The sequence below is a fragment of the Hemicordylus capensis genome, chromosome 8, assembly GCF_027244095.1.
Source record: "Hemicordylus capensis ecotype Gifberg chromosome 8, rHemCap1.1.pri, whole genome shotgun sequence".
Classification (NCBI taxonomy): Eukaryota; Metazoa; Chordata; class Lepidosauria; order Squamata; family Cordylidae; genus Hemicordylus; species Hemicordylus capensis.
This window is the reverse complement of record NC_069664.1, coordinates 29,347,327-29,418,199: the sequence shown is the minus strand read 5'-3', so window position 1 is coordinate 29,418,199 and position 70,873 is coordinate 29,347,327. Positions and strand designations below refer to the sequence as shown.

The window sequence follows — 70,873 nt, the reverse complement described above, 5'->3', positions numbered from 1 at the left end:
GGCTGTTCCCAGTAAAGCTGCTTTTTGTAATTGGCTGATGGTGATTTCTGTGGCCCCTACGGTGTTGAGGTGCTCTTCAAGGTCTTTTGGAACTGCACCCAGGGCGCTTATTATTATTATTATTATTATTATTATTATTATTATTATTAATCTGAAGCTGCCTTCTAGTGATTCCTAGTGTTGGTTCATCTGACTCAGGATTGTCCACACAGCCTGTCAGCAGCTCTCCAAGGTTGTAGGAAGGGGCCTTTCTCTGTTCTACTTGGAGATGCTGCCAGGGGTTGAGCCCCGGGGCCTTTGACAAGCAAAGCAAATGCTCTGCCACTGAGCTAGGGATGCTTCAGATGAAATTATGATGCTGCCAAACTAAGCCAGACCCTTGGTCCCTACTCTGACTGGCAGCAGCTCTCCAAGGTTTCAGGCAGGAGCCTTTCCCAGGCATACCTGGAGATGCTGCCAGGGATTGAAGCTGGGACTTTCTGCGTGCAAAGCAGATGTTCTACCACTGAGCTATGGCTGCACCACCATATGCTGGAGCAGAAAAACTTTCCTGTTAATCCTAGATGTGGCTGGCTGCTGCTCCCCAGTGGTGAGGAACAGGCATTCTGCATACGCTCAATGAAACTCTCTTTTTTCTTCCACACATCCCAAGGTGTCCCCCTGCCACTTAACCCAGGTTTTCATGAGGGATCTGGATCCATCTGTCCTGACTTTCCCTCCTCTCTGGTATAATTTCAAACACTGGGGAGGAACTTGGCTTATGATTTGCATGTGATTCAGTCCAGTTCCAAGGAAAAGCAAAAGCTCTGTGAATCTGGGGAGACTCTGCAGCTGAGTTTAAAGATTAATCTTCCCTGCAAATAAGTTGTTTCTTCCATTTGCTCAGTAAGTACTCTCCGTTATCAGTGCTGAATAAATAATTCAGGGGGAGTCTTAACGCCACTCATGTATGGAGTTTGCTGCCACAGGATATTGCAACAGTCACTAGCTTAGTGCTTCAAAAGGAGATTGATGGAGGAAGAGAGTTCTATCTACGGCTGTTAGCTATGATGGCTATGTGGAACCTCCATATTCAGAAGCAGTGTATCTGAATACCAGCTGCCGGGGGAAATAACAATGGGGAGTTCTATTGCCTCCATGTCCCATTTGTGGGCTCCCTGTCTAGGGAAAAGGATGCCATCATGCTAGAGTAGAAGTGCCTTTGGTCAGATCCAACAGGGTTCTTATCTTCTTAAAAGGGAAACATTTTTTAAGCACACCACCCACAGCTTGTGTTCAAAGAAATCTGGCCTCAGTGCTGTGTTCTGGAGCTCAAATATTTAACTGCTCATATTTGGAATGAAGCACAAGGAGTCCTTCCCTGGAGGAGGTAAGCTGGAATTTGCAAATGGTGCTATTACTAGCCCCCAACAGAATACTTTCCCCACCCAACCCTCACTTTTTGAGGGTTTGGAGAATCGCATTCCAGTCATAAGTCAAGGGTTAGTCATGGCAAGGAGTGCTCACTGGGTCCCCTTCATGCTTCAAGAGCAGCTGGCCAATGAAGGCAGCCAGAAGGACCATCCCGTGAAACATGCCCCATCCTGCCTGGTTACAAGCAATCTTCCAGCTTGCTTGAGAGAGAGCCGCTCACTGAACGAGACGTGGGATTAAAAGGCACACTCCTTGGGAAACCAGTAGGAGCAGCCCAGGCCTGCTTGGTTTCTGAGTGTCCAACTGGTCTTGTGGTAGGAGCATAGGAACAAAGGAAGCTGCCATATACTGAGTCAGACCATTGGTCCATCTAGCTCAGTCTTGTCTTCACAGACTGGCAGCAGCTTCTCCAAGGTTGCAGGCCTCTCTCAGCCCTCTCTTGGAGATGCTGCCAGGGAGGGAACTTGGAATCTTCTGCTCTTGCCAGAGCGACTCCATCCCCTGAGGGGAAGATCTTACCGTGCTCACTCAAATTCAACCAGGGCAGACCCTGCTTAGCTAAGGGGACAAATCATGCTTGCTACCACAAAACCAGCTCTCCACTGAGTACTGGGTAACAAGTATGAATTGTCCCCTTTGTTAAGCAGGGTCCACCCTGGTTGCATTTGAATGGAATACATGTGTGAGCACTGTAAGAGATTCATAGGAAAGAACATAGGAAGCTGCTGTATACTGAGTCAGACCATTGGTCTATCTAGCTCTGTATTGTCTACACAGACTGGCAGCGGCTTCTCCAAGGTTGCAGGCAGGAATTTCTCTCAGGCCTCTCTTGGAGATGCTGCCAGGGAGGGAACTTGGGACCTTCTGCTCTTCCCAGAGCAGCTCCATCCCCTGAGGGGAAGACCTTACCGTGCTCACATGTGGTCTCCCATTCATATTCAACCAGGGTGGACCCTGCTTAGCTAGGGGGACAAGTCATGCTTGCTACCACAAGACCAGCTGTCCTCTCTCCTCAGGGGATGGGGCCACTCTGGAAGAGCATCTGCATGTTTGCATACAGAAGGTTCCAAGTTCCCTCCCTGGCATTTCTAAGGTAGGTCTGAGAGAGACTCCTGCCTGCAACCTTGCAGAAGCCGCTGCCAGTCTGTGTAGACAATGCTGAGCTAGATGGACCAAGGGTCTGACTCAGCATATGGCAGCTTCCTCTGTTCCATTATGTCCCACCTTCACACATTCAAACCCCAAAGTCCAGCAACAAGCTTTTCTAAAACACAGAAGCTGGCATTACAAACCTTCTGATCTGTGGGTCTCACACTGAATTCTGTACATGTGCAGAAACCCAGATGACAAACAGCCCTAATTTCCAAATCTAACGTCACCATCCCTTCATTTTCCCACCTGACCAAGGAGCAAGAGATCTCAGATTATTTGCCCAGCTGTGTGTTCTCCTCCTCTTGGTATCCATCACATTTCTCAGGAAGCATACCTGACCTCCCGGGGAACTGGGCACTGACGGCCCCAGGCCTAGCATTGCTACAGCATAAGTGACTATGCCATTGTTTAATGTGTAATCCACACTGGGCTGGGTACTGCCCAATATGGAAATCCTGCCCTTTGGTAAACATCAGAACTGCTTAACAATTTTCATTCTTTGAAAATCACCTGGCCTGGCCTAATCTTGGACATGAAGGGTGGTGGAGGGGGGGACACCACACACAGACACCCCTGGCTTTTTAATATTCACGTAAGGAACTTCCAAATGACTATGTTTTCAGTCCGGGAAGCCATTTCAGGGCTCCTCTTTTTCACCCTCCCTGTACCAAATAGGCTCTAACTGTTTCACATTCACCAGGCAGAGTCTCTGCTTTTGGGTCCGTGTTCTTGGTAAACTGCTATTTTCGAACTGTTGTTGTTATTTATTTGTTTGTTTGTTTATGTATTGAATTCCTGTTGACAATTGATTGGAGGAAAACATATACTTTTCCTTTCTATTTTTAAGCAAAATGAACACACCCTTACACTATCTTGGCTTTTAAGTTGGAGGGAGCCCCCAACCCTGGACAGGAGCTCAGAGTCTGACCCTGAAGAGGGGGTGCAGACAGAGCAATAGAGGCAGCCTGGTTTGGCCTAGAGCCCCTCAAAGAGCTGGCCTCTTCCATATCAGGGACCTCATACCTCCCCATGTCTGCACGCCAAGAAGAAGCCAAGAGGGAAGGGGTGGGGCAGAAACTGAGTGCAGGTTTCTGGGCCAGAGTGCTGCCCCTTTAAATCTCTCTGCTCTGCAGGTAGGGAGGCAGAGCCTGGATGTATTTAAGGCCTCATTCTGCCTCTGGCTCTTGTTGGAGCAAGTTGTTCCCTGGGAGCTCTCCAGGGTTCTGTTCTGTTGCATTGCCTATTGTGCCTTGTGGGGGGCGGGGCTTTTCTGTGGGGTGGGGTAGATAGGAGTAGATCTGCAAGCCATGTAAGGTGCAGCAGGGAATGCTCAGATAGTATTCTTTGGTTTGAGAATGGGGGTGTGTCCACACGTTCTTATTTTGAACTGTGAAGTATTGGAGGAGATTTGTCTGCTGTAGTAGGCAGGCCCCATATAGCCTCATATAGATCAGGCAACAGAGGAGGCAGCTGGCCGGGAGACTATTGCAGTGCTCAGGAACTGGGTGGGGGCATATCCCAAAGCCTCTGACCCTTTGGGTGTTTCATGCAATGTAAGGAAGGTGGCACCCTTGGGGTGGCAGACCCATCTTCCTCGTCTGCAAATCCCCAGCTTGGCTGCCCTCACAAGTAGAGGGAACACACAGGAGGAGTCCCAGCAACCTCATTTCCTACTTTATCAGTGTGTTGAAGGTGAAGGATTCATTCTCCACGGAGGAAAATAGGGACACACTTGTAGCGCTGCAATGGTCCTCACAAGAAGTGCTCCTTGAGCTTCTCCATGCCACCACTGTTTCACATTGCCCAAGGCTGCACTTTGACCGCTTTATGCAGCATTCATTTACATTTCATTAAACTGAAACCTCCCACCAGTGGACTCACGTGGCCTGTCTCATCCTGAGACCGTGCAGCCTGGCTCCCCCATGGGAAATGCACAAGATATAATCTAGAAAAACCCAGTTGTCCTGAATTAGGTCACCCTACTCAATATAGCAGTTGCCGTGTATAAAATGGTAGTCTGCATGCAGCACACGATACCTTAGTGTTCGTCCAGCCTTTCAGAGATTCCACTTCTAAAATCCCTGTAGAGTGCTCTGAAGAATGACAACTCTAACAACTCACGTGACATTTTTAAATTGCCAAAAGGCAAAAGAAAAAAAGTGGCGAGCCAGGGACAGATATTGGGACATTGGAGCTATTCCTACTCAACAACTGAAGTATCTGCATTTCCAGTTTCTGAGTAGGTCCTTGAATTGGCAACCTTGGAACTGGCAGTTACTTGGGAGGGTGTGTTGTAAGAGGCACCACTCAACAGGGGCCTTTGTTGTCTATCTTCCTTGGCTGAATGGCTCCAAATCTCCCGATGGACAGGCCATGCCATCCATGGGATTTGGAAAAAGAAAAGAGAATGAGCTCAATAAATTAATACTTTAAGCCTCCCAAGGCTTTTGGCACTTATAAGAGGACACAGAGAAGAACCAGTGTTTCCCTTGAAGGATTACTGGCAGTTGTCGTATGACTTAATGAAAACTTCTCCAGTGCCCTGGGGCCTGGGAGATTTCTAGCCAGTTTCCTTTTGCAAGAGAAAATCATTGAGCAGTTGTGAATCTCCTGGCCACACTGTTCCCAGAATATATGCCCTTGTTCAGAAAGGTCTCCCATGGATTTTGTACCAAGTTGAAGGCAGGCTTTTATCAGCTTTGTCAGTCGTTTATCCCCCAAACAATTCTTTTGGGGTCCAAATCTTATAAATGCAACATCACAGCTGTTATTCTCACATCCATTGTCACCCACCTTGTTCAAAAGGGAAGAGGTGCTGGGTGTATTCACAAGTCTGCATTTACAATTCTGTAATTAGAAATTGCAGAATCATAAACGCTGGCAATTTTGCATTTTAGAGAATGCTGGCTAGATTCTCTAAAAACGGGGGCATATTTTGTGTGTGTGAACTGAGATGATTATTTTGAAGATTCAAAGCCTGCTTGTAGAGAATGTGTTCACATGTCATAACTGAAGGTTTTGAAGAGACCCTCCCCGCTTGTATATGTGTGAAGGGAGATGCTATTTGCATGAGGGTCTCAGCCACCCATATCTGTGGAAGCACCAGTATTTAAAACCATCCTTTAGAAAATTCTGCTGCCAGTTGAGGGCATCTTTTAAAATTGATCAAAAGGTTTTTAATTGATGAATATCACTGCATACTGCCTCCTTAAGAGGCAAGCCAGAAGGCTTCAAGATGAGCCAGACCATGTGAGAAAACTCGCAGAACAGTTTTGGTTATGGAGCAGAAGCCTGTGTGAGTAGTTGAGCTTGTTGGGTCTCCTTAGAAGCCTGAACAGTCCTAGTCCCTGATGGACAGAAATCAGAGACAGTCCTCAGACAATTTGTGCTTTCTCACACTGCAAACCATATCAGTATTTGTGCCCTGGCCTTTTCCAGTGAGTTTACAACTTAAATATGTATTGCTGTTTGAAGAGATCTGTTGCATGCTACTGTCCCAAGATATATGTATTCAGTACGTATAACCCAGGGGTTCTCAAACTTGGGTCTCAGATGTTGGACTTCAGCTCCCATAATCCCCAGCCACAGTGGCTGAAGTCACTGAAGTCCAACAACATCTGGAGACTCACGTTTGAGAACCCTTGATATAACTGATTGATCAGCAAAATTCTGCAGCCTTAAGAAAAAGGCATAGAAATATCTGCAGGCTGCAACCAGCGTGAACATTCCTGTCCCTGCCACTACTGAATTGCAAAGATACTCAATATATCCAGGGCTGCTCAGCTTCGGCTCACCTGCAGATGTTGGCCTACAACTCCCCTAACCCCTAACCATTGGCTACTGTAGATGGGGATTATGGGGCTTGTAGTCCCCAAACAGCTGAAGGGCCGAAGTTGAGCAGCCCTGCTATAAGCAATGAACTAGGTCTACGTAGCCAAGATGCATGCCAAATGCATAAATCCTGCCACTTTACATGAAGGGAGCTTTAGAAACAAGACCGAAAAGAATCCTAGCAAATGTCCTTAATATCTGCTGCTCCTCATTTTAATTTCCCTCTCCCTTTTGGCGATTGAAGTTTGAAAGAGTCACAGGCAGATTTTTGAACGTTGTGCCCTTTTGCAGCTCACTCCTATGAAAGGAGGCCCGCTAGCTGCTTGGGAGATGTGGCTGGAAACTTGGGCCGCCATGTCAGCATGGCTGCGTCTGAGTAGGAAGTGCCTGAGGGGGGCTTCTGCAACCAAAGCAGGGACTTAATTGCTCTCTTCATGCACTTGTCTCTCTAAATCCCTTGACTTAGAGCTGAAGTGCTTTGCTGCCACATTGCTGGAAGTGGGAGTTTGTTCCGCTCTGTCGGCTTCGCTCATTCAGACGGAGCCTCCACTAAAGAGCCTTCAGTCACCCACCAGCAAGTACGGGCTGTGCAGAAGGTCCCTTGGGGGTTTTGGGGGTTTTCTTTTTAAGTTTTACTTGGGGGCACATGTGCTCCCTGGCTTGAGATCAACAGAGCCCAGCACTGCGCATGGAAAATCTATTGAATGGATAGAATGAACAGGGAGGCTGTCAGCAGAGAGGTGGGAGAGGGTATCACTTAAGCTGTGATACAGAATGGGCCTCCTGAAGTCTGTAAGGGTGCTCCAGAGAAAGCGGCTACTGAATGGTAGCTGTGGGGATGCGATCCACACACCGAACACTGGCTCGGTGTGGATTTTCCTTTCCAGTGGGTCCTTTCTTTCAATGAATGAGTCCTTTCCTTTCCAATGGGTCAGTCTCCTCTGGACTTGTAGAGAAGCTTTAGGCAACTTTTCAGGAAATTGCAAGCCAAATCAACCCAGGCTCCAAGGTGGACTGGAGAATAAATAAATGCTCTTGCGTGTACCTTTTAAGCACTCCAGCAACAACCCTCAGTGCAGATTCTCAGCAAGCCTTCCTAGGCTCTCTCCATCTGACCCACAAAACTCACCTTTTCTGTGGCATGACCTCCTAGTCTCTGAACCCTACTGTTATCTAAGTGCACAGGACTGGAGAGCTGGTCTTGAGATAGCAAGCATGGATTGCCCCCTTTGCTAAGCAGGGTCTGCCCTGGTTTGCATTTGGACGGGGACAAACCAAAGTGAGCCCTGCTTAGCAAAGGGGACAATTCATGCTCGCTACCACAAGCCGGCCTCTCCATCCCCAAATGGTAGGTCTTGGAAGAGGCTGGTACTAGGAAACAGAACTCACATTTCAGTTGAGTTCTTATCTATGTCAGTTTGCAAGCCTTGGGGTCCCAGCTTCAAGTTCCTCAATACATGTTCAAGGGAGGAGGAGGAGGCCAGCAGGTGGCATATTCACACCAGAAAAAAACAATCAGAGGCGTTCATACCCTTGGACTTCCAGGCCAGTCCAGGGCCTCCACAACCCCTGGGGGCCACCAAATCCTCTTTAGTCTGTCCCAGGTGGTGTGGTCACCCAGCTGCCACTGATATTCACAGGTAGACTGCCTCTGAACATGGAGGTTTCATATGGCCACCATAGTCAATCCCTCCTCCATCCATATGCCCCTAATTCTTGTTTAAAGCTACTGTAGCTAAGTAGTGGAAATCACCACATCCTGTAGCAGAGGATTTAATAAATGAGCAATTTATAACATCGACATTCCTGCCAATTGCCATTTCTGTTCCTCTGACAACATACCAATGACATCATTCCAATTTTAGCCATTTTTGTGTTTTTAAATCTTTTTTAAAGTTTTTAAAGCATCATTGCAAATTTGACTGCCGCAGACTCAAGAATAAACACATGATAAGACACTGAAAGCTGGAAATAGTGTGATGCTATCAGCTCTTTTCTCACCTCTAGGGATGTGGACCTTGTTAAAAACCACAAGGAGCATTTGTCCCCCCAGATGATACCAAGCACCCCAGCTGGCCATGTGCTCCTTCACAATCAGACTGAGTGTACAACTTGCAGACTGAGATGCAAAACTGATGCCACTCTGTGCCCAACGTTCTGTGTCTGTGTTTGTGCATGACTTCTCTTCCTTGCAGAGTATAGCCTTCGTGCCACACGGCCTGCCGCTGCTGAAACAGAGGGAAGTTGTATAAACTGTTGCAGTGCAACAGGGGGGCAAGGTCAACCATCCCTCGGGGCATTCATCCTCCCAACAGGATGAAAATGTTTCTGTTCCAGTTGTCACGATACGTTAGCTGTTCTGTGAATTGGCACCACAGTCTGCCAGGGCTGTTTCCTCTTCCCGTCCCTCACCTGCCAAAGTATTGAGCAAAATCTGTCACGAAATGCATTCTTTCATGTCCCTCCACCTAGGCGTCAATCACCTGCCACTTTCTGAGGAAAGGACAGATGCAGGGCAGTATTTTTCGTGCTAGCAAACCACTAATCAAATCAAATTGATCTTTATTACGGTCACAGACCAGCATAAAGTACATTTTAAAACCTAAGTAGCAATAGATTTTACACTCTAAGACACACTACTACCATAAGATGATTTAAAATACACAATAAGAAATATAAAAGATGCTAAAATACATTACTAGCATAAAATGATTTAAAATATAAAATATAGGCATGAGACTGCACTAAAAATCTAGCTATGTTTGTAATAAGAGATATAGTAGACTCTTGGCTACATTTTTCCACTAGCACATAATGATTTAACTACGTCTGCAATAAGAAGCATAGGAATAAACCATGTAGCAGTACCCTTGATCACGTTGCATGCTGATAAAGTAAGAAAAGATTTTAAAGGCTTTAAAATATATAAAATCATGACAGTCATCACTAAAATAATAACTAATAGGCGCTAAAAGGATATCGCATAATATACACAGAAATAAAAACCAGGAAGGTAGTTGTGGTAGCAAACATGACTCGTCCCCTTAGCTAAGCAGGGTCCACCCTGGTTGCATTTGAATGGGAGACATGATGTGTGAGCACTGCAAGATATTCCCCTTCGGGGATGGAGCCACTCTGGGAAGAGCAGAAGGCCCCAAGTTCCCTCCCTGGCAGCATCTCCAAGATAGGGCTGAGAGAGATTCCTGCCTGCAACCTTGGAGAAGCCGCTGCCAGTCTGTGAAGACAATGCTGAGCTAGATGGACCAATGGTCTGACTCAGTCTATGGCAGCTTCCTATGTTCCTAGCCAGGAAGTTATGGGTCTATAGGTTGTTGGGCTGCCACACTAAGGCAGTAGCCGTGGCTGTCCTCTAGTTCATAGAGGTGGGCTCTGGGCATGTCCGCCGGATATTAATTGCTGCCGCACAGAACCTGGCGATACTGTAGGTGGCAGCAGGTTTGCTATCAGAGAGCAGCAAAGAGGTGTAAAACTGGTCCGTTTGATGTCCCTGTAGAACAGGCACTGCAGAAGAACATGTCCTGTTGTTTCTACCTGCCCTGAGCTGCAGGGGCACTTTTGCTCTGAGACTGGGATCTTCCTATAGCGACCTTCAAGCACAGCTGAGGGAAGCACATGGCAGCGCATCAGTGTAACGGCCCTCCTGTGCTTTGGGACTTCCAATTGCGTTAGGTATGGCAAAGGGGAGCTGACATACCTGAGTCCTTCACTGACAGGGAAGTTTGGGGTCTTGCCTATGTCAGATTGGCTCTCTATATCCACAAGCCACTAGATATGCAAACGTTGCTTCCGCACTAGCCTTTTTCTTCTGAATTTTTGCCATCCTTGGTTCACTCCCATTACAGAAAATCCCAACAATGACAATGACAACATTTTGCATTCCTGGTGTCCCGGTTGCCCTCAGAACTGATTTGTGATTATTATTACTGTTATCATTCTGCAATGGAATGCCATTGCAATGGCAGTCTGTCCAGTGTGGCGACGCCATTTAAAAATGGCGCTGCTCACTTCCTTCTAGCAGTTCCGGTCCCTTTTACCGCTTCCTGTTCAGCATGGCTAGTGATGGTCTGCCCCTTCATTGGTCAGTTTCTGTTCCTCGGGCAGAGGGTTTGATCACTTTCCCCTTTCATCAGCTTTTGCTTTTCTTTCTTTTATGGTGTAGTCACAAATTCAGAAGTGCAGGCACGCTCCATGACAGTCCCTCACAACCATGCCCAGCCAACAGCCACGCCCCCTGGCCACACCCACACCACTAGCCACACACCCCACAGCCACACCCCTCACTTAGATAGATTCAATAATCTGAGGGTTCCTGGCTGTTACCAGAAGTCAAGGATATGCAATCCTATACCCAGGCCCCTGGGAGTAAGCCCCGCCCATTGCATGTCTTCTGAGGAGACATGCACAGGATTGCGCTGTAATTTAAGTACGATTATTTCGGTGGGCCTACGCTAAACATCCAGATCAGTGAATGGAAGATTGACGGCTATTTAATATTAATTATTGGGTTCAACAAATTACAGAAGTAGCTCTAAATAGAACTGTTTGAACGGCAAGCAATCTGAGCTGTGGAAAACAGAGTCCCTGCTGAGACCCTGGAGGGAAACAACATACAGGGGCTGTGACCCTGCCTGTCCCTGCAGCACTGCACCATGGTTTATGCCAGAATAACCATGGACTTGGGGAAGAGCATTGCTTTCCTGTACAGTGCTGCGTGGCATCACCATTCTGCTTTCAACTGAGGGCAAGATAGCCAGGCCTCTGCTGTGCTAAAGGGACCTGGTCACGGGAGTAACTTAAGTCAGTAATTCCCCAGCTGTGTGCTGAGGCCACAGGAGGGTGCTAAAAGACCAGCCCACGAAGGAGGCTTTGCCACTGCGTCTCTGCTTGAGCGGCTGCTCTGGCCTTACTTTTTCTTCGAATGAGCCTCCGCTAAGACGGGTAATGCTGATTGCTGGCCTGGGCCATTGACTTAACTCCTTTGTAGCAAAAAGGCCCCTGCCTGCTGAGCAGGCAAGCCCAGAACACTGACTCTCACCAATGCACAATGGATGGGCTCCTCTGGGGACCGATCCTGCAATGAGGAGAGCTGGTCTTGTGGTGGCAAGCATGACTTGTCCCCTTAAGCTAAGCAGGGTCCACCCTGGTTGCATGTGAAAGGGAGACTTGATGTGTGAGCACTGTCAGAGATTCCCCTCAGGGGATGGAGCCACTCTGGGAAGAGCACCTACGTTCCAATTTCCCTCCCCAGCATCTCCAAGAGAGATTCCTGCCTGCAACCTTGGAGAAACCGCTGCCAGTCTGTGAAGACAATACTGAGCTAGATGGACCAAGGGTCTGACTCAGTATATGGCAGCTTCCTATGTTCCTTATGTTCCTAATGTTTCCAAGCCCAGTTGAAAGCATTGGCTTTTACCTTTCAAGGTAAAATGGTATCTTCTTGGAGATGCCAGAAATTAAACCTGGGGCCTTCTGCATGCAAAGCAGGTGTTCTGCCACGGAGGTGTCTTGAGGACAGCTCTGCTCTCTGTCCCGCTGCCTTCAGAGTCACAGTTGGCGGAAACACAGGACAGGGCCTTCTTGGGTTCAGCATCTGGACTGTGAAGCTCCCTCACCCAGGAAGCTCACCCTGCACCTCTTCATGCCTAGCAAAGATCTTCTTCAATGTGCCTTCACTGTCAGTGAACTTGTCCCCCATGTACGAGAATAAATGGTTGCTGCTTATGTCTGCTCCTTCATGTGTGCTATTTAAGATTCTAAGGCCAAAGCTCTCAATGTCTGTTTCATCTGATTCTCAGAACTGTGTTGATTTCAGTTGCGCGTTTGTTTTATTTTTGTCTGTACATTGCCTTGAGGACCTTTCTTTGGTCAGAAAGGCAGCTGCCAAAGGAAAGGAAACCATTGGGGCTATAACAGTGAAAGGAGCCTCTGGACTTTATTCCCCCCAAAAAGTATGGGAAGTTATCAGATGTGAAAGAAACACTGTGCCACGTGTTCAGTGGAACAGACTATTAATATTTAGAGTTTGAACATTCAGGGGTTGGGTGGGTGCACGTATACTTCATTATTTTCCTCTCCATCTCACGTGACATTTACACTCACACCAAAATCTCTCCTGTATATTTGTTGCCTTGTGCAATTAAAGGCTATATATATTTCCAAAAAGGAGACACAGATAACATTCTTTTGTGTATTTTTTTTAAAAAATTGCCCCTGTCATGAAAACAAAGCAAATGCCTCATTCCTGCAGAAACATGCTTAGAAGGCTGTGTTTTGCAATCCACTGAGAAAGAAGGGCAAAAAAATGTTCTTCTCAACTTTGCTAGGTGACAGTTCTTGGTAAATCCTTGGTAAAACTGTCAAAGAAGCTTACAGTTAACAGGAGAAATAATACATTACTTTAGGAAATGAAACAAACCAGCAAAAGATTCTCACTTCAACAGAAAACTAGAGATGAAGTGAGGAAATAATCATTGTTCAGGAGCGATCCAAGATATTTCGCTGCCTGCGGCAAACGACAATATGATGGTGGACAGATCTCTCAGTGCCTACTAGTCTTGATGGATAGAGGTTATCTCCAGCCTCAGAGGCAAGATACCTTTGAATATCAGTTGCAGGGGAGCAACAGCAGGAGAGAAGGCATGCCCTCAGCTCTTGCCTGTGGGCTCCCCGGAGGCATCTGGTGGGCCACTGTGGGAAACGGGATGGTGGACTAGATGGGCCTTCTTGGGCCTGATCCAGCAGGGCTGTTCTTATGTTCACCTCTGGCTCCCAAAATAGGGCCTGCTAACTCCGATGGAAACTTTTTAATTGTAAACCACCCTGAACCAGCTCAGAAGGGCGGTATAAAAATCGAATTAATAATAATAATAACAATAACAACTATTCCTAGAGAGAAAGCCTGGCTTTTGAAAAGACTGCAGGCTGGGTGATATGTAACACGAAACCACGGTTCAGTGCGCCCCTGCCCCCCGCCCTGCTCTCCCATCTGCATTCAGACGTTCGGGGAGAGCATCTCTCTGCAGTCAGTGAGACTGCAAAGGACAGCCTGCATGGCCAATCAGGCCAGAGTGAGGGAGGAGCTTTCTCAACTCCAGCTCCGTGGGACACAAATGGCAGTGGCAGCAGTTGTATGCAACGCTGGCACCGCAGGAAAGGTGTTTGCAGTGGCAGAACTCCACTCTGACCAAAAGTTCAGAGGGCTATAAAAGGTTCAGAGCGGAGTTTGGTGAGGGAAACCATGGGTCACCCCCTGGCTCCATAAACTCCATCTCCCCAGGTTCATACATTCAGGTTTGGAAACTGGAGGTGAAGGGACCACCTCAGGTCTCCCATTAGGTATGAACCAAGCCATTGTTTGCCCTCTTGCTCTATAACCAAGGAAAGAGAGTTGCAACTTTGTGGTTCCTTGTTGGTAGGATTCAGAATAATAGGATTTGGAATAATAATTTGGAAAATGAGTTTCCAAACGTGACGGACCACCTGGGATGTTTTGATAATTTACTTTTTCACATGGTGGTATCATTAAGTGGCTAAAATAGCTCAATACAACAAACATTACTTTTACTGTGACTTTATTTATTTAATTTTATTACATTTATATCCTGCTCTTCCTCTGAGGAGCCCAGAGTGGTATACATGGTTATTTTATCCTCACAACAAGCCTGTGAGGTAGGTTAGGCTGAGAGATACATGACTGGCCCAGAGTCACCAGAGTCACCCATGGCTGAATGGGGATTCAAACTCGGGTCTTCCCGGTCCTAATCCAACACTCTAACCACTACACTATGCTGGCTCATGAACTAAAGTGTGCCGTCGAGTCAGTTTCAACTCCTAGAGACCACAGAGCCCTGTGGTTGTCTTTGGTAGAATACAGGAGGGGTTTAGCTTGGACATTTCTCATCAGTATGAGGTGATGCCTTTCAGCACCTTCCTTTATCGCTGCTGCCCAATATAGGTGTACCAGAGGGGATTCAAACTGACAACCATTGGCTTGATAATCAAGTCATTTCCCCACTGCACCATTAGGTGACTTTGAATTTGCTGCTTTTCCATCTTTCCTGGGTGCTTTCCAGATTACCCACTGCAGCTGTGGTAAAACGCTTTGGCTTGTTAGGATCGAACTGAAAACGATCCCCAGAATCTACAACAGGGAAATTTCCCTACAACGGGAAAACACAGCTACTTTTCTTTTTTCTTTTGCAATGGACATACAACGTTATAGCACTAAATTGCAGCAATAGAATCCGAAACAAGACATCCGAATTCCGAAATATGAACAGCACCCTGCCGACAGCATAAGGACTGCGGTGTCACAGAACAGGAAGTATGGAAGCACACCTAGCAGATACGTTGTGACACTGTTGTGGGGGTTAATCTGGAAAGCTCCCTGAAGAGCTGTTTTGTGTAACACAGAAGTTTGCTTGTTCTTGTGTTAATGGTGCAATAAGTGATACCTCAATTTGTAGCTCTAGATTCAGCAGCCTCTCCAGCACGCAGAAAAGGTAGGAAGGAACCCATCCTGTTCCAACTGCAGACATTAATTTCCAGCTGTCCACACCTCTCCTCCTGTTGAGGGGGAAGGACAGAAGTGGAATGTTCAACAAAGCTACAAACTGACTTTGGCTGTTTCTTTTCAAAGCAAGAGGGAGCAGGAATTCCAGGGTTTACAGTTGTCATGGAGAAAAACATAGCCACTGACAGCTCCTTTTAACACACACACACACACACACACACACACACACACACACACACACAATGTGCACCCCTCTTCCCTCGCTCGCCCACAGATTCTCTCCTAAGTAGATATATCACAGACTATTTGTCTTGGTTTTTCTGAATACCATTTTCAAACATTTTGCAGATTAAAGAGGCTCTTCAATTGCTAAATCACATTTTTTGTTAAGGCGTCACAGCAATCTAATACTGAATGGTCAAGAAGACAAAGTTGGAGTCAACAATCAAGTACATTCTGCAGAATATGACCTGCTGAATTAATTCACCGCTCCTTGTAAGAAATCAGTTGCTCTGCACTGTGCTTTCAGTGTGTGATTGTTGCCTATCTAGCATCCCAACCCTGTAATCATTCCCCCCCCTTATGGAATGTATGTGGCTCAGTGTCCCTAGTTAGTTCCAGTATTTGGGAGATGTTTGTTTATAGAGCATAAAGACCATCAAGACTATTCCAGGTGTTTCCAGTGTTGAGTCCCCAGCTGTTGTGGTACTACAGCGCCTATCATCCCCAGCCACAATGGCTGAAGGCTATAAAAGAAAGCTGAAAATACAGGGGATAGACACACACCATGGTCAATAACAGGGGTTCCCAACCTCGGATCCCCAGATGTGGTTGGGTCCAACATCTTGAGACCAAGATTGTGAACTCCTGGTATTGACTGTGGTAGACCGGCCCAACTCAAGGATATTATCTGCATTTTCAGCTTTCTTCTTCTTCTTCTTCTTCTTCTTCTTCTTCTTCTTCTTCTTCTTCTTCTTCTTCTTCTTCTTTAAAAAAAATCAGTTTCTATCCCTTTTGCCTACAGAGCTACAAAAGGTTGGCCTGCTTCACACAACTGTTCAAATCTAGGTTTAATGCATTAGTGTGATTGTGTGAACCCGAGCCAAGGTGGAAATCTCAGATTCCTCTTGGGCCTACACCACCTTGGCTTGGGTTCACACAATCACACTAATGTCAGTAACCCACATTAGACCTTGACTGAATGATTGTGTGGCCAAAGTGTGCAAGCAGCTTTCTGCTCGATTGCTAAGAAGCCATTCTGTTCCCAGAGCCTGTTCTCACAATCATAAACTGGGTACAACAAGCACCCTACCAAGCTTTAGAAGTGATGTAAATTCCCAGTTTTTGATTGTGTGTGAATAAAAACCTAGGTAGGAGGAGGGAGAAGAGATTGTAGGGGAGTTTCATTCTGGGTAGGATGATGCTGTCCTACCCAGCATCTGCACTTAGCTGTTTAATGAGGTAGGAGGGAAAGCCACCCTACCCAGCATGGGGCTTCCACATGATCACACTCCCCGCCTCCTACCTACTACTGCTACAAATATTTATATACTGCTCTTCAACAAAATTCTCCAAGTGGTTTACATAGGAAAATAAATAATACACATATAAGATGGTTCCCTGTCCCCAAAGGGCTCTCAATCTAAAAAGAAACATAAGGTAGACACCAGCAACAGCCACTGGAGGGATGCTGTGGTGGGGTTGGATAGGGCCAGTTGCTCTCCCCCTGCTAAATATAAGAGAATCGCCACTTTAAAAGGTATCTCTTTACTCACACATGATCAAAAATCAGGAGCATGCATAGCACCCAAAGCAAGGTAGAACACCTGTCCTGCTCAGCTCATGATCATGAGAACAGGCTCCCACTTTCCAGTGTTCTGCTTGAGGATCACAGAGGCACTGGGGTGGTAGAGAAGCATTATGGATAGGCAGGTTGCAATCCTTGGCAGATTTGTTGTATTCAGCACATTGAATTCTTTGTTGGAGGGCTAAAGGCCACCTCCAGCCTCAAAGGCAGGATGCCTCTGAGTACCAGTTGCAGGGGAGTCACAGCAGGAGGGAGGGCATGCCCTCAACTCCTGCCTGTAGGCTCCCAGCGGCATCTGGTGGGCCACTGTGTGAAACAGGATGCTGAACCCGATGGGCCTCCTTCAGCCTGATCCAGCGGGGCTGTTCTTATGTTCTTATGTTTGTATGTGTACTGTCCCCTCAGTACAGCCCAGCCTCCAGCTTTCCCCTTCCCTTTCTACCTTTGGCCTGTCAAAAACCCTGCTGCAGACTTATGTTAAGAGCCCTACCAGGGACCTGCATATAAGCCCATTAAAAAAACCACACACAACCCTGTTATACCAACAAATCCTGTGCAATTCTAAATCAATAGCCAAGGTTCATCAGACAATGCAGCATCATGCAGTGCATGAAGGCTTGAGGAGCAAGCCATTACATTGAGGAGCAAGCCATTACACGGGGGCCATTTTAAGTTATTCCCCTGCAGTAGCCATTTTGTGTAAAGTGGGCCTTGACCAGTTCTTCCAAAGGCATGCCGCAAAAAACTATCCAGATGACCTGTGGCTGTATACCAGCCTGCCTCACCCACACAATCTTCTCTGCCAAGCACTGGATAAAACATTTGACATCTCAAAAGTGCTAAGGACGGCTAAGGAAATTGAAAGTTTCTCTAACAAGAGAAGCAGCAACCTTTCCGTTCCTCAGTTCAACCTGTCCAACTTTTCGAGAAAGATTTTGGGGAGGTATTGCAGGCTTGTGATTTAGAGGAGGTTTTGTTTAGCACCATACCTAGTCAGGGGCCTTATCTTATCGCTGTAAATACACAGAAATGGGTGATTGCTCACCAGCCGCCAAAGGAGTGTGGGCAGTTCTGTTTTCTTAATCTTTCTTCCTCATTTCAGATATTTATTAGAACAGCAAGAACCAAACGGCAGTCTTGTTTCAACTCTAGTCATAGATGTATGACAAAGACCCCAAAGGCTGCTTTACAGCCATCCAGAGGGATTTTTGACTTTTCTTCGTTTGAACAGTTTGTGGCATACCACCCCCATTTTTGAACTTCTCCTAGGTTTTGGAAGTAGTTTTTCAGGAGGCAGGAATATGTAGGAGCATTCAGCACAGTTCTTTGGACCTTGGCCATCGTTCTAGAGATTTTTACACAGTCAATGGTTAAGAGTGTTGGACTAGGAGCAGAGAGACCTGGGTTCGAATCCTGATCAGCCATGTAACTTACTGGGTGACTGTGGGCCTTTCACTCACCTGATGGGGTGGTGAAGCACCATGTTTGCTGCTCTGAACTCCATCCTTGAAAGAAGGGTGGGATATAAATAAAATAAGGATGGATCTGGGAAGGCACACAGCCTGTCCCCCTATAGGTGTCTAGAGAGGGGTGCTCTGCTTCCCATAAATGCTCATCTGCATGCTAGCTAATTGGCTTCATATTCCCTTTTCATGCACTCATGTTCTCCTTGGGTGGTACCTTGGAATGTACACTTTTGCGTCTATATTCTGCATCCTGTGATGCAAGTGAGGTCTTCATTGACTAGCTGTGCCACTTAACCTTGTTATTTGGGCAAGAGGGCACCTTTCAAAGTGGTGACTCTCTTCTCTTTAGCCGCAGCTCCTTTACATCCCAGTACAGCACCCCACCAGTGACTGCTGCAGATGTCTTCCTTGTGCTTCTTTTAAAACTTTTAAAATATTTTTATGTGGGCCCCTTCGGGAGGGAAAATGCCTTTGCTATGTAAACCGCTTTGCTGTTGAAAAGCAGCATATACTGTAAATATTGTTAATAATAATTGAAACAATGCCTGGGACCTATTCATACTTCCTGGGGGGTAGATTCCATTAGAATCAATAAAACTTACTGAGTTTTAAATTAGTGTAGGATTGCACTGTCAAGCTTTCTGCTCCAGTTCCTCAGTGGTGAAAAAACTCTGCATATGTTCAGAGACATGTTTTTTTAAAAAATATTTAATGGATTCAGGGGCAAGCCCTAGCACTTGTTCCAGGGTTAATTTATGGTGAGTACCAAAGTACCATCAAACAGGTTGCTATATATATATTTTTCTTTAAATACCTGTCCCTGCTCTAGTGCCTTTAACAGCAGCCTGACACCCAGAAAAGAAGCATATGATGCTGTTCTTATCTGCATGTCCATCAGGAGCAGGGCCAATTTTAAAAGATGGCAACTCCACCATCAAGCACTTGTTGATTGAGTCAGCCTTCAGTAGCAGCTGTTTCTCTCGATATTTCTGCATTTTAAAGTGTTGTCTTGACCGAGGGATGACTAACCCCAAAATTCATTTCTCTGACCCTCAGACCTCTCTCATAGGAAATGTTATGTTTTAATGCACGGAGACCCAAAAGAAGTTGTTCTTTTTTTTTTCCCCTTATCCAATGAAGCATGGCATTCTTACAGGTGTTTCCTCCTCATTTCTGACATAGTGACCCCTGGGACTTGAGATTCTTGCAAAGGAACTGAAAGAGCAAACCCATGTTCTCTCTTTGAAAATGTCTGAGCGTTGCTGGGCCAAAATGGGCTGAAAATAAGGAGCCTCGTCAACTTATTTTAGCAGATAGCCCTGCAAAAAGTCAATATTACAGGGTTCAACAGGTTTCTTGGGCACTCCAGTTTTAGAAACCTACAGCCACATCTTGCTAAGCAAACTTAAGTGGAGCTATAAAAGGAGCAGGTTTCTTTCTTAGATCTTAAATGCATTTTTTTAAAAAAATGCTCAGATGTTCACATGTGTACCCAAGATCTTCCACACTGCAAGTCTTGGAGAAACTGTATAATGTGGTGAAGAGCATCACAGTGCAAAAGGGGGGTGGGATCTATGTGGTTAGAGGATGTGACGACGTCACACTGTTCAGCGGGAACTGGGCTTTAAAAAAAAAAGTTGAAAGGAACATCTTGACAGCCTGTTATATCACAGAAAGGCGCAAAGATCAACCAAAAAGCCAGAGAGAGAGAGAGAGAGAAGGGAGTCCTTTCTGCCTCAGAATATGCATTGGCAAAAATGTGAGTTCTGAATTATTATTATTTTTTTTTTTAAAAAAAATAATGACTAGAACAGACACTGAAGGCCAGCTGAAAACCACGCCCACAGAGTAATAACCGCTAATATTTATAATTTGCAACGCTCTTTGAATTTGACCAAAACGCTTTTCATTTTTTTATTATTGTGTGGGACGCATTGTGAGGTAGGTCCTGATTACTCACATTCTACAGACAGGAGTTCTGAGGCTGAGATACCGGGACTTGCCAAAGGCCACACAGAGAGTCCGTAGCAGAGATGAGGCTGGAATTCCAGCACTCCAAGTCCGAAAGTAACAACTCAGTGCAAGAAACAGCAGGTGCTGCTGGGGCTGAACCATGGCAGATACTGGGTCTTTTAATCCTGGGCGCATGAGGAGCTAGTTGTGCTTATTGAGTGATGGGCACCCTGCACACGCCTAGAGGCACTGTTTTCTTTAGTCTTATTTCTTCATATTTTCCTATGTGGCATTTTTCTTACTGGATGCTGAGAGCCAACAGACAGCCTTAAACATTTGCATTCTAATGCTCAGCTATTACTACGAATGTTTGTAGCCGTAACGCTCTCTTTCCCTCCTCACTTTGGAACTTCCCAGCTTTGCTTCAAGTGCGCATGATAAGAACCCGTGCATGCTCATTTCAACAAACTGAAGCCAGATCTGTGCCAATGCCCTTAAGAGGAGACTGGGGTGTGTGTGTGTGTTATAGACTGTAGGAGCAAGCCCTGATGGTCGGAGCAAACATTTTTTCTGCATCTCTGCACTGCAGAGTCACTTAATTCCTACACCAAAGCAGGCACAGAAAGTCCCTTAACACTGTGTTTCCTGGCAAGATTGCAACCAAGGGCATCATGGAGGGGGACCCCATGGGGCTTGGGCCCCTAATGAAAGGCTCAGCGCCCCAGATCTCATCCTCCTCCTTCTCTGCTGTTGCTCCAGCAGCAACGAGTGCTTCGCGTCTCTGTCTCATCCCTAAAAGTGTTGGGGACAAACTGGGGGTGAAACAAAGGCTTTAGCCCCCAAAACAGCACTGCTCTCTTCCAGTTTCCCTGTGGGGAGGAGGTGTAATTAGACAGGCGTAATTGTCACTGAGTTGAATTATCAAAAGTGGAGCTTTAGGTGCAGGCCCCAGACTTTCTGAATACCTAGCAGTGCCCTTTGCAACAAGAATGATATAGATGGGTGTCCCATTTCTCATATGGGGGACTGGGACTGAAAATCAACAACTCACCAATGGGTGCCAAAGAAGTCGCAGTGGAGGATGGATCGAGTCATGCTCCAGAGAGGTGAAAGGCGAAATAAAAATTATCTATATTGCATAGGACCAGAAAGTTTCTAATCTGTATAACAGCACTGAGAATATTTCCAATGCTTTTGTCAGGATTAGTCACTGCCAATAAGTCACCAAATGATTCATGACTCTGGTCATATATAGATACTTATTTTAAAAGGTTACAGTGGTTGCAAACCAAAGAATTTCCATTTTTAGAAAGTGAATCTTATCGTTGGCATCTGCCTTTTAAAAATGTGCAATAATAACCAAATGGTGAAGGTTTATCACTGACAAGGCCATTGTGTCAGTGCTGTGGGGAAAATATTGGTTTGATTTATTTGATCAGGGTTTTACCCTGATTTTCTACATAATAAATGTCCAAAGTGGCTTGGCAGTTAGCAAAGCAGTCAAAAAAAGCATGTAAAACGTCAAGCATGTGCGTTTGTGAGCATATACACACACGTTATGGAAGCAACAGAACTTAAAACGCAGAGGGCTAAAACTCCCGGGTGTCAGAGACTGATGTTCACACCGATTCTAACCTCTCTCTTTAGAAATGAATCACTGCCAGTGTATCTATAGTGGTACATAACCAAGCCACATATTACATTGGAGCTCTGTAACTGGAAGTTCTCCTTGTAATGGTCCATGAGCCAGGCCCACAAATTTTGGCCAGCAAGACCATCCCAGGAGATGAATGCTGATCGTGATTTTTTGCAGCATCTGCCTCCTTAGAGGGTGAAAACAGATGACAGTGTTGCATTTGCAGAGAACAATAACTAATAAATAAATATTATCAATTAATAAACAGTTATTATGGTGAACAATAATGAACAACAACAACAAATATTTATATGCCGCTTTCCAAGAAAAGTTTCCAAAGCAGTTTACATAGAGAAATAATAAATAAATGAGATGGATACCTGTCCCCAAATGGCTCACAGTCTAAAAAGAAACATAGACACCAGCAACAGTCACTGGAGGTGCTGTGCTGGGGGTGGAGAGGGCCAGTTACTCTCCCCCTGCTAAATAAAAGAGAATCACTAAGTTTAAAAGATGCCTCTTTGCCCAGTTCTCAGGGGTCAGTTATTATTACAGTTATTATTGAATAAACAGTTATTATTACAGTGATAACTTATTCTTCTGTGTCATTGCCCCCTTTTCTAATGCCTAACCCCAGTAGCGGCCAGTAAGGGCAGGGCCAGTGGGGTGGGGGAGGGAGAGCGGTGAGAGGCAGCTTTAAAAAGAAATCATCAGGTGCTTACTGGTGTTAGGGCAGCACCTGCAAGCTGACTCAAGAAGCGGTGCTCCGCCCGGAATCCCATGCGGGACGGCGGCATGGCCCTAGCCTCTGCGTGTGCACGTGGCCTCTGCACATGCACAGAGGCCAGGGCCCCACTGCCGCCCTGCCAGAATTCAGGGCAGGGTGCTGCTGCTTGAGGCAGCTTGCTGGTGCTGCCCTAAGACAGTGAGCACCTGATGATTTATTTTTAAAGCGGCCTCCCGTCGCTCTCTCTCTCTCCCCCCCTCACCGCCCCACTTCCCGGCACTGCCCTCACTGGCTGCTACTGCTTACCGCCAAAGAACTAGGGTAAAATTGCAGTCATTTTTGCACAGAAAGGGCGAGGGTGAGGGTAACAACGAACAAATTGTCGCACTCTCCATGGATTCCTGCCACTTTTCATTTCCATTCTTCTGATAATGTTGATAAAATTTTATAGTAGTTTTTGTACTTTGAGAACTTCTGGAAGCTTTTGGAACAGCATTGCTGGTGTGGCTGCTGCAGGCTCGATGGCCAGGACAACGAAAGTGCATGAGAACGCACTAGGGGTGTGCACAAAACCAGCTGAGCCCAATTCGATTTTGGCTCCCTTTGACCCCCAGCAGAGGGGGAAACCTGCAGGCATAATTTTAATTACATAATCATTGCAGACTGAGAAAGATCACTTTAAACACCCAAACAGTAATTTCAACCCTCCCTTGGGGCTATCCTGGGAGCTTCTCAAATATGCAAGTTCTCAGGGATGGTAGCTAGACCAACCAGTGCCCACAACCCCTAAGCTATTTTATAGTGATTGGCCTATTTTTCTCAGCTTTCTTCCAAAGAGCTCAGAGCGACAGAAGTGTGCCCTTCCAAAAATGGCTCACAACAAGCTTTATCCTCACAACAAGCTTCTGAGGTAGGCTTGGCTGAGATTGAGGGACAAGCCCATGGGTCACCCGGTGTGCTTCATGGCTAAGGAAAGATTTGAACAGAGGTCCCCCCAGTTGAATCGCCACCCTGTCCTGGCTTTCGGAAATGCACACCAGACCATCAAACCGCAGTGTGTAAAAAGTTCTAAGAAGTTCAAGGTTCTTCTATAAGAACACAAGAACAGCCCTGCTGGATCAGGCCCAAGGAGGCCCATCTAGTCCAGCATCCTGTTTTGCACAGTGCCCCACCAGATGCTGCTTGGAGCCCACAGGCAGGAGTTGAGGGCATGCCCTCTCTCCTGTTGTGACTCCCCTGCAACTGGTACTCTGAGGCAACTTGTCTTTGAGGCTAGAGGTGGCCTATAGCCCTCTGACTAGTAGCCGTTGATAGACCATGACGTTATCCAAACCCCTCTTCAAGCCATCCAGGTTGTTGGCTGTCACCACATCTTGTGGCAGAGAATTCCACAAGTTGATTATGTGTTGTGTGAAAAAGTACTTCTGTTTATTGGTCCTAAATTTCCAGGCAATCCATTTCATGGGATGACCCCTGGTTCTAGTGTTATGTGAGAGGGAGAAGAATTTCTCTCTATCCACGTTCTCCACACCATGCATGATTTTATAGACCTCTATCATGTCTCCCCACGGTCGTCTTTTTTCTATCCTCTGGCCCAGGGAAACTTTCCCATGCCCTGTTGAATGGACAGGAGGTTCCTGGTGGGTTGTGCTGTCTGTTGGATGGGAAATGCTTATCCTTCAGTGATTTTGCAGTAGGTGGAATGGAATCTGGAAAACAGTTCTGAAAGTCCTGAGCAGCGATATCGAGAGATGAAACTGTCATGTGTTCCATCATGTGTGACTCTGTTCAAGCGAAGCCAACTTGTGGGGTGAGGGGGGGGGGAAGAGGAGACTCACTGAGGCTTCCTAAGCCAGCTGCTTCAGAGCTAACTGAATCTGACTTTTAGCAGGTTTTATTTATTAACATGTAAATGGTCTGCACGGTGGATTGTGGGCAGCAAAGGGAACTCAGCAGGAAGAGTGAATGTATGCACAGGGTAGCGTTTCTAAGTGTGTCCTCCATGGGTCTATGGCATTGCAGTGTGACCAAAGCAACTGATGACCGGGCAAGAGAGTGACCTTGTGTAGGTTTGTTTTATTTTAACATTTCCATTCCGCTCTTCCTCCAAGGTGCCCAGAGCAGTATACATGGTTATGTTTATCCTCACAACAACCCTGTGAGGTGGGTTAGGCTGAGAGAGAAGGGACTGGCCCAGAGTCACACAGTGAGTTTTGTGGCTGAATGAGGATTTGAACTCAAGACTCCTCGGACCTAGTCCAGCACACAACTATTGTACCACGCTGGCTCTCAGTGTGGCTTGCATTCTGACTCTTTCAGCTGTTAGTGATCAGCCGTTAGTGATCATCTCTCTTGGCCACCAGAAAATCTCTGACTGAAAGGAAGACCAAAATGAGGGTCTCCAGTTTCCCGGGGCAAATGTTGAAAGGGTATAGCCAGAGAGACCACTCCTGTGGCGGTTGGCTGGCAGGCATCCAGTTTCCACTGCTGATCACCGCTCCATGGGCAAAGAGAAGCCAGCCCCTTTCCCGGCGGTCGCAATGGAGCTATGGGGACAGCTATGGCTTCCTGGCCATGAACTCAGGCTGCCTTGAGGCTGGCTGGTTGTCTACCACACCTGCTTCTTGCTCAGTTCCCTGCTGTTCATGTCCAGGGAGAGTGGTGGTGTCTTGGCCTCTCTGCGACACCATGAACTCCACCATGGCCTGCCTCCACAGACTGCAGGCCTCTCCAGCCTCTCCGGGGGGCTAACCCTCCCAGAGATTGGCCCATGTAATTTCTTACAGATGGGGTTTCCCTTCACCACCCCACACTAACACATGACAGGAAGGCCGATTGTCAAGTTTTCCATGTGCCAACTCAGGCCAAACAACAGGTGGTGTGGGAGTGCCATTTTTGGAACTCTTGGTGTCTTTTTCTTTCTTAAAAAGGAGCTGTGGGTGGGATTGGGACCACAGTGTGAAGAGGAGGAGGAGGAGGAGGAGGCATGTGGTGTTTCTGGCTAATCCACTCATGGATCCAGGCCAACCTTTGAATGGTGCTTTACTTACTTTTATTCCAGTCCTGGAGAACAGGTGGGGCTAACAAACAGTCAGCAGCAAGAGCACTGAAGGCAGACTGCACTTTCCTCTTGGTAAACAATATCTGTCTCATGAATACTAATATCTATCTCACATTAATATTCCTAATTCAATTCCACTGTCTCGTCCTTGCGTACCACAACTCCTTCCTCAGGATTCTACACGGGTAACAACAAGGATATTATGGCAAGCCGCGGATAGTGTGGCAAGCTGTGGGATAAATCCACCGCAACAATTTGCAAGGCCCCAAAGGCTATGAACTTCAGTGGGAGTGGTGGGTACAGCAGCATTGTGTATTGCCATTACGGCAGGGGGGGGGGCAGGAGGGAGGGTCAGTGGAGATACTTGGAAAAGAGGAGGCAGAAAGTCTAACCTTTCCTCTCCATGCCATGAGGGTCTCAGTCCAAATTGCCCATTGTGGACTAGGGATGATGGAACTTCTAGCCATACAGCACCTGGGGAGGGATCCAAGTTGGAGAATCCCTGTCTTAAGAGAACAAGGACCCTTTTTGCTTTTCAGTTAGTATATTTCACATACAGCAAGTGGTGGAGAGGCTTCCCCAATGTGAAACAGAGGTGGGGGTTTGGAGCAGTAAAACCCTTTAGTACAGGAGCCAGCTGGGGTGGTCAGTACCATCGAGGGAGGACACACACTCGTGATTTTTGGCAAGGTCTGCAACCCTGGATATGGAGAAGAGGTGATAGAATTACAAGACTTCCAGCTTTCAGGGTCTTGTTATGCTTTTACTTCCACGGCCATGGGGCCATTATAAAACACTATTGCAGCAGCCAAATTTGCAATGGTGTTTTAAAAGTTTCTAGAACTTTTAAAAACAGAAAAACTACTATCAAATGTCATTGATGTTGCAAGAGGAATGGAGATAACAATGGGCAGGAATGTCCTCCAAAGATTACTCCATGGAGAGAGTACAACCATTTGTTCATTGTTACCCGAACCTTTCTCTCTGTGCAAAATGACTTTTGGCCCTTACTAACCTGGCAAAGAGGCACCTTTTATTGATTGATTGATTGATTGACTGATTGTTAAATTTATATACCGCCTTTCATTAAAACAATCCCAAGGCAGTTTACAGCAAAATTTAAAAACAAGATTGTAAAATCTTAACGCGGTGATTCTCTTTATTGAGCAGGGGGAGAGTAACTGGCCCTCTCCACCCCTAGCACAGCATCCCTCCAGTGACTGTTGCTGGGGTCCATCTTATGTTTCTTTTTAGATGGTGAGCCCTTTGGGGACAGGGATCCATCTTATTTATTTATTATTTCTCTATGTAAACCGCCCTGAGCCATTTTTGGAAGGGCGGTATGAAAATAATATAAATAATAAAATAAATAATTTTACCCTCATCATTTTGGGGCAGGGATAAAGAAGGACTGATCACACATGCAGTCTTTTCCATCTCTATTAGGGGTAGACATAGCCAACAATCACAATGATATTCATCCCCTGAGATGGTATCGATGCCCAAACATTTGTGGGACTGGTTCACGGACTACCTCATGTCAGTATAGGGATGCTGAATTCCAAGAGTTTGGGTATGTCTTCCTATTCCCATCTGTAAAATGTCGCTGGGTGTGATTCTCCAACACTCCAGCCCACTTTTCTTTTGCTCAGAGGCTCTTGAGCATGGAGCAAACACTCCTAGCTAGATGTTTGCTTCGCATCTTTGCAGTGTTTATCATCACACCCTGCCATTAGTGTGACCAAAAAACGGAAAACAGGCTAAACAGCAACCCCAAAAGTGTCCCCTTGGATCTGTTTCTCGCCAGCTCTCATTGTCAGCCTTGCTCCGAAATAAAATCATTGTAAGTGTCCCTGGGAAAACAAGACTGTGTCTCAAGTTTCACAGGAGGGCCTGTGGGTTCTCTGCAAGCAACAGGCCTTGACATGCTCTGTGGTGTGCAATGCTGACGCTGTTAGGGGATCAGAGCGTTCCGGGAGACGCAAACGGCGTCAAATGGAGGTTGAGTGCTTCCTGACAAAGTGATGGAGCCATTGACATCCAGGAAAACATGACCTCCCTCCTGTTGACACAGCCCTGGGTTGACACCAGAGTATGAGGCATAAGACTTTCCCACAGATGCTTCCTGCTGAGCAGCGGCATGTCAGTCAAGCAGAGGGCGTGTAGATCCTTCTCCAGGGTGCATTCCAGATTACACACTACAACTGGGGTAAAATGCTTCAACTTGGCAGGATCCAAGTCAACTTGGCAACGACCCCCAGAATCTCAAAATCCTACAACAGGGAAATACAGCTATTTTTCTGCAACAGACTTGTAACATTGTAGCACACAAAGCAAAGATAAAATCCAAAATAAGGCATCGGAAATGTGAACGGCACCTTGCTGTCAGTGCAGGGATGGCAGTGTCGCAACATAGGAAGTGCAGAAGCACACTTAGCAGATCCGTAGTGACCCTGTGCTAGGTTTTAATCTGGAAAGCGCCCAGGTCTCCTTCCAGAATGGTTGATTCGACACCCTCTTCTGAGATTCTGAGGGCGCTTACATGTAGGTTCATAGGAATGTTATAGAAGCCTGATTCAGACACTATGCTGTACGAGTCTGTACACTCGTCTGTACACTCGTACATGTCTTTGTGTGAATGTCTATACCTGTGTTCATCTAAAAAGTGAGCCTGGATACAGACCTTTCAAATGCATGGTATTTTATACTATTGTACCTGTATCTAAGATAACATGTGAATGACTGTATCTGTGTAAAGATCTGTACCTGTGTACACTGTACGCCCACGAAACACAATAAAAACAATTGCATAAAACAGTTATTAAAACAAATGATTGAAATTAATTCTAATTAAAAGCCTGCAGGAGCAGGTGAATCTTGAGGGTCTTCCCAAAAACAAACAGAGAAGGAGATGCTCTTATTTCAGCCGGGAGCATATTCCAAAGCCCCGGGCATGTAATTCCAACTGACTGCAGAAAAGCAAAATCTCAGGGCTCTCATGTGAAGGCATCTGGAGTTTGTAATGCAGACTGGCCCTAAGGATTTAAGAAAGCACCGGTATTAAAGGGTATGAAATGTATGAAATGAAAGGGTATGAAATGCACCACAGGCTCTGGCATACATGGATTTTATGGGGACCCCAAGCAGTGACTTGCATACAATGGGAGATTTCCCTTCTTGGTAAATAGGATGCATGCGGGGGGGGGGGGCGGAGTCTGGACTGAGGCCCCGGCAAGGGTTAAGATTAAAGCCCCATCACAACATTCCCAATCTGCAGGGACCCCCATTCAGCGGCTGTTCATCAAGATAAATCAAAACATATCAGAACCAGGGGCACAATTAATATCACACATAATCGTCTCTTAAGTTTGCGAATGTCTCTTGCGCACATGGGATCGGACCCAAGCATATAAAATTAAGAGGGTTTCTTTCCTTAAAAAAAAAAATTATGACCGCAGTGTGTGATAAGGTGTGAGAAAGTATTTTGTGCAATCCGTTTTTTAAGATGCGAGCCAAGATCCCCAACTGGTCTGTTAATAAATGGATTGGATTATTATTATTATTCTCCTTGGTTTTACTTAATCTTTTGGCGATCCAGCCGTGTTTACATTTCACCGGCTTCTGCAAACAGGAAAAAACTTCCATTATATCACCCCAAAGTTTTTTGTTTTATTTTGTTCGTGCGATTATACCGGGGAGAGAGGGCGAAAAAGAAAACAATCTCGGGCTCTGGTCTGAGCTGCAACACTGAGAAATTTATCACCTGCCAAAGTGTCGGGGAAAGAAAAGGCATTGTCAAAAGACTCTGGAGGCTGAAAGGTAGCCACCCAAGCATGCAAAGCCCTACAAGAGGGTAATATGTTTTCAGGGGAAAGTTGGTGCAATAGGCAGGTGCCGTGACTCACCGAAAAGATGTCCATTTATACTGACCTGAAGAAAGGCAACTTAGGGAGGAAGATAGAGGGCTGGCAGAATCTCAAAAGGGGCTCAGCACTGTTTCCAGCATCCTCGATGGGCCGTTCTCAATCATTCTTGTCAAACTCTCTCCACAAATTCTCAGAGTGCTTGAAAGATTCTCCCTGGTTAATTCTGTCTGTTGTCATGGTTTGCATGCTCTGCTCCTTCTGGGAAACCTGGGAGTGGGAACAGGGCTGCAGCTCAGCTTTGCATGTGGCAGAATGAGGCCCCAGGTCCAATCCCTCGCAGCATCTCCAGATAGGGTGGGGACAGACCCCGGTCTTTCCTGCTGGCTGACTTATGGGGATGGGGCTATAGCTCAGTGGTAGAGCATCTGCTGTGCATGAAGAAGTGTTTGTTTATTATTTCTTATTATTTATTTATTTATTCGTTCAGTTTATTTACCGCCCTTCCAAAATGGCTCAGGGCGGTTTACAACAGGATAAAAATAATTAAAACCAGCTTAACAATTAAAATCAAAACTATAAAAACAGAATAAAACCAATTAAGCATTAAACAGCTAAAAGTGTTTAATTAAAGCATTAAATTTAAAAGTGTTAAATTTAAAAGTGTTAAATTTAAAGCATTAAACAGCTACAAGTGTTGCGGGGAACCCTTTGCCCTCCTTTCTGATTCAGTCACTTGCTTTCATCGTATTTAATGAAGAATGAGGAGTCTGACTGAACCAGAAAGGATTAGACTAGGTTCCTGCATTTGGACTCATTGCTTGACTCAGAAATGCAACTCAACGGGGGTGGTGCTCTAATTAATTATGTATTTCGTGATCACGAAAGGCAGAGTACAGGTCAAAGAAAATCTGACCAGCACTGGGCCTGAGGACATCCAGCTGCTAGTTTATATAGATTAAAAACAGCAAGCAAATCAATCAGACTCTTCAATATATGCCTTTGTCATTTAAAATAGTTATATTCATACAGTGCCAACTAGCCTTGGCATAAGCTACTGCTTACTGCTTTACCCGCTTCTTATCAGCATCTTCTGACGCCAGCCATGTTACTTTTCTGCTGAGAAGTGAATTTGTCCCATACCCTTGGCTACATTTTTATCTTTTCTCAGGCTTTGGTATTTGCTACCTCTTGGGAAAGAGAGACCTCACATTCTTAATGTTCAGGCCTACTGCAGGCCTTTCTGTTGGAAGCCAAACTTTACACTTATTGATTATTGATGAGCCTGTATTAAACATTCCCATATCAGAATGACCCAAATTCAATTCCTGGCAGCATCTCCAGGTAAGGCTGGGATAGACTCCTGCCTGAAACTACGGCTGGTGGTCAGTGCAGATAATACTGAGCTAGATGAATCAATGGTCCGACTCGGTATAAGGCAGCTTCCTATGTTCCTATGGCCTTGCACGCTCTGACCAGCAATGGCAGGCAAGCATCCCTGAAAAACAGATATTATTGACCTTCTCCTACAAGGTCTGGGTTGTGTTCTCAATTCACACCAAACAGTCCTCAACTCACACCCTAACAGACCTGGCCAACAACCGGCATGAACTGTGTCCGGACCTAAAACACTTTCCGGAATCCCCTGCAGCACACAGGAGTTCCGTAGCTTTTGGGCAGACACATTTGTGTGACAGCCAATTTTCTGAAGATAGAAAATTTGAAAACCTACAAGATGGTAGAATTCTGAGGGGATAGAGTGGACTGTGCCCTGTCAGACTGCAGGTGGAAAGTGTCGTTTTTGAATGTTGCCTCACATATGGAAAAAAACAACCCGAAAACATTATTGGAAGCCGCAAACTAACACATCAGGGAGAAAGGCTCTAATTTTTCCTGTTCAGGACTCTACTATCTCATGTTGCCACATGAGTAGACCGGGCCTATATTGGCAGGTGTGGGGTGGATGTCACCTGGTCTTAGCTGTGCTATCCATTTTCAGCACCAGCCCTGGAACACAGGAAGTAATCCATAAATACTGGCTGTTTATGGAGACCTTTGATCTTGTGGAAATGAGACTGGTTAGGGAGGCATGTCAAAATGTTCCTTTTCCTAGATAGCCATGTATGATGAATTGCCCATGTGCACCTGGGCAGCAATGAGTTCATGGATTCAATTTGGGCTTAAATCATCTGCCTTAAACATTTAAAAAAACCCTTCCTTCTGATAGCGCCTGGCGCATTCCCAATGTTTCTTACCTCATGATAATGTTTCTTATCTCATGACAACAACAACTCTCTGAAAAGATGCAGATAAATCTGTTTGCCCTCTGTTGCTGCCACGAGACTCTGGAATGTGCTCCCTGCTGAAATAAGAGCCTCTCTATCTCTGAAAACTTTTTTAAAAGTCTCTAAAAACTTTTTAATCTGTTTTATGTTGTTGTAAACCATGGAAAGGGAAATGCCGGATGTTCAAGTTGATTTCAGAAAAGGCCAAAGAACAAGAGACATCATTGCTGATGCACGCTGGATAATTGAGAAAGCCAAAGAATACCAAAAATAAGTCAATATATGCTTTAATAACTACAGAGAAGCCTTCGATTGCGTCAACCATGTCAAGTTGTGGAATATCCCTAGGAAAATGGGTGTCCCAGAACATCTCATTGCTCTCATGAGAAACCTGTACACAAGGCAGGAAGCCACTATCCGGACAGAACATGGTGAAACAGACTGGTTCCAGATCAGCAAAGGAGTAAGACAAGGCTGTATACTTTCTCCTTATTTATTCAACTTATATGCTGAACATATACTGAGAGAAGCTGGACTGGAAGAAGATGAGCGTGGTTTTAAAGTTGGAGGAAGAAACATCAATAACCTGCGCTACACTGATGACACCACTCTGATAGCTAAGAATGTGGATGATCTGCAAGCTCTAGTAATGAAGGTCAAGGAGCACATTGAAAATATGGGACTACGACAAAATGTAAAGAAGACTAAACTAATGACAATGGGTACAGCAGCCAGCCTCAGAATTGATAATGAAGACACTGAAGTGGTAGATAGCTTCTGCCTTCTAGGATCGACCATCAACAGTAGCAGTCAAGAAATATGCCACAGACTAGCACTTGGTAGGGCTGCAATTAAGGATATTGGAAAGGATATCCTTTGGAAAAGATATTTAGATGCCTTGATGTTTCTCTTCCTACAAAGATTAGAATCGTTCGGATAGTGACTTTTCCTGTGACACTCAATGAATGCGAAAGCTCGACTTTAAAGAAGCAAGATAGAAAAAGTATTGACACTTTTGAACTCTGGTGCTGGAGAAGGCTTTTGAGGATACTATGGGCATCCAGGAAAACAAACCAATGGATCATAGAATAAATCAATCCAGAATTTTCACTTGAGGCACAAATGACCAGGCTCAAACTATCATGCTTCAGACACATTATGCAAAGACCCAGCTCCCTTGAGAAGTCTTGGTGGAAATTGAAGGAAAGAGACTCTTTGGGACTAACCATTTGTTATCAGTAGGGAGTGGGTGAGTCACCCACATTGTCACCCATTCCTACACAGGAGTGGGTGACAATATTTATAGAAGGATCCCTGGCAAACACAAGGCAGTTTTCTGGTGCTTGCATTTGGAACAGACACAGGCTTAGGGCGAAATGTAACAGTGGGCAACAGGCTGGGAGGTGGAAATGTTGTTTGATTCCAATTAGCAGTCCTGTTCCAAAATCCAGAACTGTAAAAGAAAGACCTTTGTAGACTCTGAGGACTATAGTAGGCCTCATGTGGGGATTCCCAACATCTTTTTCTCTTTTAAAAGACAGCTATGGGGACCTCGGGTTTTGGATTGGGGGTACAGAATGGGATTTGGGGGAGCTGATCCCTTCCCCCCAAGCCATAGCTCTGGTCTTAATCACCCCAAAGCTACTATAACCTGCAGAGCAGAGGGGAGAACTTAAGGGCACAAAAAGGTGTATTTCTTTATTTACCGCCTATAACAAAAGCCTCAAGGCCGTTCACAATCAAATAAAACAACCAACAATATGAAAGCAAACATTTAAAACACATATACAATTCAATTCAAAATAATACATGAATACAAATTCAGCTAAAAACCTGGCTAGTGTGTCTTCAATACTTTTCTAAAAGCAAAAATGCTCCAAAATTTCCCCTCCACAGTCAAAAGCAGCTCTGGGGGTCTCAAACAGAGAGAGGCCATTCCCATCACCTTGAAGTTTTTCACACCCGGCTTTTAGTTCACATCTCCTCCGGAATGGAGGTGTGTGTTCACATATCGGCCAAATTTACCCCAACATCCCTGTGAGCTCTTGGGGAATTTGGGTTTTTCGTTGTACATTAGAGTGTAGCCCAATTTATATAGGGGTAAAAAAAAAAATCTGCTTTTTGCATTGGTTTTTGGGGACAACTTCAAACTCGCAGTAAAGCCTCGCAGAAAACCCGCAGTAAAACCTGCTGTCTGGAAAAGCTCTTTGAACTCAGACCTTCCAGATGCAAAACAAGAAAGGTTTTAGAAAAATGTGTGAAGACTTGGCGTTTTACTCAGGCCTTTGTGTGATTGTCTCCATTGCAGCTTCTTTGTATATTGTATGGTATTTTTATGTATGTATTTTGAAATTTTTAATTAGATCTGTTGTAATATTTTTAGCATATTTTAATTGTGTAATTTTTATAGTCTTGTTTTAACTTTTTCTATGTGAACCTCCTTGTGCTTATTTTAATAAAAGGCGGTATATACATTTAACGATAGATAGATAAATAAATAAATTAAATAAAATAAAAATAAAAGCAAGGGCTCTGCCCCTGAGATATAGCAAGTCTGTAACATTAAGGTCTTGCCTAATACGGAGTCAGACCATTGACTCAGCTAGCACAGGGTCTGCTCTCTGACTCTCCAGTCTCAGACATCAGATAGTCCCTACCTGATATCCTTTAAGTGGAGCTGCCAGGGATTGAACCTGCAACCTTCTACATGCAAAGCAGGTGCCCCTCCACTGAGCTAGGACAGCAGTGATGGTCTCTAGGAAAGACGTTGCACAACAGTGAGCCACTGCTTAGAAGGCCCTCTCCCTGGCGGCCTCATCTCTGACGGCAGAGAAAACCCTTTTAGACCCGAGTGTCCAACCCAGGTTCTCTATTCATGCCAACAAGCACCAGCCCCTTTCTGCAGCCCCTAATCAATCCAACATGCAGGAGAACTTCCCAGTGGGTCATGTCCTCTGGTTAATCACAGGGAGAGGATTCCTCCACCCATAGATACCCAGATGTCTTGCTGCTTCACACAGTATGTGCCTAGCATCTGCAGAATATTTCCATGCAGACTTGCTTGTGTTTTTTGTTTTTTTTTAAATTTAGCTCATATCTAGCTCCTGAATGTATTCCACTGTGTGGCGTTAAAGAAGAGTGTTTCTACATTTACATTTGAGTGCTTTACCTTTTTAATGTGGACTTCAAGAGATTGGGCAAAATCAAACTTTTCTGGAAGGGAAAGGGATTTTCAGCTCTTTGATTAGTTGGGAAATGGGGAAGAAGGTACATATCTCAGCTGGGGTATATATAGGTATCCATTTCAGTCAAAACTCAGCAGCAGGAATGTTGCTATCAAGGGATTTATCAGTACCTACAGAGTTTCCTGAGCTTTGATATGGCGGCAATTTATTACCACAGAATGCTTCACTTGTGATAACGCTTAACAGTTTCAGATACAGAATTGTGTTTCCTGGTGACTCATATGGCTGCAAGATTTCAGGGTGGCTTTTTGTTCTGCCTGGAGATGTGGTTGTTCAAAGGAAATATTAGCAAATCGTTGGCTTGTGATCTGGAACACTTTCAATGAGCTAAAAATCAAGGGAACACAAGGACACATCCACACTGCAAACGCAGACCTGTTGCAAACCTGTGTGTCTGTCATGGCTTCCAACAAGAAGCCTAAGTAGCTGCATAAGGGGCTGGGTGGGGTCCCTTCGCAGCCTCCTCCAAGCTCCCCCAAACTTGAGAAGCCCCATGAAAGTGAAGGCACCGGCAAGCTGGTTTCAGTTGGCCGTGTAGGTAGATGCACCCTCGGCGTTACTAATGAGTCACAGGGCTGCATAATGACTCCCCGCTTTAATAAGAGCAAGCAGCACTTTTGTGAAACAGACTGAAACTGTGCATATGTGTGTTGTACAGCCTTCTAATAGGTTGGTGCCAGGACTTGCCACCACCAGATACATCAGCCTTGCACAAAATAAGGCCTGGGGCCCTGGTCCGGTCCACGGGGACATTTGCAGGAAGCTAGCCAGTGCAGGAGCCACAAAGAACTTGACATTTCTGGGGGGCTGGCACAGCCAGGTGCCCCACTGGCTGAGCAGAGACAGGGTTTATTTTCTGGCCACTATCCTTCATTAAAACTGTAGGCCACTGCAGGGAGGGAAAGACCCACAAGTAACTAGTAATTGCTTCAATTAATACGCATCTTGATAATTGATAATTGGAACTGCAATAACCAATGCACCCAAAATTGACCTTGCCCCCTCGCACATCATGACAATTTCTGGTCCACTGGGGCATTTAAGTTGTGTAGCTCTGCCATACATATTCAGTTGCCCTTGAATTGTCAATTTGGGAAATGGATTTTAGATTGCCATTTACCAGTGCTGATTGCAAAAGATTCAGTATCATCGTGCTCAAATAAGTTGAGTCAAACCCTCCCAGTATACACAGAGAAATCAGACCCCCTCATAGTTCTCAAACAACATTCAAGCTTTGGGTCTGTGGGGCAGGCACTCTGTACATGGTCAAAGGAACGGCCATCATAGCATATGAGTTTGAGATTTGGTATTGAAAATGGTGCCTGGTAAACTGGTTCCCATTCAGGCATGTTTCACATCCACATATTTATACCAACTTAAGGTATAAGTTGGGGTGTGAACTACAGAGTTTCAATGACTGCACCCCACCACCATATGAAGCATAGATCTACGTCTTCTGTTCTGGGAAGGCGACCGCAGAGTGTGGTTTGGGAATCACTTTAATTTTTTTAAAAAATCAGAAAAAGGTCCTATGGCAGTGGGAAAATAACCACCAAAATCTTTCCTTAGCTTCCATGCCTGAGCAGCCTCCCCCACCACGGCCCTATCAAGGCGTCCGTGTGAAGGAACCAGTGAAGGAGCTCCTGAAGAGGAAACGTGGAAGCATTCAGAACGCCAATGTAGCTGCAGCGACGACGGTAGGAAACGCCAAACCACAATTCGTGGGCAAAATGCTCTTCCTCTTGGGGTTGATTCATCACTTTTCCACCCTGTCAGCTACAGCAACCTGCAAACATTAGGTTTTTGGATGGCAGGCGAAGTGGAGATGAAATGAAGGTGCACAAACTCCACCTGCTACAGTCCTACAAATATTTGTATACCGATTTTCAGCCAAAGTTCCCAAAGTGGTTGGCACAGAAAAAAAAAACAATAAATAAATACGGTGATCCTCTGTCCCCAAAGGGCTCACGACCCCAAAGAAACATATGGTAACCACCACCACCAGCCACTAGAGGGATGCTGGCAACCTTTAGAAGAATTTGAATTTTAAATTTCTAAGTTGTGCCTGGTGCCTGCACATGTATATCTGGAACCAAAAGAAGATGTGCTTTTGGAACGCTTGCAATGTTCCTGTCTTTGGCCTCTCATTTTGGGAAATGGACGTTTTTATTCTGACCCGCTCATTTGCTCGGATGGAAGTTGGTCCTAGTTAGAACATGACTGCAATGAATTTCCAGTTGGCCTCTGAGTAATAGTTTCTTGGGTGTTTATTTCTTGCTTATATAACTGATGTCAAACTCTGATTTTCCTTTAGGTGTTTTTCCCCCATCAGCCACTCCCATCCTATTCGCCCACTGGTAAGGCTTTCAAAATTCTTATTTTCCCCCCACCACCACCTCTTTGTTCACTGGCTTGATTTGTGGAGCTCTTTGAGCCTCACTTTCCATTCTCTAATTTGCTCGTAGGCCAGGTCTGCACAGATATGGACTTTGTCACACCTTCGTTGCCAGTCACAGATGAAGGGTCGCTCTACTCTGGGTGGTTGACACCACCGTCCACTGCCTCCCTACAGCCTTTGACCCAGTGGGCCACCTACCCAGATTATGTGTCTCATGAAGCAGTCAGCTCCCCCTACACAGCAGACATGTACGTTCAGCCCGTGTGCCCCAGTTACACGCTTGTGGGGACGTCTTCGGTGCTGACGTATGCCTCCCAGCCGCTGATCACGAATTTTACGGTGAGTTGGGCTGCATGGGTCTAGCAACTCCTAGCACTGTGCAGGGTGGTATGAAGGTGTCTGTTTTCTACCCATAAGAGTTTCGTGTACATTTGAGCCTTTTCCTGGCACCAAATGCATCACAGATGGTCACGCAAAAGAGAGGCCAACTCTGCATCATCACGGCTGGCTCTAACATAATGCACTGGGGGGCAGTAACCCACTCAGTGAACTTTTGAGCACCTTTACGGGATTGCCACTCGAATGGAGGTTGATATTCTATGTCAGGAGTGGCCTCAAAGGGCTAATGATTTAACCCCTTCTTCTAAGACAGGCAGGCCTCTCTCACCCCAAGTCAGAACCAGATTAAGACATACCAAGGCCCTGAGCTGTGATCAATCAATCAATCAATCAGTCTTTATTATGGTCTTTGACTAGCATAAAGTAGATTACATTAAAACAGCATTGAGGCAGCATTAGAACAGGCTATGCCCAGAACCGTGAAGACTGTAGAGAAGCGAAAAGCTGTACACTGCTACACAACTTAAACTGTGGTAAGCTATCTTAAAACTACAGTTAAAATGGGTAAAATTAATGTGAAATGGATAAAGACTATATACAAGCTTTAAGTGGTTAAAATCTCTTCAGTCTGTGAAGGTTAAAATTTTACTCAGTCAGTAAAAACTATAAAACTATAAAATGTTGTGGAGTTAAAACTAAGACAATAAAATATGCTGAAAAGGATAAGGTGTGTAAACACACACTGTGTCTGGCCCGCTTAGTTCTTGCCTGACGGAGTTTACACGCTGGTGCACAAAACTTGACAACATTATGTGTTATAGCGCGATTAGAGTCAGAGAGCAGGACAGAGAGGCACAGAATTGGCTTGAGCAACCTGGGGTCTCGATTAATAATGGAAGAATGAGGGTGATATAAATGTCTCTCTAGTATGGGCAATAGAGGAGGACATGCTCTGTGGTTTCAACTTGCCCAGAATCACAGGGGCACCGGCATTCCGAGAAGGCGCTCTTCCTGGATCTGCTTTCTCGCACAGCTGAAGGAAAGGCACCACAACAGGCCAGGGTGAAGGCCTTTCTGTGTTTGGGGGCTTCCAGCTGTGTGAGGTATACAGCAAGAATTGCTTTGTATCTTAATCTCTTATTGATGAGGAAGTTTGAGACCTCGCCTAAATCAGCTTGGTACTCTGTCTGCTACGCATTGTTTGATGAGTGCATTTGCCTGTTTGTAGCCCATGGGGTCAACACCGACTCTATTATTATTATTATATATTTTATTTTACACAGTCAGACAGGTGTTATTAACTGGTTTGTTTTATCCAGACATCGAGTCCTTCCCTTATTATTATTAGTTTATTTGATTTATATACCTGCCCTTCCAAAATGGCTCAGGTAAGAAACACCAAAGGTTTCAAAGTGTGTCAATGGCACACTTTACCTTTAGCCCATGAAAAGTAAGAGGGGAGGGGAGAAGAGAGCCCAGGGATAACATTTTTCTCAGCACTATTCATTTCCAGGTGGATTGATAATTGTCCTGTAATGTCAGCTGGGCTGGACGCAGTGGGAGGAGCAATAATCTTAACCAGTAGTTGAGTGTGGCCATCCCAAATCTGGCCTCCACTTTCACCAGACCGTCCTCTAAACATAGGCTAGCATTAGAGACACACCATAGTACTTGCACATCATCATACTATCAGTTACTAAATACCATCAAATGTCTACTATCATTAGATAGTCAGCTGCCAAATATCAAAGACCCAAACCAAATAGCACTGGATGTTAAGCACACATATGAAATATCCAGTGAAATAATCGGCAAATATTTGAATATCTGGTAGATTTTCAATGTCAACATTTTCAGAGGAACATGTGAAGGATAATTTGGGGGGGAGCAAATTCTCTCCAATGCTAATATAAGCATGAACTAAATTAAGCCTCTTAGGAGATCATTGTTCACAGCTTAGGAATAATGGTGGGGGGAGAGGGGGAGAGAGATCGAGAGATCGATGTGTCATCGGTTTACCGTAGGCGTTGACTAAACGAGGATCTCACGGCTCCAATTCACAGCATGTAAGGTGCTGTAATTGAAGAGGGCCATAAATTGCATTGTTCTGTCTCCCTACTCAGAATATTGAATATCAGATTTGAATATTAGAAGGAAGAGCTGGGTGATATATTTCAGCTTTCTTCTCAGTCGGCTTTATCATGCTATGTTCACAGCATTATATGCAGCTGCACAATTAATAATAATTTTATTTGGTGGCATTTGGGGTGTTCTGCATTCTGTTGTACACCACACAACAGAATAAAACCAAATGAGGGACAAGGAACTTTTTCTCCTGATTTGTTTGTTTAGCTGTCTATGTGTGGATGCGAACACCCATGGGCATGGTGCTTCTCAAAGAATGAAAGGATGAGCCTCTAACCCCAGGGATGCACAATCAAAATATTGGCCACCTTCTGACATCACGAGAAACCTAAGGCAAACTGAGGTTGGCCCCTTTTGACATCTGAATAGTCGGAGCTCTGGTTCCGGGACTCAACCACAGCTCCAATTCCTAACCCCCAGCCTCCAGATGAGCCCTCCATTGAGAGTAAGGTTCAGTTACCAAACCAAGGGTCTGGAGGCTGGAGTGTGCCAACTGTTTGGGGCAAGTCGACCAAACCGGAGTTAAGGGAGGAAGCTCCTCCCACTGCTCAGATTTCATTGGCTGGCACGGCTTCCCATCCCAGAAAGCCATGCATCCAGTTTCCGCCCCCTTCCAGGCTCAGTGAGCACAGCTACAGCTCATCTGCGAGCCCAGCGGGAGTCGGAGAAGGAAACCGCGGGTTCGCTGAACCCATGGTTTGGAACCACGTCTGAAGGCGGCCATTAAAAAAAGGGAGATAATAGGAAAGGGGGAAAGAAAATGAAAGCAGGGGTAAAGAGGGGAAGAAGATGTGATTAATTCAGTTACACTTATTTAGGCTTACAGTAGGGCAATATTTATTTTTCCATCCCTTCATTCATTCAATTGAGTACCCTTCATCCGCCCTTTCTAAAGTGGCTCAGGGCAGTTTACATTAAAATCAAAAACACATAGTAAACCAGATTAAAATTAAAATTAAAATTAGATGTAATTAAAAGCCAGGCTAAAAAGACAAAGCCTGATAGACAAAAGGCTTGCTCAAATGGCCGTTCAGTGGGGTCGGACAAGTACCCTATCCAGTTCGGGAGCTGCGCCTGGTTTATGGTCATGTGCGAGTTCAAAGCTAGGTCGGGGGAGGGGGGAAGTGACCGTGTGGGAGGCGGGCGCAGGCTCTGGTGGTCTGTCCGCCAACCTCGGCAATCTGCTGAGCTGAAGTGATGTGTCGGATGACACTGCCGGAGCCTGTGCCAGACCATTCCCCCCTCCCCTGGCTTCGCTTTTAACTCACGCACCACCACCAACCGGGAACACTGGCAGCTCCCGAGGGTGGGTAGGACGCTTGTCCTGCCCACTCAACGTTCATGTGAACCAGCCTAGATGCTTGGGCAGATGCTGGGCAGGTCTGGCAGAGGCCCTGGGCTGGGCTGGTAAGGCCAGCAGACTCAGGGGCCAAGGAGCAGACCACATTTGCTCTCGGCATCTGGACCCCGGCCTCCCTCCAAGGAATGCAGGGCCGTCCACAAAGTTCTCTGGAACATGTTAGCCTCGCAACAGTCCTGGGAAGCCGGCTAAGAGTGACGGGCTGGTCCAAGAGTACTCAAGGAGCAGCACAGCGGAGCAGGATTCGAACCCCTCTGTCTGTCTGGATCTAGGCTAGCCTAACCACTCTACTGCACTGCCTCATTTAGCAGAGAGAGAGACAGGCAGGCGGGCAGGTTTTCTTTGCAAGCTGCGAGGGAAAGACGACTGATGGGGGTCGCTATGTTTTCTCCCACAGGCCAGACCGTCCACCCCAGGAGTTCTCCCTCACCTGGATACGATGGACCAGCAAGCCCCTCTGAGCTACTTCCCCTGGACTCAGCCCATCCCAACCCTGCCCGCCCCTTCCCTGCAGTACCAGCCCGGCGCTTCCACCGTCCTCCAGGCCCCCCAGTTTGTCCCTCTCCCCGTTTCGATCCAGGAGTCGGCCCCCCAGGAGCTGGAAGACGCACGGAAAGACGTGGCCCCTCTGAGCATCGAGAAGCTCCTCCTGCAAGAGGAGAGCAGCGCCACGTACGGTCTGAGCCACAGTCTCCCCGTGGAAGGACTTTAAAAACCAGAGTTGCTGCAAACCAGGATCTTGCAGAATTTCTCTCAGGGGTTGTGGTGGTTCGGCACTCTTCCATGTGAATGTGGGACCCAACATGCCATGCATGGAGAAGGCTGTCAGGAAGGAGAGAAGCCGTGCCCCTGGGGACTCTTGAGTTCTCGGAGTGTGCTGCGGGGCAACCATATAGCAGCAACCTTTTGCTCGATCTGGCAGGCAGGATGACCACACCTTTCCCCATTCGCTGTTCAGGGGACGGGCCTTTTCTTGTGTGTGTGTGAAGCCTTCAATCCAATCCCCTAGTCCCCCACATATGAACTCAGCCCATGCCCGTGTAAATAAAAGAATTGCTTTGTCCTTCCTCACTTTATTCCCCTTTCTCTGTTATCTCCCCACTGTCCGGATTAGATTGAGAGCCCTTCGGGGCAGGGAACTGTCTTCTACTTCTTTGTAAAATGCTGCGCATGCAGATGGCATTAAACAAACAAACAACAGATCCGGTATTATGGCACTGAAATAGACTAAGAACAAAATACTTTCGCTAAAATGGAGAACATGGAAAATTAGATGCTGCTTAATTTCTGTGTGCAGGGCCAGCCCAGTCTAGAAGATGGAGAGTTGGTCTTGTGGTAGAGAGCGTGAATTGTCCCCTTTGCTAAGCTGGGCCCACCCTGGTTTGTTTTTGGATGGGTGACTACATGTGAGTGCTGTAAGATATTCCTTTAGGGGATTGGGCCATAGCTCGGTGGAAGAGCATAAGAACAGCCCTGCTGGATCAGGCCCAAGGCCCATCTAGAACAGCATCTAGTCCACAGTGGCCCACCAGTTGCCTCTGAGAAGCTCACAGGCAAGGGATAAGGGCATGCCCTCTCTCTTGCTGTTGCTCCCCCCCTGCAACTGCACTTAGAGGCATCTTGCCTCTGAGGCTGGAGGTGGCCTATAGCCGCCAGACTAGTAGCCACTGATAGACCTGCCCTCTGTGCAGCATGCAGAAGGCCCCAGATTCATTCCCTGGCAGCATCTCCAGGTAGGGCTGGGAGAGACTCCTGCCTGAAACCTCGGAGAGCCGCTGCCAGTCCGTGTAGACATACTACTGAGCTAGCTGGACCCACTGAGTCGGTGTAAATGCTCCCTGTGTTTCCTGTGTGGCTTCAGAATTCAAGGGGTTCCAAAATCAAGAGAAAGACCTACTTGCCCCCATCCCTCCATCCCAGAACAGGGTCGGGGACAGACGATCTGGGTGCACGGAGTGGGGGAAAGGGAGGGTTTCAGGAGGATTCCATGAGCACAGGTAGACTGTGAGAGCAAGATCTGTTGGGTCTGCCTCCTGCTGCTTCCTCCTTCTGAGTGTTGGAGATGAGGTTTCCTCAGCTGGAAGCTAACCTGTAACTTACAAAGCACTTATGCATTCCTTTCCTCCAGTCTGTTGGAGACTCCTGTTCTCATGGTTGCAACCATCTAGAGGCATTCCTTTATGCTCCCACTCAAAAGTGGCATATCATATAAATGCATCTTTTGTCTTTTAAAAAACAACAACAGTATTGAAACTGAAGAGATGAAGTTCCCATCTGTCTCTCAGGCATTTTATCTTGATGTTACAGATCAGTTTTCTTTATCTTGATTTGAACATTTAAATGTGGGGTTGGGTGCTGTTTTTACGGCACCAACCAAGCAATGCAGGGTTCTTTGTAAATATTTAATTGGGATATGTCCATTAAGGTTAGGGAAAGGCAGGCTGGGTTTGAAACCTGACTTGAATTCAGAAAAGTTTAGGAGACGGCAAGAATAAACCGCAGTACAAACCCAGCACATTTCAAATGTTCCCCCTCCCAGAAGGGCCCCTTCCACATGACGGGTTTCCGGTCTGGATATTGATTCTGTGCAGGTGCCCTGCCTGTCTACTCTATGTGAGAAGCACACACATGTGTCTGTTGCCATATGCACAACACACCTCCCACCTCTTGCCCCTTCCTGTCCTGGGCATTCCTCGCAGCCCCCGGAGGTAAATCAACTACTCATCCTCGTAAGCCACATTACAAGCACTACTGATGTTGCACCACATAGGTTGGGTTGGAGGTTGCTGTAGCACAGTGCTGTATTAACCCCTGATCTGACCTTGCAGCCCAGCACCTTTGGCCCACCTCAGGACCAACGGATCGGGTGGCAGGCATCCCACTCTGCTAGCCCCATTCCGCTGCCCAGGAAGCATGGGATGCCACCGCAGTGCTGGCCACATCCACGAAGTGGGGGGTGGCCACGGCACCCTGTCCACAACTCTCAGCATCTCCGGCTGCAATGGCCTTTGGCTGGGGATGATGGGAGTTGTAGTCAGCAGCAGCTGCGAATTCCTGTTACAGGGAGCACTGGTGGCAGCAGCAGCAGCAAGTCTTTGAAGGTAGCGTGACCAAGAATCGGTGCTTTGCTGCAAAAAGCACCCTGTGAAATGGCATCCTTTGCAAGGAAAAAAAAAGCCCTTCCAATGTATACTCTCTTATCTCAGAAACGGCACTGCTGCGTTTCCGGATGGATTATTGACATTCCAAGTATTCATATACTGTAAAGTTTTTATCATGTGTGCAATACAACAGTCTGGGGACAGACCTTATTTGCAGGACCTGTGGGCCAATGAAAGCAGTTTTTTAAAAAACTGTTTCAGGCTCTCCCCACTGCCCCACCCCCATCCCTGCCTTTGCCATACCAGCGTCCTTTGTTTTTTAGCTTGGATTTCAGCCCCTGGAGACAATTCACTCTTTGTTGGGTAGGGGGAAGGGCCGTTTTTATTGGGTGCTGTGGGGCCAGGCCTGCCATGAAATGGAGTGAAGCAGGTGGCTTCAGGCAGCAGCTGTGGGTCGGTTTTCAGGAACAGCACATCAAGGAGGGCCCCTTGCAACCCTTCTTGAGATGCTGCTGGATAGAAATGCCTCCACTCAAGAATCACGGTCCTTCCTGCAGTGCAGAACTGCTGCACTGCAAAAGCATGTGTGATGTTTGTCTTGACAGGATGTGAAAGAGCAGCCAGGCAACGTTTTCTGTTCTGCCTTCCAGGACGAAGCATCTCTGTCAACAAATGTTGCTTAGAATGCAGGACTTGTTTGTGCCCAAGAAGAACCCTGGCAACAAGCCTACAGAAAGGCAGTTGCTCTAAAGAGGAGGACTGGCTTTCAAGAGAGGTGAAGCGAGCCTTCTTCATTCCACGGTTTTGCCCTGCCAGTTGTGAATCCAAAGCTTCCGATTCGGAATTTGCATCCCGAGTCGGAAACCGTGCCTTGACATCTGAGGGTTGGAGATTGCGTGTCGTCTCTTGATGGTTTTGATTGGAGCAGGGGTCAAATATGAAATGCGCCAACCTATGTCAACAGAAGCTGATGGCAAACAGCAGAATCTGGTGCTCCATGCCTTTCTTGTGAACGTCTCGGAAGAATCTGTTTGGAAGCTGCTGGAAGCAGGACACTGGCCTAGATGGAACTTTGGTCTAATCTTGCAAGGCAGTTGTCCTCCAGAACCGGTCTAGCAATGGTTATTAGCCATGGTTGCACCAAATAGAGCCTCCATATTCAGAGGCAGGATACCACTAAGCATGAGTTGCTGAGAGGAGAGTGGCTTCTTTCAAGCCCTGCTTGTGGCTGCAAATGGGATGCTGGCCTAGACAGACCATTAGCCTGAGCCCCCAGGTCTCTTATGCATTGAATCAAGAGTTCTCAACCTTATGCACTCAACCAAGGGTTCTCCACTTTTAGTTAATTCAGGGATTCCCAACAGGTCCCCAGATGTTGTTGGACTACAACTCCCATCATCTCCAGCCACGTGGCTGGGGATGATGGGAGTTGTAGTCCAGTGACATCTGGGGGCTCAAGGTTGGGAATCCCTGCATTAGCTAACACCATGGCGTGCCACTTATCTAATACCCCCATTTCTGTGCTACGCTACAATGCAGGGTTCATTCCAAGACCTAAACAGGTAATGGTCTTTCCCCCAAATTAGATTCTTTCTCCCACTTAAGACGGGGCAGGTGTGTCTGTTCTATCCCTCAGCAAATGCCACTGTTAATCAAAGCAGGCATTAGGTAACTGTGGACCAGGAGTGCACAAATATTTACCGTATAGCTCCGGAACCTGAGAAACGCAGAGGCAGAGCTCCTGGAGTGAAGCTGCATTTTGCAAAAGACGTGAAGGAATCCCCTGTGGGCGAGATTCTTTTAGGAAAAGATCTCGCAGATATCCAGCAAGGCTTGCATAAGATGGTATGGAAAACAGCTGGATCCTGATTGGAGACAACAGGTCTCTTGGCCGCCCGCATGACCCTGTTTAAGAAGGGGTTAGCAGTTAAGCTGGCATCCTGCATTAAGTAGCAGTGCCAGCTAGTTCAGAGATGGCTTTGAAAAGGAACTGGACACATTCGTGGTCTCTTAATGGCTGTTCGCCTCCCTTGCTCAATGGAACCTCTCTATTCAGAGGCAGTCTACCTCTGAATACCAGCTGCTGAGGCCCAACCATGGCCTCCATGCTCTGCTTGGAAGCTTGCTTCAAGGAAGGACGGCCGTGTGCTTTCAGCTTCTGGAAAGATGGACCTCTCTGTGTAATCATGTAGCTCAGCCTTCCTTTCCCCCTCATTGGCAAAACAGAAACTCTTAAATATTTTGTCCTGTAGAACATGGGTGGAGGGTGAGTCTTTTGCCTTGTACAATTGGACAAAGTATACATACCATATTTACCTGAATAGAAGATGATTCTGAAATTAAGACACCCCCACCTTAAAAAATACAAGTTAAATACAGCTTATATCTGTATTTACCCAAAAGGAAAAGGACTCTGAATTTAAGATGATTCCCCAATTTCTAGCATCAAATAACCTGGAAAAAACCTAGTCTTGTATTCAGGTAAATATGGTATATTCCTCAAAACCATTTGCCAAAAGCTCAGCGCCCCGCTTCCCCATACACACACACACACACACACACACACACACACACACACACACACACACCAGCGTCCCCCCCTTTCCCCTTTATCTTCCTGGAGCCACTGCAGGGGGCAATAACTCACCTACGAAAGAACATCTGCCTGTCTGCTGATAATTCTGTAGGCTCCATCTGCATTGATAGAATCATCTGCAAATTGTTCCTTTATCTCGGCAGAGTCTCTGCAACATCCATCCCACCCCCAGGGAAGACAACCTATCTTTCCCCTTTCTCTCAGTAGAATAATTTGAATAATTTCTGCATGACCCTTGGTCCTTATTTGGTCCAGCTGCTTCTGGGAGTGCTTTGGAGTTTCCACCTTATTTCGATCCAGATGTCTTCACCACTGCTCTCCGCCAGCTCTCTTCACACATTACAATCAACACACTTGGATCAACACACAATCAACACACTCACTTTAACTTCTCCCACCCCCACATGCATTCAGCCACTGTGTGGTGCAGTGGTGAACTTGTTGGGTTGTTGGGGAGACCTGGGTTCCGCTCACTGTTCTTTGAAGACCTGGGTTCAGATCTGTGCTCCTGGGAATTGTAACAGGAGTTCCCAGATGTTGTGGACTACAACTCCCATAATCCCCAGCCAAAGGCCATTGCAGCTGGGGATGCTGGGAGCTGTCGTCAACAACATCTGGAGATCCCTGATCGAGGGAACACTGGTTCAGATTCCTGTACACTGGGCAACCTTGGGCCAGTGACTGTCTCTCAGGCTAACCTACCTCACAGGGTTATTTTGGGGAGAAAAGGAGGAAGAGCCATGTCCACCACCACCCTGTATAAATGTCATAAATAAAAGAATAAAATAACCTGTGAAAGCACTGTGGACATACAAACTGTAGGCTCCGTCCATGCACTTGGGGGCCATACCTTATCTAGAGTTCCCAACTGCATGGACAGAAACCCTGTTCTCTTGACATATCCACGGGGAGCAAATGTACATAGCTGGGGGGCCTGTGTGGATTTTTGTGCAGAGCCAGGAATTTTCGGCCTCATGTTCAGGATGATGGTGGCGGGCGGGGGGGGGGGGGGGGCAGGGAATTGGCAGGGCTGGAACTATGGATGACTTGTAGGGAGCCTCCAAGAAATTCTGAGAAAGTTTGGACGCCTGGTTGGAGGTAGGAGGCTATCCTTTTTGCCATTCCTATTTTTCCTGCTACCTGTTTGGTGGTGGTGGTGGCAGCAGTACAGAGCTCTTCTCAGCAGCTGGGGATGATGGGCATTGTAGTCCAGAAACATCTGGAGACTCCAGTTTGAGAAGCCCTGATTTAATGGCTTCTGAGAAGATGAAGAATTCATCTGCAGAGGAGCAGTTGGAAGAATCCCACCTTTGTTTTCTTAAGACTTTCAAGGAGTCACCAGCGATGAGACTCGGCACTTTCCTTTGCAGAATGGGACAACAGGTGTTCCAAAAAAATGCACTGCACGAATGGTAGAACCCCAACCAACAAAACACTGACTCTTTTATGATGAGTTAATTGCTATATGATGTCATCGGATTGCTGGCATATAAAAATGAAATGGTAATAAACATTAAGTTTTGCTTTTGTCTGTTAAGGTGTGGCCTCAGAACAGCAGCATGGGACTGGGGTTCCCATCTGGAGCTGTAAATTATGCCTGCGATGAACTAGACAGATGCGCACTTGATGGAGGACAGGAAAATGAATTCTCTCTGATCACCTCCCTGGTTCTTCTACGCACACTGAGGTTGTACGAAACGCCTGGCTTCAACTGGCCGGTTCTTGGACAACAATTTTTGGTTCCTGGGTGGGGTCTGTGAGCAAAGTCGGCTGAGTTTGGTGAGGAACTCAAAGCAGGTCTGGGGACTGAGCTCGGGTGCAGAACCCAGCAGGTTTCAACCGTGTGATGGGTCTGGGGGTAGAACTCACAGTTTATAGCAGCTCTGTGAAGTGGTGTATTGCTGCGCGGAGGGGCTGGGACCCAGCCCCTCAAGTTTCCCCCTCCAGGGTCTCTCAGCAGGGACACAAAGCCCTTTGCTTTCTAGATGGAAATTATAGGCTGCTCTTGCTATGCCAACCATTTGGTACACAACTGAGAATCAGACTACCACTGATTTTATGACCCTTCTTCCTGCCGTCTGTTACAAGGAGTATCCTCTACCCTTTGGGGCTGACAACAACCCAGCCAGGCCACTCTCTGGGGTGAATAACCACAGGAGGTTCAAGCTCTGTGGGGCTAGGACTTCTTGGAACAGAACGCACCCCTTCCCCAAATTATTGCATCTTCCTAAGGGGTGTGTGTGGCTATTGGGGTGGCCATGGCTATGGGGAGTGGCTGTCAGGTGGTTGTGGCTACGGGGACTCTTGTGGAATTTGTGACTACATCACTGGATCTAAAGAGTGGATTCCAGCACAAACACTCCCTGGTCCCTTAATGTAGGGCTGGGCAGATGGTGGGTTTAGTACAGTGGTTCTTAATGTGTGGGGTCTGCCAGATGTTGCTGGTCTTGTGGTAGCAAGCATGACTTGTCCCCTTAGCTAAGCAGGGTCTGCCCTAGTTGCATATGAATGGGAGACTTGATGTGGAAGTCCTGCTCTATTCAATGGGGCTAGTTCCTGCCAAGCGAGTGGGTACGAGGCTGCAGTCTCGGAGCCAAGCAGGGGCATTTAACATTTGTCTCAACAACCTCAAACCTGTTTGCATTGTGTGGAGAGATGCTTCCCCTTGGGGAGTCCGCTTGGGAGTCCTCTCGCTCATCCACACGTCCCACCTCTCCAAAAACCAAGACCTGAATTCCTGACATGTTCTACAAATGGCCAGCAGATGTCAATATTGAACTGGCAAGACACCTTGGCTTTGTTTCCCCAAAGCCAGAGTGAAGAGAGGTTATTAACACTCATGTGCAACTCAGCCTGACAACTGACTGCCCTCCCGCTCCCGACCAAAAGCAGCTTCGGGAGGGTTAATGGAGAGTGGGGGGGGGCCCCACAACTGGGGAGGGGGCTTCATTTCCCCCTGCCTGCCACTTCTCTGTCCCCAGTTGCCTCCCTCCAGATGCATGTTGGTAAGAACTCTGCAAGAATACGCAACACATGCACATCTGGGATTGCAGGCGGGGGCATCGCTCACACAACCCATGGCGTTAGCACAGTGACTGGGAATGAGCTGCTTTCGAGTCTTGTGTCTGTCATGAACTCGGAAGCAGGCCTAGCATCAAGACGTGGCATCCATGTGCCGCTTCTGGGCCCCCAGAATCCTGGTAGGGCCCCACAGCTGACATCTGCCTGGGGCCCCTTTTCAAAAAAAGAGAGCCGGTGCATCTGTTGGCAGATGGAGGCCACAATCTTGGCCTCCCACAATGCCTCAGATGCTGTGTAGTTTGAGGGTATTATGGGGCAAAACAGTGCCACTATAAAAACATGGTGGCCCTCCACTGATGGTAGACATTTTCCCCACAATGCCTCAAAAATATGCAATGTTTGGGGCATTGAGGGCCCTAGAGGTTCTGTGTATGCTGTCTCCCAAGGGTGAGCTGAAAGGAAGTGTGCTTTTCCTGAACGTTTCCAGCAGTGGTGAACAGTGACACCACCACCCTTTCCAGTGATTTTTCAAGTACTGCTTCAAAACAGGACAAAGCTGTTCACCCATTCAGAGTGAGGGCAATGCTGACTGAGAACACATCACTCTCACTCTGAATTGGCTTCGTTCCCCCACAATGATTTTGTTGCATTGGCCAAATTTGCTTGGCAATACGGAGTCATGGAGTCATCCCACTTGCTGTGTGAATGGCCACAGATGACTCATGTGATTCAGAGGGGAAAGGAGCAGTCATCTTGAAACTGAAATAGTGGCACCAGAAATGGAGGAAACAGCAGTCAATGGGCCGGGCCGGGGGGGCGGGGCGGGGCGGGGGAGAACCATTTGTGTATTTTATGGGATTAGCAGGAGCTATGTTGGATTTGCCACAAAACAATACTTTTGACCACAAACACAAAACAAGGAAACTTTCAACTGTCACTTCAGTCCTCTGGGACCTTTCAAAAGGGGAGTTCAGAATGGCACAGAGTAGGAAGAAGTAATCAGAACTGGGAACTGGCCAGCACTGTTGCAAACAAGTGTGATATTCATTGATGAGGACTCTGTGTATGGTGGCACATTTTAAAATATCCTGCATCCCTCAATGCCCCTGTTTTTGTTTTGTAAAATGAGCAGATTTCTGGTTCTTTTCAGAGTAGAGGTAAGCTTCAAAATATATGGGGGTAATTCCCAGTGCACTCTCAGAAGAGGGTTGAGCAAATGTCCCCATGGTAAACAGAGGGGGCTTCAGCACTCAGCACTGCTCATCAGAAAGAGTTGCTTGGACTCTGATGTTTGTTTTCAGTGCAGACTATGCATGCCGCTGGACGTGAGTGAGGAAATATGGACGGCTGTCTCACATGGCTAAGCACTATCAGTAACTCTGCTCCAGGAAAGAAAAAAAGCCAGTCTACAGTGGTTTGGCTGAAGTTTAATGAAATCTTAAATGTTAAAAATGACAGAAGAAATGCTGTGATGTGGTTTTAAATTTTTGATAGCACCCTTAAGGGAACCCCCACAGAAAACACCACCAGAAAGAAGGCAAAGGCTGAATTTAGGTAGTCGTAGGTTTGCAAAGGTGAGCCTGCTGATCAGATATGAGCACAAGCATCAACATGTTTTCACGGGAGATAAGAAGCAGGGAAGGTATGTTTTACTGGTGGGAATGTGCAAGCTTTTCAGTTTCACAGAATTCTTCATCTGGCAGGTGGAAGGGAACAAAATTTTCATTCTTGTATATCATATGTACACACATGCACGCTAGGTTGCAAATGTCTGTAAAACACGCAAACAACTGCAGTGTGCTTTTTATGCAGGCTACCTGTATGCCGCATACACAGTGCATTCTATCCATGCATACACAGAAACATTGCAGAATGTGGTGTTAGTCAAAGAATTCAGCTTCTTAGGAATATTAGCTTTAACCACTTCCTAAAGGAAATATGTAATCCATCTGGTCATAAAGACATGCTTGTAGAGTGTGTGGGCACTTTGTGATAAAATTTCAGAAGCTGGAGGGGTTGCTGAATGAGATACCCACTCATCAGAGGGCAGGGCCTTAATGCTTTGCTCCTCCCCACAGCTAGCAGAATAATTTTTGCACAGCAAGAGACTGAATAATTTTGCACAATTTAGGCAGGTCACAAAATCCAGCTGTCCTTGGTATAGAATGGGTTTCCTGGCACAGGGATTTGATTTTTGTTTGAGTGAAGAATATAAACCGTTCTGAAATGTTTCCCTCTTTTTTTCCTGCCTGATGAAACAATCTGTGAAGTCCGAATACTTGCATCCTCTCACTCCAACCCAGGCCAGTCCAATACAAGAGAGCTTTTTTTTTTTAAACTTGCTTAGCATGCCATGTACTTTGGAACCAAAATGGCCACCACAGTCCACTGGATTCCTTTGTCTACAGCAAGAGGCAGCAATTCCCCCCCTAACTGTAACACGTATCCCAGCTCCTGTCCCTCCGGAAGAAGTCGTCTGCTGCAGAGACGGAAGGGGCGTAGTCCCTGCTGCAGTCCATGTTTGTGTACGGGAAATACTCGGGGACTCTGAAAGTGTCCAAGTGCTGGGAGCTGCAAGATGTGCAGTAACATGTGGACGGAGTGTGGCTGTACTGTACATGGGAGTGTTGTTGGTAGGGGCTTCCCTCCGGCAACGGGTACATGCAGCTCTTGGTGTCCAGAGGAGAAGGAGAGCTATAACTGAGCGGGACGTAAGAAGGCAGCTGAGCTGGAGAGTAGCTATAATCGAAGGAAAGATCCGAAGAATCCGGAGACGCGGGGGTCTGAAACGAAGAGGGGAGAGAAAAGAGAGCATCTCCTTAACCTCAGGAAGAATTAAAGTTGCAAACTTCAGTCGGGTTAAGCCAATAGATTAATCAACTCAAGTTTCAATCAACCAAAGTAGTGCAGAACCATTTTAAACGAGGAAGGCAAATTTCAGTCCATGGGGCTGAGAGATGATATACATTGGTTTCTTTCATTTTGTTTTCAATGAAACCGTGCAAGGTGTTGGACCAGACAGAACTTTCTGTCACCAAAGGGATTTCTTATATTCTGAAAGATGCCTTTGCCTTCTGGTGCTAAGCAATGGCTTTTCAGTGGGCCTGCTTCACACCATCATTCAAATCTAGGTTGAAAGCTGGTAGCCGACATTAGCGTGATTGGGAGAACCCACACAGAGAAGGCCCATGTCAGTTTGTGTGATGGACCTGAGATGCCTGCCTTGGCATGCTAATGTCAGATACGGAGGCTCTACACACAATCAACGTGTGGAGCTGAGGCGGGTTTGGCAGAGAGAGCAAGCTTTGCCTGTTCTCCCTGCACACGAGCAGTCGCTCATTGCTGGGCAGCTGGATTGGCCACCCGGACAAGTGGCCACAGCTCATCGGGAGCTCCGGGGAAAGGGGAGCACTGCTGTGTGGCGCCCCTGCGCCCAGAGCTCCAGGAAGGCCCTGCGTGAGTGCACGGTGTCTTCCTGGGGTCTCCCCTCCTCTCCCCCACCCCCACCCCGAGTGTCTCAGCTGCGACTGTTGCAGCCGCGGCTGACACATGATTGCAAAAGCAAGGTTGACAGAGCGCTCGCTCCGTTAACCTCGTTTAAGGGGAGCGGCGGGTAGGTGGTCTCGCTGCTGTGGAAGCACCGGGTTCGGGGGTTCCGACAATCCCTGGAAACCGGGCTGGGCTCCCTTAGCCCAGTTTCCAGTGATCGTGGGAATAGCCTCACTGACACAAATCTAAATAGGTCTAGATCTGAATGATTGTGTGAACCAGGTCTACATTTAATTGTGAGTTATTTCATGCTTACTGTGTTTACCTGAATCCACAACTAGGTTTCCCCCCCAAGTTCTTTGATGCTAGAAATCAGGGAGTCATCTTACATTCCAAGTCCTCTTCCTTTTGAGCAAATAGAAGTATAACCTGTATCTCACCTCTGCTTTTAAAGGGGCCCGTCTTAAATTCAGACTCATCTTGTATTTGGGTAAATACGGGTACAACCATTCAGTGGGAAGCTCTAGTGAAGCCCAGTATCAGTGGGGAGCTGGGCACCAAAGGTCAAACTAGGGATCAACACATACATTCCAGTGTCATGTATTACATCAGATAAGATGTGCATTCCCCAGACTGGAGACCTCCTGGGACTCCATCCTTCTCAGGTCTAGGTTAGCGGAGACTGAAGCTAAATTACCAGGCTTTGGTTGAGACAGGCAGGGCCTGGATGGAAGCTGCTGTTGGGTGAACAGTGTGTGTTGTCCTGGGCAGCACCCAAGGAGGCCTCCAACGGCACCTCAGTCAGAAGGAAAGAATCCACAAGGTGCTCCAAAGAACTGGGGATCTCCTCGCAAGAAGTGGGGTTCTGAAACTGCTGTGGTTGCAAACAGCCAGACGATGAAGAGACGGCTTCTGCCTCTATGTACGGCGCTAAGAGAGGAAGGAGAAAGAGGACATGGGATAGACAGAACAGCCTAGGACCAAAGCTGGACCAGCTATGAAGTTAAGCCCTTTCCTCAAGCGGCAGATGTTGTGGGGGTGGCAAATAAAGTGTCCCCTGCTTAACTGCTGTGTGTGCTGCAAGCCGAGTTGGCATTAAACACACTGCAACAGGGCCTATACAAGCAAGTCAGCGAGGCTGTGGGTCGCCTCTGTTTTGCAAAAATCACCATCCGGTCATTTTCCTGAAATCCACAATACGTGAAGGCAGGCAAATCTGCTGGTGAGCCGAATACGGAAATGCATTAATGAATTAATGAGGGATTGTGCATTTTTTTAATTTTCTGAGATGGTTCATGGATGGTTGAAGGGACCATGGCTTTAAAGATGGCTTAATTTTTTTTTAAAAAAATGATAGTGTCATGCTTTGAGCTTATTGTAATACATAAATATATATTATACAAACACCACATGGATTCCTTCCTGAGTTTTAAGATCCTCTATAGAGGCCCTGCGCTTTGGTTTGCTATTAAGAGAGATCTATTTGGCAGGCACGAGAAATGGGGCCTTTTTAGTGGTGGCTTTTCAGCTGCTGAATTTGAGCTTCGAAGGCTCCCTCTCCGGCTGCGTCAGTGGGAAATGAAGCCTGTCCTATTTCCAAAGGCATTTTACTCCATTGCCCGAATGTGTTCCTTTGCTGTGCCTAATTTTCACACTTGTCAATTCTGTTGTCCTAAATGGTTACTTATGCTTTTCTTTTGTTGACATCTATTTAAAAGATGTTTACTGTTTTAAACCCTTTTTGTAAGCTGCTGTGGTCTTTTGTTTTGAAACTGGGATATAAACGTTATCAAGAACAACTGCTCCAGTAGTCCTAGAGATCTGGGCCACACTTCCAAGGTTTCAATATTTTATTTTATTTTAAATTCTAGCCTACTCTTTTTTCCAAAGACTTCATCTTATCTTCTGAACAGCCCTGTGGAGTAGGCTAGGTGAGAATGATGGCCCAGGGTGACCCAGAGTACTTCTTGGCTGTGTAAGGATTTGAACTCAACTCCAGGCCTAGTCATGTCATGCTCAATGCATGTACAATCTGTGTACAGTGTATGCATGCTCAGTTCTGTACACATGCACAGTTATTCACAGTTATTATGTCAGTTGCATGCACAGGAGTATGTTTCCCACATTTGAGGGTTCTGAGCCCAGGTTTACTTTTAAAATGAATGCATGCCCATACATATACACAGACAGACATCTGTATGCATCTGCAACGTCATGTCTGAATGGGGCTTCTCCCTGGTCCCCTCTCCTTATCCTCAGCCACAGTGGCCAAAGCCTAGTAATACAGAATTCAGTGGATGGGGGTTACAAAAGAAAATGACTAAATAAGGTGTTTTGGATTATCAGGGCTCCTGTACATTGGATTCTACTTTAAATAAATGAACAAACAAAATTATCAGGATTTTAGCACCCCAAGCATTAGCAAAACAGGCTGGATCCAACAACATTTTTCTGTGGCTTGGAACCCAAAATTCAGTTTCATTTCTGCTACATTGTCATTTAGCCCCAAATGTCCATCTTGCAACTGAGTATGTACCCACTTAGTTCTACAAGATTTTTCTCACTTATAAAGCATATGGCTGTGTCTGTGGGTTCCTGGACAAATGTGATCATTTGATATTATTGTTTTAAAAAGCTTTCACCCAAAATCAGACTCTCTTTTGAGCAGCCTAAAGTCAAGAAGGCTCTGAGAGTCTCATATTTCTGTATTAACATATGCAAACTCACCTTCTGACTTGTGTTGATTATCTGAGCATTTCCTCATCCACAGGATGAATATATTTGCCAGGGAAACCCTCCTTGCAAAGGAAGTTTGCTTTTTTTTTAAAAAAAAGTTTTAATTTCTCTTGATCACTCAGCTACCAACACCTAAGGGACAAAGGACTAGAAACAGGCCCAATTCCTGTGCCTTAAACCTTTTTAGTTCTTGGATAACTCTGTACACCCGGAAGGAACTGAGGTAGGCTAAGAAGAAAGGTCAACCTTCTCTGGATTTACAGGAAGGAAGGAAAAGAAAAGGGGTGGGAAAGGTGCAAACTTGGGCTGTGGGGAAATGATTGATGAGCAGGAAACTTATTGATAATTTGATCTCCAAATTCCCATCTGGCGAGAGAGAGTGGCAGGTCACGGATGGGGGGAACGCTTCTCCAGTGTGGTCTGTTATTTCCTTCTGATTGATCTTTCTGGGGCAAAAGAGGAAGCTGATAAAGGCTAGAGTCAAACTGAGCTGGATAGGCTCAGAAAAAGCCACCCCCAAGGCCCCCCCTCCATCCTCATCTGCATTTAGCAGGCTCTTTCCACAGTGCGGATTGGCTCGATCCCTAATTAAATGCCTCCAGCCGACTCCGGAGCCTAGATTCAAGATGCAGCCTCTAGGAAGGAATTTAGGAAGTCTTGGAAGAAGCGTGTTGTTGGGCGACTGGCAGGGCTGGAAAGAGAGATTGTTTTTGTACCCACCTGCACAGGGCGGGGGAAAGGATTCCGTGAACTGGATACAGCTGCCACTGCCTTCTCCGGAAACCTGAGAACAGAAGGAACAAAGCTAAGCCAAGTTGGGTGTTTTGCTCCGTTCACCAAAAAAAGCCCCCCAAAAAGGCAGGAGGATTCCTTGCCCCCTTTCCCCCCTTTCTCTCTCTTCATCCCCTTATACAGTGGAGGTAAGTCCAGTATTTCTGACCATGAAAAGTTTTACTGCATGGAGTTTACTGCACGCAAGAGCAACATTTGTGGGCCAGTTAGGGAGGCGGGGAAAACCCAGTTCTGCTGTGATCTGGGTATGCTGTGGCCGTTCCCACTACGAATGCTCTGTGGGATCCACCAGATGCCTGCTCTCTCCTGAGCTGTGCTGGTGCTGTTGACACAGGAAATTCCTGACAACAGGAAGAATGTCACTGTGCGGTGGCTGCAGCCTGCCACACGGATTAATGGGCTTGCCATTTTGTGGTGGTGGTGGTGGTTGTTTAAAGCATATTTCCACATGCCTCCATTTCTCTGAGTGTAAAGACACCTGGAGATCAGGAAAGATGAAAAGGTAATGGGGAGGTCAAGCCTCACTAGGAGCTAGGGTTGCCAACTGTCCCTCATTTCAGGGATGAAATGTTGGTCCCTATAGGGACAGCATTTGCCCCTCATTTGTTCAATAGCACATCATTCAACTGCATGTATGTCAGTGATACTCAGCCTCTTGATTACCGCTTCATACACCTCCCAGCCCGCCCCCCCCCAACTTGTGTCCCTCATTCTGGCAATGAAATGTTGGCAACCCTACTAGCAGCAACTCTTTGCACAGCGTTTGTCTGGAATTTACAGCTTTCTTTTCCTTGTTCCCCACCCGCTCAGCTTTCCAACAGCTCTTTCTGTGCAGGCAGAGAAGCTGCAAGTAGGTCAAACTCCAGAAGTCTAGAGTTGCTGCCATCCACAGGAGACAGGGGTTGAACTTGGGGCATTCGGCTGCATGCTGAACTAGGACCTCACCCCACGTTCCAAGCCACCAAGATGCACCTTTCCCCAACCATTGTAGGGCTCACACTCCTGTAAAGGTAATTTGCTAGTTTCAATCAGGTTCCTAAGGAACCAGGAGTTTCCTAGGGGACCTGAGCTAAAGAGGTAATGCAGACTGTTCCAGGAAGTGGAGTAACTGCTCTGGCCCTGATCTTGGCTGGAGGGACCTTTGTGAAGTAAACACACAGGGCCCCTCTGTTCCCCCTGCAAAGCACAAATGGAGGGACTAATGCACAGGGAGAGTGCATTTGAAAGGAAATCGGCATTTGAAAGAAAAGTGAAATAGTTACCCTGCTGAGGCAGAATGAGAAACAGCTCCTCGAGGGGAAGAGGTGTGTGTGGTGGTGGTGGTGGGGATGCATTTGCAAATCTGATTGCATGAATAAAGTCTTGATTTCTGCTTGGGTCTTGGTGCTGATTTATGCAAAAAGTAACAATGTACATTTGAAGCTTGCACATTTGAACGATGTACATTTGCTCATGCAGGAAAGGGTGGGGGAAACCTAAGCCCAGTCTTTATCTCTACAAATTCCTCTGGGTTGTTTTGTTTTGTTTTAATTCTTGTTATCTCTGCCTTTATCCCTGCTAACTGGCCAAAGAGGCACCTTTTTAACATGGTGATTCTATTTATTTGGCAGGAGGAGAGTAACTGGCCCTATCCACCTCCAGCTCAGTACCTCCAGTGACTGTTGCTGGTGTCTGATGTTGCTTTTAAGATTGTGAGCCCTTTGGGGACAGGGATCCATCTTATTTATTTTATTATTTCTCTATGTAAACTGCTTTGGAAACTCTTGTTGAAAAGCATTATATAAATATTTGTTGTTGTTGTTTTGAAAATATTGGCTTTGAACACCTACATCTGAAGAAGGATCCTGTCCAGTTGAAAAGGCCATGCTCTTCTAGTGTGGAGAACATTCATTGGCCCTTAAAACAGACACTCTCTTGTGCTCTCGGGCCCTGCCATGGGACCAGCAGCATGGCTTTCCTGACTGAGTTCTATTTCTGAAGCCCAACAACTTGCAATCCTGGGCACCCTAACCTGAAGTAAGCCCCGCTAAACACAACGGGAGTTACTTCTGAGTAAAGATGCACAGGCTTGCTCAAGCTGTTGGACAAGAAAGCAGTTTGGTGCTAGAAATCTAACTAGATTGTTTTTGCTTCGGGGGTGAAGCCATAGCTGAGTGGCAGAGCATCTGTTTGCATGCAGGTCCCAGGTTCAATCCTGGCAGCATCCCAGGCTAGGAGAGACCCCTGCCTTGATCCTTAGACTGCTGCTGCCAGTCAGTGTAGACAAGACTGAGCTTGATGGGCCAAGAGACTGTCTTGGTATAAAGCAATAAGCTGCATGCCCAGCTTGGCACACAGGTCCCAGGTAGATTCCCAGGTCGAGCTGGGAGTGCCTCCTCCCTCTCCTCTGCAGAGCAGAGTTGGGCGCTTTCCAGACTGCATGCTGCAGTGGGGTGAGATGCTTCGGCTTGGCAGGGCCGTATGGAAAACGACCCCCAGAATCTCAAACTCCTGCAATAGGAAAATCCAGCTCTTTTACTGCAACGGCCCTGCAACGTTGTAGCACGGTCTCGCAAAGATAAAATCCGAAAGAAGGCATCGGAAATGTGAATGGCACCTCACGGTCAGCGCAGGGACTGCGGTGTCCCAGCACAGGAAGTATGGAAGCCCACTTAGCAGATCCGTAGTGACCCTGTGGTAGGGTGTAATCTGGATAGCGCCCTGCTGCTGCCAGTCAGAGCGGGCAATGGTGCAGAGCAGAGCTGCTGCCAGTCAGAGCTGACAGTAGTGGCCCTCTGACTCAGTAGAAGGCAGCTTGCTATATTCCCAGGTGTTGTTTCTGTCCTCCAGGCACTGGTGCCCCTCCCCCGGCCCCTCCAAATCTCTTATTTGTGATTGCAGGTGGCTTGACTACCCAGGTCCTTCTACAGGCTGCTGTTCCAAGGGACAACAGGTGGGACTGACTTAAATCTGGGGAGGAGGGGGGAAACAAAACAAACCCCACCAGCGCTGTGAACCAGGAAGCCGCCCTGGCCGTCTGCTTCTCTATGCAAATAGCTAAGGCCAGCCAAGCAAGCTGGTTGTGCTGCTGAGTTAACCCTTTCTCATCTCCCATGAATGCCCCTGCTTGGGAGCAGGCTAGGTGGTCCCCTCCCCACTCCTTGCTGCAGTTTGGTGCAATCTTAAAGGCCACCTGACCCACCACTGGGTTGACAGTGTGCTTGTTTCTCCGGCATGAGTTTGTGGGCCGGTTCATCCCTTGAGGGCTGCCACCATCCAGTGGTGTGACCGTGGACGGGCGGCCACACTTGCAGATATCACTCCACAGGCAGCGCCTTCCTAGCCCAGTGTCAGTCTGTGCATTTGGCAAGGCCTGGTCCGCACATGCATGTGGCATTGGTGCCTAAGTTTTGGCATCTACGGAAGGCAACAAGTCCAAATTGATTTCACTGAAAACCACTGGGAATATCCACAAGCCCAGGGGCGTAGCGAGGTTAGAACGGTCCCTGGGACAAAAAGATAAAACGGGCCTCTACACAGACACACACACCACACCCCTTCTTCTTCAGAGAGGTGGGAGCTGGAGAGTGAAGGGCAAGCCCCCCTCTCCACTTGCCCCCTCTCCCGCTCAGTTATAACGACACCCCTGCAGAAACCTGAAAGACAGAGAGAGGAATTTACTGCCTGTTTTGCTCTCCTCTGCTGCAGAAGCTCTTTCACCGTGATCTTGACCCGGACTCCTTGATAGATCTTTGGTTTTCCTGCGAGGAAGGAATGAAAAACAGGACTTTTGCAGACTGAGTGGGGAAAGGAACGGAGTGTACAGTTGGGCTTATGCTGGGTATAACAACAAAGTGAATGGAGGCAAATCCTCTAAAACAGCTGGCATTATTCTTGGGCTGCCTGCCATCTTGTCTTTATTCCCTTGGCCCATTGCTCTGCATGGGGCTTTCTTCCAAGCCAGTCTGAGCAGTTAGTCACGGGTATTTTAGCATCCATGTCCACACGGAAGTAAGCCCCATTCGCTTCTATTGTTACTCCCTCCCGGGGATCTGTGCATAGGACTGCAACCTTAAATGATCACAGTCCTTCCTTCCTACAGCTGTTAAGTGCAGACACCAACCAAGCAGTCATGGGTCATTTAGGAATATTTTAATACAGGGGCAATCACTGATTGCTCATTGAGTCTAATGAGTGAAAGCATTGTATACCGACATCATTTCTACCAGATGATGCAAATGAAAGGCTTGTAAGCACTTCCTAATAATGAAAAGGCCAAACATTTGTTAAATAAAGGTTGTTCCTTGTTCTGAGGCTTCGTCCATGAATCAGGTGGATACCTAAACTGATTGGCCAAAGAAATAGTAAGGGGTGCTCATTATCTGAACTGATGTTAGGGATGGCGAGGATACTGTTTGGGAACTCAGGATCTTCTGGTCATTTCCAGAGACTGGCTATGACCCAGGAGACATTGACGCCATTCACACAATCAAAAACTGTGTTCTACCCAGGTTTGGGAGCTGTGTGTGCTCCCAGTTTTCGGTTGTGTGGAAACAAGGTAGGAGGAAACCTGAGTAGAAGTGACTGAGTGGAAGCAAGGTAGGAGGAAAAGCTATCCAGTTTGCCTCCTACCTTGCTTCCACACAGTCACTTCGACCCAGGTTTACCTCTTACCTTGCTTCCACACAACCGAAAACAGGGAACACACACAGCTCCCAAACCTGAGTAGAACACAGTTTTTGATTGTGTGAATGACCTCATTGAGGAGATTCTCACGATCGGCAAAAAGCGGGCTTTTGCTGATCACGTGCTACAATGGAAGCTGTGTGGCTCCCAGCAGCAAAGCTCCTAAAGTACCCCTCCCAGTGGCTCCATTAGCCTCGTCTTTTTGATCGCTGCAAATGGAAGTGGCGTTCAGGAGAACAGAAGTCATTCTAGAAGTCATAGGAGTTCTCAGCCAAAATACTTGAGTTGAGGAAGGTCCCTTTCAAAAGGCAGGCCCCACTTTACTCAGGGCAGGCGGGTATCCGATTGGGTTTGGGTACCAAGCAGTCTGGTGTGTTTATATACCTTTCCAGCAGGCCAAAAGAAAGGAAGCTGCCCTATACTGAGTCAGACCCTTGGTGCATCTAGCTCAGTCTTGTCTACCCAGGCTGGCAGCGGCTTCTCCAAGGTTGCAGGCAGGAATCTCTCTCAGCCCTCTCTTGGAGATGCTGCCAGGGAGGGAACTTGGAACCTTCCCAGAGCAGCCCCATCCTTAAAGGGAATGTCTTACAGTGCTCGCATGTAGTCTTCCATTCAAATGCAACCATGAATTCTCTTACTATTCAGTCTTCAGTTTTTATAGTTTAGACTCATAGTATAGAAGCTCGTGCTTTGTGCTTTTATCCTTTTAACTCATTTATAATCAGCTTTTATTATAATTTGCATAATTTTAATACAGTATCATTTTAACACACTCTCTTATAATCAGCTTGAATAATTACATAGTTTTGTATCTGGTTAGATTAGATTTTAACGATGACGCAGGTTGACAGCCGCATTATCTAGGTCTTATAGTAGATTTCACAACGCTACTGTGGTTTATTTGCTAGTTTTATAGATTGCTATTGCTTTTATATCATTACACCGTACACCCGTTTGTATAGTTTTATGCTGGTCTAGGACCTTAATAAAGATGATTGACTGATCACCCTGCGGAGTGCCACGGAGAAACTTAGCACCTGGTCCAGGGAAATGGGGAGTGGCCAGATTCTCACAACTTGGAAGGAAAGAGGACTGCTTTGCCACGTGGCTGCGTGGGCCACGGCTGCACAACCTGGCCCTGCAGCTGTTGCTGGACACTACTGCTCCCATCATCCCCAGCCACAATGGTCAGTCATCAGGGATGATGGAAGCTGCAGTTGTGGGGGTGGGGGAAGTGGTGCAGCTCTGCCATAAACCCCCCAAAGGACACCAGGGACACACAGCTCTGCTTGTCCATGTCCTCAGTTTCTTTAGAGTTTGTTTTGGACTGCATTTGTACCCCACTTTTAAGACTTTGGTGCACCATCTGCAGGCACATCTTTGTCACAGAAGACCATACATGTGTGCACCTGTGGACTTGTCATTCTATATGTATGCATGCCACATTATAAGCAAATAAAAAGCATTTTTTTTCAAAAAATCTCATCTTATTGGATATTTATATCTAATTGGATAGAAGCTTGGAATGCCAGCTGCAGCAGGCTGACGGCAGGAGAGGGGGGCAGGCCCTCCTCATCTCCTGCCTGTGGGCTTCCCAGAGGCATCTGGCTGGCCACTGTGGGAAACGGGATGCTGGGCTGGATGGGCCTGATCTTATGTCAGCCTCTTGAGAAAAACTTGAATGACTGGGTGCCCAGACGGTTGCCTGAGTCATTGGCCCCCAAACCCAGCCCAGTGTACACTGTGATGCGTAATTTGCTTCCGAGACATCTGTTGTACAGAATGGATGTGGGTGAATAATTGTCACTCAAAGACTGAAGATGATTCAATCCCCCCCCCCAATTCGAGAGGAGCTCTAGTGTGTGTGGCTGGATTTTCCTTCTTCCTGGAGCTGTGTTCGCGTTCCACTGTTGTTCTGCACCTGTCCGCCCCCCCCTCACCCAATCCCGCCCCAGCAGGAACTGGAGGTGCGAGGCTCCCCTCTGTTCTCTGCATTGGAAAGTGACCGTAGCAACTTCCTCCAAGGAGCCCTGGCAAATGTCGCTTTGCAATCCATCTCCCGTATTCTCTCCGCCTAAAGAGGCTCCCAAGTCTGGGGCAAGTTAATGTAGAAACCAGGAGGGTCCTTATTCCCTCTGAGGGCTGCAGTTCGAAACCTGCTCTGTGGGCGAATCCACAGCCCCTCTGGGAGTGGGGGCGACACCCTGTGGAACATCTTGTGGCTGGGGAGGAGGGGAAGGGTCCACCAGCGGCCTCGCGGGGCGGGGCTCAGAAGGGAGGCGATGCTCCCCTGTACCTGGGTTTCTCTTCGGGGGCGGTGGGGGCTGGGAAGAACGTTCCATCTGATCCCCAATGTCCCTGGTTTCCCCCACTATGTACACTCCCCCGCCCCAGCAAGGGGTCTGGGACGCAGAGCTGGATGCAGCTGGACGGTCCCCAGCCCCTTTTCTCTCCACATCCACGGAGTCCGAGGGGCCTTACTCTCGAGGAATCGCTCGCAGGGCTAAGGCTTTCGGCCCTGGACCCCGCCCGGGTCGCTTAGTTGCAAAACGGAGCCCGCTCCCAGCCGTCCCAGGGCAGGGTTACGGCGGCGAAGCCGGGGGGGCCTGTCGGCTCGACGCGCATTGCGCATTGCTTGTCCGGCAGCCCCGCCACTGGCCGCCAGCCCGGGCACGAGCAGCGGAGCGAGCCGGAGGCCGCCGCAAGGAAGCCGGCCACGTTCTCGGCGCGGCTCCGGAGGAAGAAGGGAGCTCCACGCCGCGTTGCGTGCAGCGCCCCGCCGGCAGAGACGCCGCGTCGGGACCAGCCAGCCCAGCGCCGGCCGTTATCCAGAGCCCGGTCCCGGGTGTCCCGATCGTCGCCTCCGGAGGGAGGATGCCCTGCCCGGGGGCTTCTCCTCTCCGCTCCCGCCCCTCAACCGCGCCTCCCGTTCCCACCGCGACGCTCCATCTCCGTGCGTAAAAAGAGCTCCCTTATGGCGACGCCTCCGCGCCCTCCGAGGTTACAGCAGCGCCGCGCTCTTCGGCTTCGATCCAGCCCCCTCCTCCGACGGAGACCTGCGTGCACGTGGTGGGGATGGGGAAGGTGTGGCGGGCGGGCCGGAATTGGGTCCCGATTCTGGGCAAGGCAGCAGCCTCTCCAAAAAAGCTGCCCAGCGCAAACACCTCTGGCAGCCAGTCTCACTCGCCCCTATGGGCTTCAGGGGGACTTGCTTGCTCCCTGCCATAAGATCGGAGCCCGATCCGAGCCGCGTTTAGTCGGAAGTAAGGCTCGCGTTGTGTTCCATAGCATTGGATAAGGTTGCGGCTGCAGAAACCAATGCGTGCTTCCTGGAAGTGCCAAGGAGCTTACTTCCGAGTAAACGTGGTTCGGATCGGGCTGCGGGTCTCCAGCAAAGGCGCTCAGGATTAGAGAGGGCTGCAGACTTTAGTCTGGTTAACTTTAAAACTGCAGCCCTACCTGTGGGGAAGGCTACTTGAACCCAATGAGGCTTGACTCGATCCTAGCTACGTTTATTTGCAAGTGTCCGCCTCTTTCCTGCAGTTATCCCTCCCCCCACACACAGCTTTTTGCACCCCATAGATACCCACTCCTGTCGAGTCTAATGGCATCCAACCTGCATGTCTCCCCAACTCCCCTCAGTAACAGGCTCCCCAATAAATCCCAGCCCTACGCAGATCGCGTAAACTGCGCGGAGGAAGGCGACTGAAGGTAAACTCGGTCTGCGCCTGTTGCGCGGCAGCGCCACAGCTGGACACAAAGGGGATAGCGCCGGAGGAGTTCAGCGCCCGCTCCGTTTACAAGGAGATCTGGATTTAGGGAGGGAGCGCTGCTTTTTAAAATCCAGTCCCCCTCCTCCTCTCCCCCGCCCCGCGTAAGGGGCTTCTTTACATTCATTTCGCCTCTCCATTTCCTCCGGGGGGGGGGGCTTCGCTGGCTGCTTAAGGCCCGCTTGGGGACTGGGCGGTCTGGCCGTCCCTTGCATATTAAAATCCACAGCTAATCACGGGCAGGCTGGAGTCTTGAATTGCACCCGGGTTGGGAGGTGGTGGTGGAGGGGAGCGATCCCTTTCCCGCTGAGGTCCGCAGCAGCCCCTGCTTCCTCCTGGGGGGCCGCGGGATGCCGAAGCCTCGCTCTCGAGGTGCAAAATGGGCAGCAGCAGCAGCCTGCGCGGCGAGTGTGTGCTTTGCAAGGCGGGCGGGCTGCGTCGTTCACGGGCAAGGTCGGAGCAGCCGCATTCCAGCGCCTTCCCAGCTGGAGAGCGGCTTCCCCCTATAGCCCTGGCACTATGGCGTTGGGGGTGTGTGTGTGTGTATGCTTTATGTATATGAGTTTGCATTGGGTTCGTTCTAACGTGCGGGCGCCGAGAAAACCTTGATTTCATTGCTCTCTGCAGCTTGGAATCCTTGACTTCCTTTTCCCTTCCTGGCACTCTCTCCTCCCGCCCTCTTTTTTTTTTTTTTTAAACTTGAAGGCAAACTCTCCAAAAGTCCAGGGAAGAAAATGAAGCCGCTGCCACTATTACCCCCCCACCAAAAACAACAACAACAACAAACCCAAGAAGAGAAAGAGAGTGAAATCCAACTTACCTGACATTTTGCAGGAAAGAAGGAGAAACTCTGGGCCCCTGAGGGATGGCTTGAGCAGCAAAGGAGTCCTCTGCTTGGCTTCCTAATGCAAGAGGGACACACGCAAAAAAAACAAGATTTTTAACCTTTTCAGAAAACCCCAAATCCATTGTGCAGATCCCGAGTGGTAGGCAAACAATATTAATGTTTTATACCTGTGGATATAAGTTTGAATTTTTCTCCCCAGAAGCCAAGTATTTAAAACCTCTAGAATCCAATGATTTGACGATCAATGATTGCGCGATACTTTCAATTTGAATATTCAAAGGCTCCACAAAATGGACAACCTTTCAGTGGTTCCCAGCACATCTCTATCTAGCAGAGGGTCTTGGGGAATAAAAGGTGCTGTCCCTGCCTGCCTGGGACCCCAGCTGGGGGGATATTTTCCACCTCTTAGCTCTCTCTCCACAAACAGGGCAGATCCCCCTGAAGATGGTCAGTATTTTCCTCTGAGAAGAAGACAATGGCCTCTAGCCTTCTCCCACGCCACCGGCCAGGTGCAGAGATGCTCTCGCAATGGGCCGGGCGGATTTGGGGGGCCAGGCTTCATTTGGGGGGGCCACAGCAGAGGTTTGTGGGGACAAAGGTGGTCCTTGGGGGGCATGGCAAAGCCTGGAGAGGCTTTTGAGGCCTGCAAGGAGCAGTGTGTGGTGGAAAACATATTGTGCTTTCACTTCCCTTGAAAGGCCCCATGTGTGAGTGTGTGTGTGTGTTCTCCATGGCATCTTCTTTTGCTTTGCTTTTGCTCCATGTAGACCTATTTCCGGCTCCCCCTTAATCCCCTCATTCTGGCTTGGATTCTGGAAGGCCGCCCCATGTTGGGATAGCTGGATTTTTCTCTTATCTTGCCACGCTGCTGAACAGAGTGAGATAATGAAATTTCCAAAATTTTAACATTACGTTTTCACCCTTCCCCCCGCTCCCCATGGGGGCTACAGTCGATATCCAGGACAGCTGGGTCAACCAGCAAGTAGGCTAAGCTGTTAATCATCTACCACAAATATAATTTGGCCATTGTTCAGTTCAATTTTTTCTCCCTCGTTTTTGAAAGTTCAACATATATATTTGATTTGAGTCAGGGAGTGGTGTTCAGCTAAGTTTGGAAATACTCCCTTTTCTAGCCTTTGGTCGCTCCATCGTCTCTCTTGCATGTTCAGACAGAGGGTCAACTCCACCTTTTTTTGAGCTTTGAAAAGTATCCCAGAATGGCACCAAGGACCCCTTAGTCCTAGGAGGGGGTGCAGATCCAAGTACTTGAGAAGTTCCCCCTCTCATTTGACCGAACTCCTCCCTGCCAAACCTAACCCTAAGTATCACCAATCCTCAAAGTGTATTTATCTCCCCCCAGGAGTGTCTTTCCTCTCCCCCCCCCCAAATAACTTAACAGAGGGGTTGCTCCTCAGACATCCCCTGTGTACTCTGCAATCTGCCCTTAGAGGTGCAAACGGAGAGCAGGAGGGCCTTCCAACAGGTGCCGCATCCTGTGCTGGGGGGGTCTTGCTCTTCCCACCACTGTCCACGGTCTACACAGAAAGTGTCTGGATAAGGATGGAAGGACGCCACCAGGGATAGCAAAAGGGGGGTTCCTCCCCTGTCCACTACAGGAAGTGTGAAGTGCTTAGGGTGGGAGGTGGGCTGGGCCATAACCGCTCCCCACTTCTGAACTACACCTATAGAAACCACTTTCTTCTAATAATCGGTTGTAAACACATCAGTGACCTTTGGCAATCAAAGGTTGATTTTTAGCTGATTGGCCTTTGATTCCAGATGGGTGTGAGTGGGCAGGGGTTGCCCAGGAGAGAGTTGCATGCACTCTGCACATGCTCAGAGGCACTAGTGCTGATTGCTTTACGTCTTTCAGGTCTGAGTCCTGGCAGTCACAGTTGGGCTCTGGGACTGGATGCTGGCCCAAGTGAAGCCTTGATAACAATACCATTACAAAGCTTGGCAGAAATGGGAAACAGGTGCTTGGATTTTAGAATAACAATGGCTTAATTATGCTTATTTAACAACTTGAGTTCTGGGAATGGAAGTGTGCATTTGTTTGAATGAGGTCTGACTAATGTTAAAGGAATCAAGACATCTCATTCATTCATCCCCCTTTTCAACTTTTGTTTAAATCAGGGAAATAAAACTACTCTGCATAGGGTGATAGTGTGTGAGTGTGTGTGTTGGACAAGAAAAGTTCCACGCCTGTCAGGCAGAGGGAGGGAGGTGGGAAAACGTTCCAGAAATAACGTTGGATTTCTGTTTAGAGGGAAAGCACAGCAGATCTCTGGATGAACGCAGGTGCTGCCATTAAATGCTGGTTCATTTTTTGCAGCTGAGATGAGGTGAAACATAACCCTTCCAATGCGTTCTGGTCTTTCAAGTTGAGCAGCATTGCAGAATATCTTGTGACAAAGCCTTAGAGTTCTATAATGTTCATTATTTGGGCTTGGACGCTAAAGTTTAGAATCTAAAATTCAGCTTCTCTAACCCAAGAATTATCTGGACAAAAATGCCATGATTTGAAAAATCCAGCCCAAGAACGTGGTTACAAAGAATCCAGTTGTGACCCGGCAGTTTTCTAAGTCGTATGTACTTTTAAGTAACTTTAAGTGGTGCAGCAGGGAAATGCTTGACTAAGAAGCAGAAGATTGCCAGTTTGAATCCCTGCTGGTGTGTTTCCCAGAATATGGGAAACTCCTATATTGGGCAGCAGCAATATAGGAAGATGCTGAAAGGCATCATCTCATACTGCACGGGAGATGGCCATGGTCAACCCTTCCTGCATTCTACCAAAGACAACCACAGGGCTCTGTGGGTGCCAGGAGTCAAAATCGACTTGACGGCACACTTTACTTTACTTATGTACCTTTACTTGGGAGTAAGCTCTACTAAGCTTCACTGGAACATATTTCTGGGCAAGCATGCATAGGTGATCATTTTCAACCTTTTAAATCTAAGTTTTGGACAGGTGTGTTATCAGCCCCTTTCCTCACATCATGTCCAGGAAGCAAGGTCATGGTGGGGGTGAAGGCTCCACCTCCAAGTCTATCAGTGACTGCTTGTTTTGATGGCTATATTGTACCTCCAGGACCAGGGGCAGTCTATCTTTGAAAACCAAGGACAAGAGAGCAATGGCAGAAGAGGGGGCATGCCTTCACCTCCTGCAGGAGGGTTTCCCAGAGGCATCTTGTGGGCCACAGTGGGAAACAGGATGCTGGATTACATAGCACTGAATCCAGCAAGGCTCTAGAGTTCGATCTCTTGTGTTCGGTTGATGTCTGCACACTGCCTGTGTGTACACAACGGTATGTGTTTAGTACTCTCAGCTCCTGAGGAGGCAGGTCTCCCCACTACAGGGAGAGAACTCTGTGTGGGTACAGTTACATAGCAACCTAGGAAGCTGCCTTATACTGAGTCAGACCATCGGTCCATCTGGCTCAGTATTGTCTACACTGACTGGCAGCAGCTCTCCAAGGTTTCTGGCCAGCCCTTCCTGGAGATGCTGCCAGTTATTGAACCCGGGACCTCCTACCATTGTGCAGATGGTGAGCCCCTTGGGGACAGGGAACCCTCTTGTTCCCCTTTTTCTGTGTATGCTGCTTTGAGAACTTATTTGCTGACAGGTGAAGGTAAAGTGTGCCGTCAAGTCGATTTTGACTCCTGGCGCCCACAGAGCCCCGTGGTTGTCTTTGGTAGAATGCAGGAGGGGTTGACCATGGCCTCTTCCTGTGCAGTATGAGATGATGCCTTCCAGCATCTTTCTGTATTGCTGCTGCCCAATATAGGTGTTGGGATTCAAACTGGGAACCTTCTGCTTGTTGTTATTACATTTTATGTCCCGCTCTTCCTCCAAGGAGCCCAGAGCGGTGTACTAAATGCTTAAGTTTCTTCTCACAACAACCCTGTGAAGTAGGTTAGGCTGAGAGAGAAGGGACTGGCCCAGAGTCACCCAGCAAGTCTCATGGCTGAAGGGGGATTTGAACCCGGGTCTCCCCAGTCCTAGTCCAGCACTCTAGCCACGACACCACGCTGGCTAACACATGTTAGTCCAGCCTTTCCCCGCTGATATAAACCACTGCTTCAGCTGAAGGCGGGCAGAGCCCTTTCCCTCGCAAAATGCTCTCCGTAAATGCAGGTGCTGTGTCTGCCGGCCGCCTCCCCGCAAAGCTGTACATGTGGACTTCTCACGAGTAGGACGCGGTACCTGCATCCCTGCCAGTCTGGAGTGTGTGGCTGCAGCCTCTTCTAAAACCCAAATGTGCAAGCCTGCCAGATGGGAGATGGGATGGCAGCTGAGCAGCACAACCCCATTTGCGGCTGTGGCCAACCAGCGGAGGCCGGCTAACATGGGCAGCCATTGATGTGGCTGATATTGACACTGCTGAGGTTGAAAGCAGCTGCAATTGACCGGGGCTGATCCTGGAGATAAAAAGGTGTGTGGTTTCTCCAGGCATTTACAATGTAGTTCAATGAGGGCATGCTGTCCGTGACTTGGAGGGGAGGGGAGCTGGTCTCGGGGAGCAGAGCTGGACCTGTGGTAGTGAGCATGGATGGTCCCCTTTCCTCAGCAGGGTCTGCCTTGGTTTGCATTTGGACGAGTGCCTCCCTGTGGTATGTCAGCACTGTCTGTTGTAAAATA

At 47.4% G+C, this 70,873-nt stretch overlaps 2 protein-coding genes across 3 annotated transcripts; one reads left to right on the top strand and one right to left on the bottom strand.

Annotated features, from left to right (window-relative positions):
* Nucleotides 1–19,831: 19,831 nt before the first annotated feature.
* On the top strand, nucleotides 19,832–42,416 carry POU2AF1 (POU class 2 homeobox associating factor 1). The gene is made up of 5 exons (XM_053270007.1): nucleotides 19,832–19,961; nucleotides 36,542–36,669; nucleotides 37,287–37,329; nucleotides 37,438–37,709; nucleotides 41,612–42,416. Exons 1-5 carry the CDS (start codon nucleotides 19,946–19,948, stop codon nucleotides 41,924–41,926), a joined length of 774 nt encoding a protein of 257 aa, XP_053125982.1. The 5' UTR covers nucleotides 19,832–19,945; the 3' UTR covers nucleotides 41,927–42,416.
* Nucleotides 42,417–51,321: 8,905 nt separating this feature from the next.
* Nucleotides 51,322–70,556, bottom strand: POU2AF3 (POU class 2 homeobox associating factor 3). Of its 2 annotated transcripts, XM_053269679.1 has the most exons (6): nucleotides 70,439–70,556; nucleotides 66,205–66,286; nucleotides 60,610–60,689; nucleotides 56,878–56,941; nucleotides 54,119–54,351; nucleotides 51,322–52,715 (listed from the first exon to the last, which is right to left on the bottom strand). In XM_053269679.1, exons 1-6 carry the CDS (start codon nucleotides 70,442–70,444, stop codon nucleotides 52,362–52,364), a joined length of 819 nt encoding a protein of 272 aa, XP_053125654.1. In that variant the 5' UTR covers nucleotides 70,445–70,556; the 3' UTR covers nucleotides 51,322–52,361. The 2 variants fall into 2 exon arrangements, with proteins under 2 accessions (XP_053125654.1, XP_053125655.1); XM_053269680.1 differs by lacking the exons at nucleotides 60,610–60,689; nucleotides 66,205–66,286; nucleotides 70,439–70,556 and adding an exon at nucleotides 58,212–58,314.
* Between the last annotated feature and the right edge of the window lie 317 nt (nucleotides 70,557–70,873).

What these genes read in the sequence shown, in the direction of transcription:
- POU2AF1 (XM_053270007.1), top strand. An exon ending in ATGTAGCTGCAGCGACGACG is followed by an intron (nt 36,670 to 37,286) that starts GTAGGAAACGCC and finishes ATTTTCCTTTAG; the next exon opens with GTGTTTTTCCCCCATCAGCC. An exon ending in CCCATCCTATTCGCCCACTG is followed by an intron (nt 37,330 to 37,437) that starts GTAAGGCTTTCA and finishes ATTTGCTCGTAG; the next exon opens with GCCAGGTCTGCACAGATATG.
- POU2AF3 (XM_053269679.1), bottom strand. An exon ending in TCTTTCCTGCAAAATGTCAG is followed by an intron (nt 60,690 to 66,204) that starts GTAAGTTGGATT and finishes CCTTCCTCGCAG; the next exon opens with GAAAACCAAAGATCTATCAA. An exon ending in AGAGGAGAGCAAAACAGGCA is followed by an intron (nt 56,942 to 60,609) that starts GTAAATTCCTCT and finishes TTCTGTTCTCAG; the next exon opens with GTTTCCGGAGAAGGCAGTGG.